The following is a 72,089-nucleotide window of genomic DNA, read 5'->3' as shown; positions in this document are numbered from 1 at the left end:
ACTAAATTGATAAGAAAACAGTAATTGATTCATCCATTTTTATCGTGGCTACAGTTTTATTTGGAGCTTGATTATATTTTATTTTGGGTGAAATAGATTGAGTCATATTAAAACTTTTAGTTATGTTTTTCACACCTTGTTACCATTTTATAATCTTATATATAACTTATTTTATTGGACATTTTTGAAAAAATAAAGTAGAACTATCACACATGTATTTAATCATTAATTTTTAACAATCTGTTCTTTGTGTGCAACACATAGTATCAGAAGATTTTGTATGTAGGTAGATTAGACTATGGATGCTTTGTGCATATGAAGTAAGAGACTACGGAAATTGAAGAGGGCTATAAAACATGGTCAAAGTGTTTGTATTTGTTTGTTTATAGACTATGTGTTGTCGTTGAGCGCCTTTCTATTTTCCCTGTAGAAGATTCAACCCATAAAGATCTTTTGAATTAGATTCTATGCAAATCATATAGTTATTAATTTTGTAATTTTTTGGGTATCGCTGAAGATTTTAGCTTAATCTAGAGATTGAATTCTTGTTCACATTTGTTCATTACTGTGGATTGTTTTTGTTTAATGATTAGAGAATGATTTTTTGCTTTTTAGAAGAAATTAATCTACCCGTGGACCAACTGTGGTACCTTTTAAAAATATATTTACAAACTTGTAATTTAATTTTTTTCTTAATTTAGGATTTTAAAATCAATTAAAACTTATATATTATATCTTTCCTTATTTGAACTATGTACAAATTCTAATACTTAAAAATTTAAAATCAATTATAGCTTATATAATATTTTTTTCCTTATTTGAATTCTTTTAAATAACTATAATACATTCCATATTAATTTTTCTAAGGATTCATCTCCACATTGATTTCTTTCCAAGTTTTTGCTTCATGTTTGAAACACATATGAGTGTAGTTATTGCTTTTATTGCTCTTAGCAATTGATATAGAGACCATTATAACCAAAAAAGAATTAATTCTTAAAGTGGAATGTCAATCACAAAAATATTTAAAAATATTCATTGACTCTTATTAGGTGCCAGGTTTGAGAGTGGTTTAGTTATTCTACCTAAATTTAACAACAAATTATAGACTATCTTGGTAAATAGAATAATTTATAAATTTTCCTAACAATCTGAATTATCACTTCAAATTGATAATAAATAAGTGTTCCCGTTGGTTTGATACTCTGTTGATTGAATCACGACAACACTGATCATGAAGTCCAAGTCGAGATCTAATATATAAAAGTTTCAATCACTACAAAGTATTGAGTATGAAGTCCAAATCAATTTCTAAAATAACAACGGTACAATTTACAACTAGATGATCCAAAATGTCATCTTTAAATTTAACAATTAATTTTGTATTCTAAGACCTCGAAAAGCATTATTTATCATTCCTCGACTTGTGTGCGCAGTCCGTAAAATATTTCGGAAAGTTTTCAGGTGAAAAATGAATTAAATTGTGAATTAGAGCTATAAAACTCAACTGAGTTGACTTTGGTCAACATTTTGAGCAAACGGACTCGGATCAGTATTTTGATAGTTTTGGTAGGTCCATATCGTGATTTGGCACTTATGCGTATGCCCTGAATCAAATTCTGAGGTCCCTAGCCCGAGATATAGAGTTTTGATGAAAAATTAAAAGTATAAGTTCAAATAGTGACCGGATGTTAAATTATGTGTAAACGACCCCAGAATAGAATTTTGATGGTTCCAACAGCTCCGTATGGTGATTTTGAACTTAGGAACATGATCGGAATTTTATTTGGAAGTCCATAGTGGAATTAGGCTTAAAACTTAAATTTTAGGGAAGTTTGACCGGGGGTTGACTTTTTGATATCGAGGGCGGAATCCGATTCTGGAAATTGGAATAGGTCTGTTATATCATTTATGACTAATGTGCAAAATTTGAAGTCATTTCGAATTGATTTGATATGTTTCGGCATAAGATATAGAATTTGAAAGTTCAATATTCATAGATTTTGATTTGAGGTGCGATTCGTCATTTTGATGTTGTTTGATGTGGTTTGAAGCCTCGACTAAGTTTGTATTATATTTTGGGATATGTTGGTATAATTGATTAAGGTCCCGAGGGTCTTGGGTGGATTTCAAAAGGTAAACGGAATGGATTTCGGACAAAGAAGGCTGCTGGAAATTTCTGTTGTAGAAATTTCGCCAAAACTTTCTGGTGCGTTGAGCCAAATTTGGAAGCTTATATCGCGCAATCTATAAGGAATCCGAAAAGTTTCAAAACATACATGTTGTAGCCCTTTGATTCTAGTTTTTCGAAAGTTACACCATTCATCATTTAGACATTTGTACAGAAAGTTATGATGGATTGAATGAAGGCTGGTAGAGCAGTTTTGCCGGAAATTTCGCCAGAAATTTTTGATGTGTGGAGCCGACTGTGGAAGCTTATATCTCGAAATTCATAAGGAATCGGAAAATGTTCAAAACATGAAAGTTGTAGTCGTTTGATTCTAATTTCCAGAAAGTTACACCATTAATCATTTAGACATTTGTAGATAAAGTTATTATCGATTGAAAGAAGGCTGGTAGAGCAGTTTCTGGTGGACTTTTAGTGACGAAAAATGGACTTTTAGTGATGGAAAATGGACTTTTAGTAACGGATTGGTAGAAACTTAAGGACCAAAAATGGTCATTTCATTCATTTCGTTGTGGATTTTTGGAGCACGGTTTTTGTGTAATTTTTGGGCGATTTTCACAGGAAAATATTGGGGTAAGTGTTGCTTATCCTATATTGATTATATTTCATGATTCCATACTCATTTACATCATGAATCTGTGAATTTATGGAAGAAAAATTAAGATTTTTGTAAAATCTTCCAAAAACGAAAATTTAAGATTTGGAGGTCGAGTTGTTATCGGAATTTGGTAAAATTAGTATGGGTGGAGTCGTAATTGAATGGGTTGTCCGATTTTGTAAGTTTCGCCGGATTCCGAGATGTGGGCTCCACGAGCAAATTTTGAGCTAATTTTGGAATTTATTGAAAATATAATATTTTCTTATGAAATTGATTACTATAATTTTTGTTGACTGTATCAAATTAATTATGACTAGATACGAGTAGATCAGAGTCAGAAAATCGAGGAAAAAGCATAATACTTGGTTAAATTGGAGCAAGTCGAGGTAAGTGACTTGTCTAACTTTGTGTGGGAGAAATTTCCCTAAGATTGATAATTGTAATGTGTGGAAAGTCGTTTGAGGTGACGAGTGTGTGCACGGGCTAAATGTGAAAGATTATGTTTTAAATTGTGTAGATCATTGTTGCGCATTGATTAAATTATTTCATTTTGTTATATTCTTCATTATTGATTTAATGTTTATATTTTTTAAATTTGCTTGACCTTTTCCTGTTAATTATTTTTTTTGTTTAATTGAAACTTGATTTCTTTTATACTGTGCATTATTTGAAGGTTGATTTTCTTTAAATTAAATATTATTAATATGAAGTATTTGACATTTTTAAATTTGATATTGAAGTAACGTATTAAAAATTTGAAATATTATTTTTCTGAATTATTTATTCTTGCATAGTTTTGTAAGATTGTTTTTTTTGGATTATTCAGGCATGAGCCGTGAGCTCTTTATTATTGAAAACTATTGTTGTTGATTTTTTTGTGGAAAAATTGAAATATTGGGCACTTTAGGTGCAAATTGTGATATATTGTGATATTGATACGCATGCGGTGGTATAAGGTCTGGGTGTTGAAACGCATGCGGAGAGATAAGGGTGGCTTGATACGCGTGGCTAGTAGGGGTGACTACTAAAAGTCATGCGGTGTGATAAGGGTAGCTAAAACGCGGGATGCTATTTCGGAAAAAAATATGTTTTCTTTAAATAAATTGTGAAGGCTCCTGCGGTGATATAAGGAAATGAGATATTGTGAAATTATTTATAACTTGGGACTACGAGGCGGTACCTCGGTAGTGCCCTTGTTGATATTGATTTATGGCCATAGTTGCTTTCGATTAATTGTTGTGATTTTCATAAAGTTGAAGGAAATTCTGTTTCGATTCCACGAGATATTATTTGCAATTATTTGGTGTCATTAAATGTGACATACTATTTGATTCATTTCCAATGTCATTTTATTTTACTACATTGATAAATATTTTACCATGCCATTATTATATTCCAGTAGGGCCTCACCTGACCTCGTCACTACTCTACCGAGGTTAGGCTTGGCACTTACTGGGTACCGCTGTGGTGTACTCATACTATGCTTCTGCACATCTTTTTGTGCAGATCCAGGTACATTTTTACCAGCCTAGACATCAGTGAGTTACCTGCGCACAGAGACTTCGAGGTATCTGCCAGCGTCTGCAGACTCCGGAGTCCCCTTCTATCATTTTATGCTGCTTCCTTATATTTTATTTAGACCTTGACATATAGAGACGTTGAGAATAAATTCTTAGAAGCTTGTGACTTATTTCTACCGGATTTTGGGAGTTGAAATTGTTTGAATTTTAGTTTATTTATTTCAGATATTTATTATTATTCTGCATTGATAGGCTTACCTAGTCTTGGAGACTAGGTTCCATCACGACATCCTACAGAGGGAATTTGGGGTCGTGACAAGTTGGTATCAGAGCACTAGGTTCATAGGTGTCATGAGTCACAAGAAGGTTTAGTATAGTCTTGCAGATCGGTATGGAGACGTCTGTACTTATCTTCGAGAGGCTATGGAACTGTTAGGAAATATTCACTTCTTTGACTCCTTATCGTGCGGCATTGATTTAGCTTGAAACATATATCTTATATTCCTTTGTATCCACTCGTGTATGACATTGCACACTCGGTATCAGTTGTGCGACGACGGTTCGTGATGCCGTAGATGGACTATGAGGGAGCCAGAGATGCTCAAACATTGCCTCAACGTGTGGTTCCGACTGAAGATGCGGGCGTATTGAGAGATCACCTAGTGAATCATGTGGGGGTGCAACGGACGTTGGCGTCTGATTGATTTATACAAGCTGTGAAGGTTATTATTGTGGATCATCGGACGTTGTGACCTATGACTTCGCGCCGAGTAGGGGGAGTCCACTACGAATGGGTGGATTGCGGGGTCATGTATTATATCAGTTTTGGCCTGAAATGTATATATGTGGTACTTAAAGGTTCCCTAAAATTTACACATGTTTAAGACCTGAGATTTTGTAGAGGATAAGGTTGGGACTTGCGGTATGTCCGCCTCCTTAATAATCCAATACTTCAAAACCAAAGGAGTTATAGAAATAACTCTAAATTTGTAGAAGGTCTACTCAGCGTGGACGTCACTGTTGTGGATTTTGGGGTGCTTCGGAGTAAGTACACTTGTTGACGAGAGTCTGGACGATGTGGTTCGTGACAAGATTTGTCTGTATGGAGCTCTACTTTTGTGATCGTTGTGTATAAATAGGGGTAAGGGTTACCCCAAAGAAGAGTCGAAGAGTATGTTAAGAAATTGGTCAGCTCAACAGTGTAGAGTCAGTATAACAAAAGAAGAAATTCGCCTTAGGAGAGATAATTCTCCACCGGTGTTCGTGGCAAGCCTATGAAGAGAGCAGACCGTCCAATACAACACCGCCCACTTGGCTCAGTTCTCAGAAACGCTTTTGAAAGAGTTTATTTTCTGGACTCTCCGTAATACGTGGCGCATAGGATTTGAACGGTTGCGTCATGTCACCATTGACAATGTTAGAATATGCCATCAAGTTCAATAATTTAGCCCGTCATACTCCTACTTTGCTTCCTACAGCCAGAGGGCGAGTCTATAGACTCATTAAAGGACACAATTATGATCGTAAAATTTTGTACGACTCGAAAGCTACAAGTTGATACTTCATTTCTGCTAGTTGTACAAATTGCCAAGATATTAGAATGTGTTCGGGGTGAGGAAAAAAAAGGAAACTAAGGAGACCAAGACGTCTCAAAGTTCTGGGGGATTCAGTGGATTCTACACTACAAGTATAAATCATTATGGAGGGGGGTCGGGCAGTCGGTCAGCCTAGTCCGCACATCGGATTACTCGGGGTATTCCAGTAAGTTCTTTTAATGCAGGATATGCTCCGAGCTTGTGTCCAATGGTTATTCCAGTTATCTGGCACATACTCAATATGAGCAGCCTAACCCGTAAAAGGGTTGTTATGAATACGGTGATACTAGGCACATCATGAGAAAAATTGTCAAAAACTTGGGAGAGACTTATTTCATCAAAGCACTCAGGCTACGTGCCCCATTGCAGTTACAACACCACCCACACGACCAGTTAGGGGTGGAGGACAGACGGGTAAAAGGCGTCCTAGAGGTGGAGACCCAGCCGTTGATATATCTGTTTTACGATATGGCGGGGGTCGCTACATCAGATGGTGTCGTTACAGGTACGACCTCGATTTAATATAAAGAAATAATTTCCTTAAGTTGATTCGGTTCTCAATATCGAAACGAGTCTTCCTATTGTGCTCCACTTATGAGTGAGCTTCATAATTCTATAATCTACTTATGTGTTTACCCCTGTTGGGAGATTTTATGGAGATAACTATGCCTATCATTTCGTGTTGGTCACTAATAAGAGCTGCGAGGCTAAATGTGGCTTTCTGTTACTCATTTCGATAAATTTTGATGTAAATTCCGAATAATTAATTGCAAATTATGAATTATATGCCCTACCGGTGTGGGGTTCATTATGTATTGTGATTTGGTGTAACCAAAATTATTTAAAAGGAGAAAATGGAAATTTTCAATTGGCACGATGTGCATATTACTTGTGATTCAGAACTGAGGACGAGATCCTCATATTTTTATATAAATTGATATTTTTAAACCGGGCTACGAGCTGCGGTGGAAGTTATATAAGGACGAGATCCTTGTGAGGAAAATTCTTGTGTTTAAGTTCTCCCTTCTGAAATTAAATTTGTATAATAGTACTAATAGGGAGTCATGCCTGTTAGGCTTATTTGAAAATTCTTATATGAAATTCTCTGTGCATAGTTGTCAAATTCGTGTTGTAATTATTAATTTTTAACCTACGAGGTAGGTGCCCGCCTAGGTGGCGTTAAATGTGACTCGTTAATTAGGGTAAATAATTATGAAGTCTTCATGCCTCGCATCTAGTTATCAGTATTATGAAGGTTTTCAACGAGATTTTTGTTAACATGTGGTTAAATAACGATTCTGTAATTGATTATGAACAACTATTAAGACCAAATTGATCCAAGAGGGTGCCCCATTTACAGGGTCAGACGAGTGTGAGTTAAGCTTTCAGAAGCTCAAGATCACTTTGACTCCGACACAAGCGTTGGTATTACTTACATGTTCAAGGTCTTATACTGTGTATTGTGACGCGTCGTGTATTGGTCTCAGCGCGATATTGATGCAAGACGGTAGGGTGATTGCTTACGCGTCCAGATAGTTAAAAGTACATGAGAAAAATCAAAATCCGGTCCATGGCCTTGAGTTAGCAGATATTGTTCGTGCCTTTAAGAATTTGGCGGCATTATTTGTACGGTGTCCATTGTGAGGTCTACATCGATCACCAAAGTCTACAACATCTGTTTAAACAGAAGAATCTTAATTTACGGCAGCGGAGATGGTTGGAGTTGCTTAAGGATTATGATATCACCATTCTCTATCATCTTGGGAAGGCCAATGTAGTGGCCGATGCCTTGAGTCGTAAGGCAGAGAGTTTGGTCAGCTTAGCATATTTACCGGTAGTAGAGAGGCCTTTGGTCTTGGATATTCAGGCCTTAGCCAACCAGTTTGTCAGATTGGATATTTCCGAACGGAGTCGAGTTTTGGCTTGTGTGGTTTCTCAGTCTTCTCTTTATGATCGTATTAGGGAGAATCAGTATGATGACCCCCATTTGCTTGTCCTTAAGGATACAGTTCAGCATGGTGATGCCAAAGAAGTCGCAATTGGAGATGACGATGTATTACGGATGCAGGGCAGGCTATGTGTGCCTAATGTAGATGGTTTTCGTGAATTGATTCTCCATGAGGCTCACAGTTCGCGGTACTCCATATATCCGGGTGCTGCAAAGATGTAACAGGACTTGAGTCAACATTATTAGTGGGGGAAGATGAAGAAAGACATAGTGGAGTATGTAGCTCGGTGTCTAAATTGTCAACAAGTGAAATATGAGCATCAACGACCGAGTGGATTGCTTCAGAAGTTAGTGATTCCAGAATGGAAATGGGAGAGGATCACTATGGATTTCGTTATTGGGCTCTCACGGACTCAGAGGAAGTTCAATGCAGTTTGGGTGATTATGGATAGATTGACCAAGTCAGCTCATTGCAATCCTATAATGACTACCTACTCTTCCGAGCAGTTGGCTCGAATCTATATTCGCGAGATTGTCAGATTTCACGGCATACCATTATCTATCATCTCTGACTGGGGTACACAGTTTACATCACGGTTCTGGAGGGCAGTACAACGTGAGTTGGGTACTCGGGTAGAGTTGAGTACAACATTTCACCCTCAGACGGACGGGCAGTCCGAACGCACTATTCAGATACTGGAGGATATGCTTCGTGCATGTGTGATAGATTTTGGGGGTGCTTGGGATCAGTTCTTACCACTTGCGTAGTTTGCTTACAACAACAATTGTCAATCAAATATTCAGATGGCTCCGTATGAGGCCTTGTATTGTAGGTGGTGTCAGTCCCCAGTGGGTTGGTTCGAACCGGGCGAGGCTAGGCTATTGGGTACAGACTTGGTTCAGGATGCCTTGGAAAAGGTTAAGTTGATTCAGGATTGACTTCGTACAGCCCAATCTAGATAGAAGAATTATGCGAATCGGAAGGTTCGTGATGTTGCATTCATGGTTGGTGAGCGGGTATTGCTCCGGGTTTCCCCTATGAAGGGTGTGATGAGGTTCGGGAAGAAGGGCAATTTGAGCCCTAGGTATATTGGGCCTTTTGAGATTTTTGAGAGAATTGGAGAGGTGGCTTACAAACTTGCACTACCACCTAGTCTCTTTGCCGGTCATCCGGTATTCTATGTTTCCATGCTTCGAAAATATCACGGCGATTTGTCTCATGTGTTAGACTTCAGTTCGGTTCAGTTGGACAAGAATCTATCTTATGTTGAGGAACCAATGGCTATTTTGGATAGGCATTTTCGAAAGCTGAGGTCAAAGAACATTGCTTCCGTGAAGGTTCAGTGGAGGGGTCATCCAGCCGAGGAGGCAACTTGGGAAACCGAGCATGATATACGCAGCTGTTATCCACACTTATTCACCAGCTTAGGTACTTTTTCTAACTCCGTTCGAGGACGAACGTTTGTTTTAGAGGTGGAGAATGTGATGACCCAAAATGTCATCTTTAAATTTAATAATTAATTTTGTATTCTAAGACCTCAAAAAGCACTATTTATCATTCCCCGACTTACGTGCGTAGTCCGTAAAATTTTTCAGAAAGTTTTCAGGTAAAAAATGAATTAAAATATGAATTAGAGCTTTAAAACTCAATTGAGTTGACTTTGGTCAATATTTTGAGCAAACGGACTCGGATCAGTATTTTGATAGTTTTGGTAGGTCCGTATCGTGATTTGGGACTTAGGCGTATCCCCGAAATCAAATTCCGAGGTCCCTAGCCCGAGATATGGAATTTTGATAAAAAATTAAAAGTTTAAGTTTAAATAGTGACCGGATGTCAAATTATGTGCAAACGACCCCGGAATAGAATTTTGATGATTCCAACAGCTCCGTATGGTGATTTTGGACTTAGGAGCATGATCAGAATTTTATTTGGAAGTCCATAGTGGAATTAGGCTTGAAATGTCAAAAGTTGAATTTTTGGAAAGTTTGACCGGGGGGTTGACTTTTTGATATCGAGGTCGGAATCCGATTCTGGAAATTGAAATAGGTATGTTCTGTCATTTATGACTTGTGTGCAAAATTTGAAGTCATTCCGAATTGATTTGATGTGTTTCGGCACAAGATATAGAATTTGAAAGTTCAAAGTTCATAGATTTTGATTCGAGGTACGATTCGTCGTTTTGATGTTGTTTGATGTGGTTTGAAGCCTCGACTAAGTTCGTATTGTATTTGGGACATGTTGGTATAATTTGTTAAGGTCCCGAGGGTCTCGGGTGGATTTCGGAAGGTAAACGGAATGGATTTCGGACAAAGAAGGCTGCTGGAAATTTCTGTTGTAGAAATTTCGGGTGCGTGGAGCCAAATTTGGAAGCTTATATCGCGCAATCTATAAGGAATCAGAAAAGTTTTAAAACATACAAGTTATATCTCTTTGCTTCTAGTTTCCAGAAAGTTAAACCATTCATCATTTGGACATTTGTACAGAAAGTTATGATGGATTGAATGAAGGCTGGTAGAGCAGTTCTGCTGGAAATTTCGCAAAAAATTTCTGATGTGTGGAGCCGACTTTGGAAGCTTATATCTCGAATTTCATAAGGAATCGGAAACGTTTCAAAACATGAAAGTTGTAGTCGTTTGATTCTAATTTCCAGAAAGTTACAGCATTAATCATTTGGACATTTGTACATAAAGTTATGATCGATTGAAGGAAGGCTGGTAGAGCAATTTCTGGTGGACTTTTAGTAACGAAAAATGGACTTTTAGTGACAGAAAATGGACTTTAGTGACGGATTGGTAGAAACTTAAGGACCAAAAATGGTCATTTCGTTTTGGATTTTTGGAGCACGGTTCTTGTGCGATTTTTGGGCGATTTTCACGGAAAAACATTGGGGTAAGTGTTCCTTATCCTATATTGATTATATTTCATGATTTCATACTCATTTACATCATGAATCCGTGAATTTATAGAAGAAAAATCAAGATTTTTGTAAAATCTTCCAAAAACGAAAATTTAAGATTTGGAGGTCGAGTTGTTATCGGAATTTGGTAAAATTGGTATGGGTGGACTCGTAATTGAATGGGTTGTCGGATTTTAAAAGTTTTCCCGGATTCCGAGATGTGGGCCCCACGAGCAAATTTTGAGCTAATTTCGGATTTTATTAAAAATATAATATTTTCTTATGAAATTGATTACTATAATTTTTATTGGCTGTATCGAATTAATTATGACTAGATACGAGTCGATCGGAGTCGGAAAATCGAGAAAAAAATATAATACTTGGTTAAATTAGAGCAAGTCGAGGTAAGTGACTTGTCTAACTTTGTGTGGGAAAAATTCCCCTACGATTGATAATTGTAATGTGTGAAAAGTCGTGTACACGAGGTGACGAGTGTGTACACGGGCTATATGTGAAAGATTATGTTTTAAATTGTGTAGATCATTGTTGCGCATTAATTAAATTATTTTATTTTGTTATATTCTTCATTATTGATTTAATATTTATATTTTTTAAATTTGCTTGACCTTTTCCTGCTAATTATTTTTTTTGTTTAATTGAAACTTGGTTTCTTTTATATTGTGCATTATTTGAAGGTTGATTTTCTTTAAATTAAATATTATTAATATGAAGTATTTGACATTTTTAAATTTAATATTAAAGTAACGTATTAAAAATTTGAAATATTATTTTCCTGAATTATTTATTCTTGAATATTTTCGTAAGATTATTTTTTTTGGATTATTCAGGCATGAGTCGTGAGCTCTTTACTATTGAAAACTATTGTTGTTGATTTTTTGTGGAAAAATTAAAATATTGGGCACTTGAGGTACAAATTGTGATATATTGTGATATTGATACGCATGCGGTGGTATAAGGTCTGGGTGTTGAAACGCATACGGTGAGATAAGGGTGGCTTGATACGCGTGGCTAGTAGGGGTGAGTACTAGAAGTCATGCGGTGTAATAAGGGTGGCTAAAACGCGGGATGCTATTTCGGGAAAAATATTTTCTTTAAATAAATTGTGAAGGCTCCCGCGGTGATATAAGAAAATGAGATATTGTAAAATTATTTATAACTTGGAACTACGAGACGGTACCTCGGTAGTGCCCTTGTTGATATTGATTTATGGTCATAGTTGCTTTCGATTAATTGTTGTGATTTTCATAAAGTTAAAGAAAATTCTGCTTTGATTCCACTAGATATTATTTGCAATTATTTGGTGTCATTAAATGTGACATACTATTTGATTCATTTCCAATGTCATTTTATTTTACTACATTGATAAACATTTTACCATGCCATTATTATATTCCAGTAGGGCATCACCTGACCTCGTCACTACTCTACCGAGATTAGGCTTGGCACTTACTGGGTACCGCTGTGGTGTACTCATACTACGCTTCTGCACATCTTTTTGTGCAGATCCAGGTATATTTTTACCAGCCTAGACGTCAGTGAGTTACCTGCGCACGGAGACTTCGAGGTATATCTGCTAGCATCCGCAGACTCCGGAGTCCTCTTCTATCATTTTATGCTGCTTCCTTATATTTTATTTAGACCTTGACATATAGAGACATTGAGAATAAATTCTTAGAAGCTTGTGACTTATTTCTACCGGGTTTTGGGAGTTGAAATTGTAGTTTATTTATTTCAGATATTTATTATTATTCCGCATTGATCGACTTACCTAGTCTTAGAGACTAGGTGCCATCACGACATCCTACGGAGGTCGTGACACTTCTCTCTTGATGAATACTAAAAAAATAGTATGACAATTTGGTAGGATACTATTTAACAGTTTCTTAAGCGATGTTATATGTTATTATCATTGAAATTTGAATTACTTTCTGTACTTGTATATAGGGCTGCTTATTGGGCGGATTGGGCAGTTAATTACTCTTAACGATTTGGCTTAACAGTTATCGGCTTTTAAATGTATTAATCCGCTAGCCACCCGATAAGATATCGGGCGGATTGATATCGGTTTAGCTCTTATCGGGCGGTTTATCGGCCTAATTCAATCTATATTGCGTGTGTTAATTGTTTGTTGACCGCCTAGCATACAAATTCAGAATAGAAAATTATACACTGAGTCCAGACATACATGTCTGTTAATGCCTACATAAGAATGATGTAGTGTGTGATGTGGTATAGAGTGAAAAAAGCAGAACACATTGTAGTCTACATTACATGCCAAAGCAGACTATGATATGATGTAATTAAGGAAAAAGTAGTTCTAATGGATATGCCACTGTAACTCTTGCTAGCTATAACATGGATCATACAAGGATATCAAATTTCATTGAGATAACTATGTGATTGCCTGGGTTTAGATGCAAAGGAACAATTTCAGTAGTTTAGCTCATTAAATATAATGGTATCTAAGCTTTTATTAATTTATTCATAGCACAAACGAAGCAAAATTATAATAAATGCGCGGCCCTTCCCTTTGTTTCTTGTTCATTTCTCTTAGAAAGGTAACAATATATTAATAATTAACACAAAGGCTGTGCTGGAGCCATATTTACAATTTTAAAAAGCAAAAATATGAGCTTGCTCTTCATACTAGGGCACTAAGATAGAGTGCTGGAAGCCTGGAAGTCGACGAGATAGAGTATTGCGGGTGGCTGCTGGAGTACTGGTTGAATTCCTACTAAAGCTGGTTGAATTATGGTCGAATAAAGAGAACCATAATTCTACTGGTGGCTGGTGGCTGAAGTTTAGGCATTAGGGTTCTGATTATTTAGGAATTAGGCGTTAGAACTTAGAGATAGAGTACTGGAAGAAGTGGAAGGGTTTTTGATCTTTAATATATATATATATATATATTCTTAACGGGTTAACGGATTATCCGTTAAATATGGATAAAAATAAATTTTATATATATTCTTAACGGGTTAATGGATTATCCGTTAAGAAAATTAAATAATCCACCCCCAAACCGATAAGCCGTTAATAAAAAAAATTCAATCCGTTCCCCATCCGTTAAACCGTTAACCCGATATCAATAAGCCATTAAGCTTCGGTTTCGGTTCAGTTTTCGGTTTTGGTTCGGTTTTGAACACCCCTACTTGTATACAATATTTCTATTATATAGAAAAGCCAAGTGTGGTCGACCAATGGTATTACTGTAATTTTAGCTCAAGGGTAAAATTGTAATTTTAATTAACAACTCAACACAATTTTAGACACATGGATTCTTCCAAGCCACACCAAGAAATGTCGGTTTTCTCTAGTTCTCAATTTGTCCTCTCAAATAATATTTTTTTTCATTTCTCTTCATCTTCGCAGTTGGGTGTTGCAACTTTCAGGTCTGTTCCTCTCTCAATTTTTGCCCAAATCTTGTTCTTTTTTTCATTAATTTCTATTACGGCTTTTTTTCCTATCCGGTTTATTTTTTATAATTAGAGAGTTGGTGTGAGGTATACGAGTTTAGGGCAAAACTTAGAGGTATTTGCCGACGATAATGGTGGTCTTTTATCATGTATTTGCTGTTCTTAAAGGTTGAATCTCTCGAAACAAGAATTATGATTGATTATATTATTAATAGACGCGGAACACACGTACACGCATCGTACACTAAAGCTAGTGCTAATAAAATATAGCATAATGAGTATATACATATTTCTACTGAAAAAGAAAAAATGGTTACTTCAATCTCTAGTCAAACATAATAAACTCCTCTACAAAAAAAAAAAAATAGTTAATGCTCGCCATATTTCATATACATTGGATGTTAGATTGCCTTATCTTTGGTTGGGTTCCTTTCAAGTACCCAAATTAGGAAAGCTTAGAAAGAGAAAAATAAGAAAGCACATATGTATGAAAAATCCAAAAATCTCTGAGTCTTTACAAAATTACAAAAATAATGTCCCAATGATTTTAGGCCACTTAATGATTCGGTCCTGAGACTATTTTGGACGATAAAATCATATCAGTTTTGGTTTCTCCTTTTTTTTTTCGTTCCTTATAGACAAAATACATCCATGTAATCCATCCTCACCCTTGACCGAAAAATGTTAAAAACAAAGAAGGAAATTTTTTTAATATGTGTAGAGACATTATAAGTAGGAAATTATACGTATATTATCCCATCTCCTAGCAATTTTTAGGAAGCGGTCGGGTTGGCCACTATTTAGGTTAATTCTTCAATAATAACTTAATTCTAGCTATACCATCTCTTCTTCCTTTTGCCAACTTCTATTCTTAACATTCACTACACATTTGAGAGTTTAATCTACTACATATAACAGTAATATTACAAAACCGTTTTCAACTTTATCCACAGTAATAGTAAAGTTATACTTTGTCCGCTAACACTAAGTCTCAAAACTTTACCCCTACACCTATAAAGTATACGTCGATAATATTAATAGTTCATTGAAACTTTTCTATCTCTTTGAATCAACTACTTCACAAACTTGTGGTTGGCTATATATGAAAGAAAGAATTAACAATTCCTACTTCCTTCCACAACTGAACAGTCACATTATGCATCGAGAATGGACTTATGAGAGTTAGAGACAGATCAAGAATTTAGCCGTATGGATCCGAAACCATTATATTTAAAGTTATATGTTTATATTTAGTATTTTTGTAATTTTTGTAAATTTTTACATATAAATTTATAAGTCGCATTGAAAGTAGTACTGAGTTCAAATGAACCTGATGTTCTCATCCGCCCCGGATGAGAATGACACAAATTCATGTGAAAGACAATTGTCCATTATTACTACACATGAATGATAATAACACAAATAATGTTGTGTCATTTGGCTCATAAAATTACTGTTACGCTTACTCATGCACCAGAAATTCGAAGCTTTCTGGAAAAAAAAAACAAGCAGAAGAAACTTGAAGTTCAAAGTGATAGTTTAAACTTCACTCCACAGCTGGAAATTATAAATATCAGTAGACAGAAATTACATATATCTACGCGATTTATCATCTGCAAGAATCTGTAACCCTAGCCATGCAAATAAGAGCTACAAGCCAAAGATATAACCAAAACAATAAAAGAAAAAAAACATAAAGCAAAACAATCATCTATATAAAGAGAACCCTTTATAGAGCATTATACAAACCAAATCATATATCTTCTTAACCAAAGAAGAGAAAAAGAAATTAAAAGAATGTTGAAGCCTCAGCTTCATCAAACATCACAACCTACAAAAACCCTAATCCCATGGAGTACTACTAATTCATTCACTTCAGGAGAAATCTTAGCCTCTTTTCCTATCAATATTTTAAGTAAAAACCTTAGACAAAAGCACAAGAAGAAGAATTTTAGGGTTCATTATTATGCTGCAAATAACACTAAAGCAGTGCTTACTTCTACTGAGAAATCAAGTGGTGTAAAAGCAGTGGTGACTGTACAAAAAACAGTTGAAGGTACTAACTTAGGTTTATCAAGAGGGCTTGATGATATTGGTGATTTGCTTGGTAAAACTCTCGTTTTGTGGATTGTTGCTGCTGAGCTTGATCCTAGTAAGTACATAATTCACTCATTAAGTTCCGCACTGAATTGTTTAAACTCGATTGGTTCAACCTTTAAAAGTTTTAAGCATTGCACTCATTATACTTTTAAAATTATGATTTTCAGACTTGATATTTGTTGAAATTTTAGCGTTTTTCCAGACATATAACTATGCTTTGCATGAAAAATACTAGCCGGTTCAATTAAACCCGTTGAAACTAAATTAAACTGTAACCTCTAGGATTTAAACTTGATGGGTTAACTTTATGTTCTCGTTACCGAACTCATTGCAATTATGGGTTCAGAACTTATTTGTTGATATTTCATAGTAGTAGTTTATATATCTCTGTATATCAAAAATATGGAGTTAAATATTTGAGCCCGTTAAATCTAAAGGGGATGGTTAGAGCCAGTACATATTTGCTCCCATTCTCCTATATAGGATTAAACAACAGAATTAAGTACCAAGAAGATAATTTTCAAAAATTTCAAAAAGGTCTTGCATTAAGCAATATGGGCAATGCATTGCTAGATGCAATTCAATCACTAAATTAATAAATGACACTACATATGATTTGATCAAATATTAATTTGCGGTGAACATAACCAAAATATGAAAGAAATAAGTAAGAATATATAGTAGAAGAATACATAAAAGTTTAATATGAAAAGAACCTCTCTCTTTCCAATGTCAAACTCAATCAGACTACGAGTACTCTACGACCATATATCGTCCAAACATAATTTCTTTTTTCCACGTACTTTTTTTCTTATTTATAAAGTTGTTCAAACGGAAAATAAATTTTATTCTTTCCGTTATATTTTGTGTGAGCGTGTTCGACTGAGTACACAATTTAAGGAAGAAAAAAAAAGACATTAGGAACTTGTGGTTTTAAACATGCCATGATATCATTAGGAACTTGTGGGCTTGAGCATGCCATAATATTTTTATGACAAAAAAATAATATTATTAAGAATAAAATAAAAAGTTTAAAGTTAAATTATTTTCAAATATAGATGACTATTTTCATCTCATCTGAAAAAAATTAATATTTTATAAAAAAAAAAGACTTTATTATCTACTATTAATTTATGTTTACAACCTCATCTATATAGAAGTATGTTTACCGCCTGATCTTATAAATGGGAAAAATCAAAAGGTCAATATCTCTTTTATGCTAATTTCTTGCTTCAAAATTGTTCAAGCTTCTCCTCATTTTCTTTAATTCCTAATAAAATTTCCATTCGTATTTCCCAACTTGCATTTACGTAATTGTTATACTCTTTGAATATTATTAATTATTTTGTTCTCTATTGATCTTTTAAAGAAACTGGAATAGAGAAACCCAGCATTAAGACGTTTGCACATCGTGGACGAGATGTGGATGGTGACACACATTATGAGGCTGATTTTGTAATTCCTGAAGCCTTTGGGGAGGTTGGAGCAATTTTAGTAGAAAATGAGCACCACAAGGAAATGTATGTCAAGAATATAGTAATTGATGGCTTCCCCCATGGCATGGTTCATATTACTTGCAATTCTTGGGTTCACTCCAAATTTGATAATCCTGAGAAAAGGATTTTCTTCACCAACAAGGTTTGCCAAAAATTCCCTCTTCGTTTATGCTTTATTTATTTTACCCAAAATAATTACTATCCTATTATATTGTTGGAAAAAGAATAATGTTTTTTTCTCATAGTAGCCTAACTATAAGTATTGACGAACTGAGTAATCTAAAAATGGAATCATTACTCAAATGGTCATTCAACTATTCGAAATTATCTATTAAAGTTATTTTTATTTCGTTTGTAAAAAAAACACTTAACTAAAGTTATTTTTCTTTTGTTTGTAACAAACAATCACTTAACTATGTCTACTGCACTCAAAAGATCACTCAATTAGATTTCTCAAACTTTTGATTGCCAAATATCTATTTTACCCTTTAAATTATCAAATTTTATAATCTTTGTTTTTTTACTTTTTAATATTATGCATTTTTCTCTTTTAAATTTATATTATGGACTTACCTAAACAATAAATAAATTTTATTTATAAAGTAAAAAAAAATAGTATTTAATTATATATAATGTGGGAATAATAAAATATTGAGCATAGTAAAAAATTTAAATAGAATAATTTGTTCGTGGTAATAATTTTGATATTAATAACAAAAATTCAAAAATTTATTTATGCAATTACGAACGAAAGAAAATATTTTTTTTAAAAATATATATCCCATGCACGTAATATAAAAAATATTTATTTAAAATAGAGGTATATTTCAAATATACATTGTATATTCTTGAAAATTATGCTCAATTATTTTATTATTCCGTTATTATATATGGTAGGAAACTAATTTTTCATTTTGTTCTATAGATAAGTCTGTAATGTAGATTAAAAAGAGAAAAAAATCATAATATTAAAAAAATTAAAATAAAAAGAAGATAAAGTTGATAATTTAGAGGGTAAAATATGTATTTGACAATCAAAAATTTGAGAAATCTAGTTGAATGACCTTCTGAGTGATATAGGCATAATTAAGTGACTTTTCAGTAATGAACTCTCTAAAAACATGAGTTATTTAATTTTTTTCATATATTTCGTGATTTAGACATGATTTCTTCGTCAAGAATAAGAAATAGCTGGTTTGATTTTCATTGTGGACGGGAATATGATCTAACTATAGAAGAATAGATTCAAAAATCTTTCATTCTTTTTTAAACTTCATGATCAATTAAACTGTACTATCACATAAAATAGAACAAAGGGAGCATGATTCTTCGTATACTTTCTTTGTTTCAATTTGAATGACACACTTTATTTATTAGTCTGTTTTAAAAAGAAATGACACATTTATATATTTAGAAATAATTTAACTTTTAAGGTCTTTATTTTACCATTTTACTTACCCTTAATAAGAAGATTTTATTGCTAATCAAATATCATGGCCCACAAAATTTTTGCCCTTTAAGCTTTTAAGATACCACATGTTTCAAAAATCTTTTTTTTTCTTAAATTTTATTTCAAGTCAAACTATATCATTTAAATTGAAAACGGAGAGAGTAATAACCTAATGGGGTCCATTTCTCGTAACATGTGTTTTGTTATTTTTCATTTCACTTATAAACTAGACAAATGTATCACAGTTATATATGGACCTAGTGGTCCTATTAATTAATGTCATTTAATATTACATACACTGGGCTTCTCTTCTTGTGTCCTTTCCGCTAGCAACATGTCTCTATCTAACGGGTAAAGAGCAACATGCATGCAGCACTGGCGGCACAACAATTATTGATGGTCCAGAGCCAAACCTCGATAAAAGGCTTAAATTTATTTAATAAAATATTATTTTTTGTAATGATGGTATGGCGATCATCTTGTATGTGTTTTGATAATTCATTCATTTACTTAGTGCTCTCATCATTATAAATATTCGGTAACTCTACTCTTTAAGGTTTAGATAATATTTTTACAAGAAATTTATATGACAGTTTAGATAATATTTTTATAAATTTTCATAATTTAATAATCACAATTTTGTACCACATTTCATACGTTTAAAAATGGTTCAAGTCTATTCTGAAGTGACAAAAGGTTACTCCAATTATACAATAGATTTCGTTCTTTAATTATTGCAGTCGTCATCAAATTGTTTACTTCATATATTGCATATTTATAATACTCAGAGTTATTTATTTGAATAACCTCTATCGCAGTCTAAAAAATAAGTATAAAATTTAGTATCTTTTAATTATAATTTTATAATATAAAATAAGTATATAATTTGAAAATTTTGGGGCCGTCAATTCTAGGAGGCATAAAGCAATTGCTTTAGTGGCTTTCCCCCTAGAGTCCTAGACCAGGCCAGGCTTATGTTTCAATATTGTCTGCATAATATTGAGATGCAGGCCAGCCTTAGGTTTTCACAAACATATTATCATTAAATTATAGTAATTAACTTATATACATTCTTTTCTTTATTTAATTCAACCAAAATAACTTAGTATAATTTGATATAAAATACTTAGTGCGGATAAATTTACTGCTTATTACTAATAGAGTTTTGTTCTTTTGGCCATGACAGTCATATCTACCATCTCAAACACCAAGTGCAATTAAGAGATTAAGAGAAAGAGAACTTGTAATAATGAGAGGTGATGGATTTGGAGAACGTAAACAATTCGAGAGAGTATATGATTATGATGTATACAATGATATTGGAGATCCTGATGCTAGTGATGATGCTAAAAGACGGGTAATAGGTGGCAAAGAATTACCTTATCCTAGAAGATGCAGAACTGGTCGCCCAAGGAGCAAGAAAGGTACTCCACGTTTCAATTTATATGACACACATTTTTATTAATCCGTTCGAAAAAGAAGAATTAGCCTAAATTGTCGTCCATTCAATCGCTTAAACTAAATATAACTAGTTAATATATAATATATGTATCCATATATAATATGTGTATAATCGTATATAATCTATGTATACCGTCTAGGAAAAATGAACAGTGAATCCGGCCGGCTATTTGTGTAAAGATCCCTATAAAAAAGGACAACATATTTCTATATTTGAAAATAAGTTAAATTTACACTTTTCATTTTACACATTTTACTCTTAATAAGGAACTTTTACGGCCGTATGGAATATTTAAGACAATAAATTTCAAATGTCTTATAGCCACGCAAATACTATAGCATGCTTAAGAACAAAAATTTCAAAAATCTTATCTTAGCCGAGTCAAACTACGTCACATATATGGAATAATACTTTCTAAGTTTATAATATTTCTAAACAAACTTAACTGATTATACACTGTAGTGTAAATAATTTTATAATATTATGTAATTTAATCTGTTGCAAGTGATTGCTTGTCTTATTATCCAAGTTGCTAATTATACTTATTATAGGTAGTTACCCATAATTAATTTTTAGGTGATTGTGTTAAAGTTAAACTTAGCTTGACTCGAAATTATATGTACATTAACAGGGAAAAACAAAATTTACACTATCAGTAGATTGTCATGCTATAACATGTTAGACTTATTATGGGCATGTTACCAAGCCTTGCTTTTTGCACAAAAATCTTGTAAAGATTTAAGGTATACACACTAATAATATAAAATATTTTATCTATTGTAATTTAACCTACATATGTAATAAGCTTTTTGTGACCAAAAAATGAAAAAAGTTCTATAGAGAGTGCATAAAAATTAAACTCGAATTGGATTTTATAGTACTCGTTTTTGTGGTTGCATTGCAGATCCATTATCTGAATCAAGGAGTGCCTTTGTATATGTACCAAGAGATGAAGCATTCTCAGAAGTGAAGAGCTTAACATTCTCAGGCAACACACTTTACTCCGTTCTGCACGCGGTGGTACCGGCGTTGGAGTCCGTCGCCATCGATCCGGACGTCGGATTTCCACATTTTCCGGCCATTGACTCACTGTTCAACGTCGGAGTCAGACTTCCACCCCTTAACGATAAAAGTACCATGTTGAATATCATACCAAGGCTCATTAAGGCCATTTCTGATACCCAAAAAGATGTCTTGCTCTTTGAAACCCCTGAATTGCTTCAAAGTAAGTTCCTATAACCTGTAAATATAGAAATTTGTGTTGCTCGGATCCTTAAAAAATTCATAAATCAAAATATTACATTGCAAACCTATGTATGTTGCCTAGATGCTCCAAAATAACGTCGCACCTATCTAGATACTCTGAAAATGCAGAATGTTTGGATTCGATAAGGATGCTGCTACATTTTTCGAGGATCCGAGCTACAATTGCTGATATCCTTTAAAAATTCACAAATCAAAAATATTACACTTCAAATTTATGTTTGTTGCTCGGATGCTGTAAAATGACGTCGCACCTATCTGGATCCTCCAAAAATGCACAATATATGGGTTCGATACGGATGCGGCTATATTTTTTAAGGATTCGAGCAACATTGTTGAAATCTATACCTTACAAAAGTGTGTATTAAATCTTTATTGAAAATTTTTACAAAACTATTTGGAGTATTTAATACCCCCTGTCTCAATTTATGTGGAATACTCTTTTTTAGTGTGTCCTAGAAAGAATGTTATATTTCTATATCTAAAAATAACTTAACTTTAAAATTTATTTTACCATTGATGAGATAATTTATAGCAATACAAGTATCTGTAATTTACTTAGACCACAAATTTAAGGTAAATATAATTAAGGCGAATATTTTGGTAAAAAGTTAATAAAAAAGAAGTAATATATTAAATTCATCCAACAGTAAATTGCAACTAATCTGATAAAAATTCTTGTAAAAATTAAGTTATATATTTTCATGGTCATGGCAGGGGACAAATTTTCTTGGTTTAATGATGTGGAGTTTGCTCGTCAAACCTTAGCTGGTCTCAACCCGTGCAGTATACGCTTGGTTACGGTATGTTATCCCCTTTTTTTTTTCTTTTTTTTTCCTCTTACAATCGCGATGTCTGAACCACCTTATGCTTATATTGTATTATTCAGTGTTTTAAAAGGGTTGGCGTAAGGCGGGACGTTTTACCTATGCCTCAGCGGGGCGTAAGCCCCGAGGTATGGGGCGTAAGCCCCATAGGTATTTAATTTTTAATATTTTATAAAATAATATAATAACAGTTAATATTTATAAACAGGTAAAATTGCATAAAAATTGAAGAAAACTATATATATGTGTGCTCCATCCCCACAAAAAACTAATCAAAACAATCTAATATACGTTACTTACAAACACAAGTAATTTGAGTTTAAAAGAATAAAATTTTCTATATGGAGGAACAAAAAGGATGATTAACCTTCAATTTGAACTTTGAATTTGCTGCTATGAAGAAAAATGTAGTTCTCTTTGTATTTGTAAAAAAAATTAAATATTCGTTGCTTTTGAGAAATATTAGCAGACTAGCGGACAAGATAAAAAATTGGGAAAATCATGAATTAGGGCTTAAATCAATAAAAAAAAAAAGGTCTTTACTTTTAAATTTAATACTTTTGAGTTCCTTTTTAAACTTTTTGAGTAATTACCAAACTGACTTTTGAGAATTTGGGTATTATATGAAGGATTAATTCAATAAATTTTGTTTTAATTTGAAAAAGTCTCTGGGGCTTATTCCTTACTAAAAAACGCACCCCGAACACCCGGGCGTACGCCTCAAATTGCGGAGAGTATGCCTCTTGAGACTTTCGTCCCACACCATCGCCCCGAGGCGTTTTTGGTATGCCTTGCCCCGGAGCTCGCCCCAGAAACACCTTTTAAAACAGAGGTATTATCTTGTTTATTTTATGTTATTTTACAATTATTGTTTTAGTGCAGCTCAATTCCTTACTTCTTGCTTTAGAAAAATTGCTCGATAACTAATGTCTTTTCTAAACCTGTCCATACATTAATTTGGTTAAACGATCAATTTATTGATTGAAACACTAAGCTAAAATAGTTCATGAAAATTCCAGGAATGGCCATTGAAGAGCAAGTTAGACCCTGAGATCTATGGACCTCCTGAATCAGCAATCACAAAAGAGCTAATTGAACAAGAAATTGGAGGACTCATGACTGTTGAAGAGGTATATACAAATCCTTCTCTTTTTCGAAATTGCGAGAAAAAACATTAATTTCTGTTTTGTTTGTGGACACACATCCTTTTATTGCATAAATAGCCTTTTTGGAGGTCACTCTTTAAATTATGTCCTCTATTAGTTCATTTGGCTGCAAAAAGACAAAAAGTAATTCATCCAACTATTTTTAAAGGCGAAATTTAGTCCATTGAACTAAAAAAAGAGCAGACGGATCACAAGGGTCTATTGTACGCAGCCTTACCCTGTATTTCTGCAAGAAGCTATTTCTTTGGCTCGAACCCGTGGCCTCTTAGTGACATGGCTGCAACTTTACCAGTTACGCCAAGGCTCCCCTTCAGTCCACTGAACTAAGGGGATATAATTTAAACAGTGGCCTCAAAAAATGCCCTACAGTGCAAATAATCCATTGACAAGCCTGTGCCTATAGTCTTCCTCCTGCTTAATTAATTCTTGAGTTATATGTAAATGCAGGCAGTTGAACAAAAGAAGCTGTTTATCCTAGATTATCATGATTTGCTGTTACCATATGTTAACAAAGTGAATGAACTCAAAGGAAGAGTGGTATATGGATCAAGAACTCTATTTTTCTTGACACCAGATGGCACATTGAGACCTTTGGCCATTGAGTTAACAAGGCCACCAGTATATGATAAACCTCAATGGAAACAAGTATATTGCCCTACTTGGCATGCCACTGGTTCTTGGCTTTGGAAATTAGCTAAAGCTCATGTTCTTGCTCAAGACTCTGGCTATCACCAGCTGGTTAGTCACTGGTAAGTGATCAGGACACATGTATTATATTCCCGGCCGCTTTCAGTTAGTGTTCATAGTTGAGTGATCGCTCTCTATCTGGCTAGAAAACATCATAGGAATATTAATACTATGAAATTGGTTTTTGCAGGCTAAGAACTCATTGTGCTACAGAGCCATACATCATAGCAACAAATAGGCAACTTAGCGCAATGCACCCGATATACAGATTACTGCATCCTCATTTCAGATACACAATGGAAATAAATGCCTTAGCTAGAGAAGCTCTTATTAATGCCAATGGAATTATTGAGAGTTCATTTTTCCCTGGCAAATACGCCGTGGAGTTAAGCTCTGTTGCTTATGGTCTTGAATGGCGATTTGACCGACAGGCACTCCCAGAAGACCTCATTAGCAGGTAATTCGCTATCAGTGTATTTTAACGTGTCGTAGCAAGTTATTATCTGTCTGATTTTTCATGTTACTGATCCCACTTATTATGGAGAATTACATGCAGTTATGTTTTAAGTGATCTGATAGTATAAAAATTATTTACGCTAAAAATACCGAGTGTTCCATTTTATCCTTCCACATAACATGTTATTTGTGCAAACTTTAATAGGGGAATGGCTGTGAAAGATTCAGATGCACCATATGGTTTGAAACTAACAATAGAAGACTACCCTTTTGCAAATGATGGTTTAGTACTATGGGATACCCTTAAACAATGGGTAACAGACTATGTCAACCATTACTATACAGAAACCGAACTCATAGAATCCGATACAGAACTCCAAACTTGGTGGACAGAGATAAAAGATGTTGGACATGGTGACAAGAAAGACGAGCCGTGGTGGCCAGAACTAAACACCCCAGATGACTTAATTGGAATTATCACAACAATAATTTGGGTAACTTCTGGACACCATGCAGCAGTAAACTTTGGCCAATACAGCTATGCAGGTAAACCCACCCCCCTCCCCCGGGCCTTATTTTTCGAGTTAAAGATCTCAGTTCTTGTGGATAGTTACTTGTAGTTATCTTATAGTTGACCTGATAGTATAAAAGTTCTTATACACTATCAATGTCTAGAAGTTAAACTCATTTTAAAACAAATTTTAGTTCTATGCACGGCTAATGTGAAAACACGTTTACACAATCAGTCATCTATAAGCTAACTACAAGCAAATCCCTACGATAAATATTAAGCAGTAAACTGATAAAAATGATAACTATCTACTATCATAAGTTAAAACTACGCTTATAGCATATAAATCCTCTGTTTTAAAAGGCGTTTCTGGGGCGAGCCCCGGGGCGAGGCATACCAAAAATGCCCCATGGCAATGGTGTGGGGCGAAAGTCTCAAGAGGCGTACGCCCCAACGCCCGGGAGTTCAGGGCGCGCTTTTTTAGTAAGGAGTAAGCCCCAAAGACTTTTTCAAATTAAAACAAAATTTGTTGAATTAGTCCTTCATATAATACCCAAATTCTCAAAAGTGAGTTTGGTAATTACTCAAAAGGTTTAAAAAGGAACTCAAAAGTATTAAATTTAAAAGTAAAGACCTTTTTTTTATTGATTTAAGCCCTAATTCATGGTTTTCCCAAATTTTTATCTTGTCCGCTAGTCTGCTAATATCTCCCAAAAGCAATAAATATTTAATTTTTTTTACAAATACAAAGAGAACTATATTTTTCTTCATAGCAGCAAATTCAAAGTTCAAATTGCAGGTTAATCATCCTTTTTGTTCTTCCATATAGAAAATTTTATTCTTTTAGACTCAAATTACTTGTGCTTGTAAGTAACGTATAATAGATTGTTTTGATTAGTTTTTTGTGGGGATGGAGCACACATATATATAGTTTTCTTCAATTTTTATGCAATTTTACCTGTTTATAAATATTAATTGTCATTATATTATTTTATAAAATATTAAAAATTAAATACCTATAGGGCTTACGCCCCGCGCCTCGGGGCTTACGCCCCGCCTTACACCCACGCCTTTTAAAACACTGTATAAATATTTACATTGTCATTGTAATCATCAATCCACTTTCTCCAAATTTCTTAAATATGGAAGTTCCATTTTCTATTTATTGTATTTATAAATCATAGAATATTGACTGTGCTATTGCATATGTAGGCTACTTTCCAAATAGGCCAACAACTGCTAGAGCAAAAATGCCAACTGAGGATCCAACTGATGAAGAATGGGAGAGTTTCTTGAAAAGACCAGGGGATGCACTATTAAAATGCTTCCCATCACAAATGCAGGCAACAAAAGTCATGGCAATTTTGGATGTTTTATCTAATCATTCTCCAGATGAAGAATATCTTGGAGAAAAAATAGAACCTTACTGGGCTGAGAATCCTGTGATTAATGCGGCGTTCGAAATTTTTTCTGGAAGATTGAAAGAGCTTGAAGGGATTATTGATGGTAGAAATGCTGATAGCAATTTGATGAACAGAAATGGAGCTGGAGTTATGCCTTATGAACTGTTGAAACCATTTTCTGGACCTGGTGTTACTGGAAAAGGTGTTCCTTATAGCATTTCCATTTGATTTTCAAGACATGAATTTTGTAATAAGATGCAAGTGAAATAACAATAATGCAAGCCAAATGTGCTGTTTTTAGTTTCTTTTGTAAATGTTCATTGAATCAATATCAGTTCCTACTGGTACTTCTAGTTCTAATGCCTTCTCTCTGTCCTTTTTGCGAAAAAATATTAGAACTCTGTTATCCTTTCTTTCATGAAGACAGATTTGGGTGTATAATGTATTCACAATGTAGTTTGATGCATTAGAACCATTAATACTCATTTATATGCTCACTTGGCAAGATTATGAACAGATAAATTTGACTATTACACATGATAAAAAACAATACTCAGCGTAAAACAACCTTGATCAGAATTTATTACATGTTCATCTTGACATGTGAAAACGCATAGCTCCCCCCTTTCCACTAGTTATATACAGATCAACAGTTACCAGCACAAATCTAATCTCTAGTGATGAGTTTCTCATAGAGATTGATAAGGATTTTGGAGTACTCTGCATATTGTTTTAACGTTTTGGTTTGAATGCTCAAATTCTTTGACATGATATCAGAACGAATATTTTATAACCAAAATTGTTCTTATGATGTCTAATAGTAACATTTATCTAGCAAGAAAGGACCTTTTGCTTCCTTTTGATCAGCTGCTAGAACCACATCTATAGCAATGTACAACATTCATCCATCCTTGGCTTCAACTTTATATTTAGATATAAAGATATACCGCGGCGGAAATTGCACAGCAATGAGGCTCATCTTAAATAGTAGTGCTGAAAGTATAAGGGAAAGGTGGAGTAGTCACTTCAACAGATCCATCAAGCATTTGAGTGACTTTCCTCATAGTAGGCCTCATCGTTGAATCTTCTTGGATGCACCAAATACCGACCATCACAAAGTACAAAAGCACAAATTGACAAAGAGAATGAAGTTCAAAATGTGGGACAACTCTAGAATCAAAGATTAAAAATCAGATTTTGTATAAATTGTCAAATATAAAATATAAGAGGAAAACATGAAGAGAAAAAATCAGGAAAGAGGAATTGAAGAAGAAAGAAGGGTCTAACTTCTAAGAGAGTAAGAGCATACACAACGAGAACTTGAGGGCATCCGGCTCCGGCAGAGGGTTGTAGCAGCGATCAAATCATCAAAAGATTGACAGGCAAAGAAATCTAACTTTTTGATTTGAGAACTAGAAAGACAGAAGGTGTGTTGGCACTTGGCTGTTTTTGTTTAAAATGAACTGTTTATTAGAAAGAGAAAACGCTTTATGTTTTATGTATTAAAAAGAATAAATTTTAGTCTAAAGTAAGTCAAAAAGTGTCCTTTGGAGTTGTTTGAGAATTACATTGTCGGTAATTTGTGCTTTTTGAAATTCTTTTTGTAGTTGTTCGAGAATTACATTGTCCTTAATTTGTATTTTCTGATATTTGTTTTGTAAAAAACAATTGTGCTTTCTGATATTTTTTTTGTAAAAAATAATAAAATAGCACACTGCTTCGAGCGGCATTCGAACCCACATGTTCTCTGCGCGAACCAAGAACTCTTACCATTGAATCCAAGCCTCTTTTGTTACTGGGTTCGGCAAGATATATTTATATAGAAACAGTAAATTTTTCAATACAATTACAGGGTCTCGAAAAAAGTCACTGAATTCGCCCGAACCCGCACCCTCTACTGTAGCTCCTCCCCTGCGTATCACCACTAGGGGCGTATTCAGCTCTTTAATACCTAATTTATCTGAATTCGATACTTTTAACGCGGAACATAAATTTGGGTATAAAAGTTCACAAATATTTGATTGAACCCATAATTTTAACAATATAATGGGTTCAATGCTAAAAATCTTAAAGGTTGAACCCATAAAATTTAAATCCTAAATTCGCAAAACGCTACTGTATCTAATACCCTCATGTTCAATGAACTATATACCTACCAAACTAAAGGGCTAGCTCATAGGTAATTTGGCAAATTGTCCTTATATACATAGTCTAGCCTTTTTCCCATCCAATCAGTGAAGGAATTAGAAATAAATGGATGCACATGTTAAATGACTTTCTGCATACCCTTTTTTATGTTATTAAATTTGTTTTAATATATTGATAGAGATTTGCTAATATTAGTTTTCAATCACTCGCACACACTCTCTCACTCTTTCACACACACAGAGAAAAGGAATTTGGGAGAAGCTGTTCGCACATTAATTTATGATCTCTGCAGACTCTCTAAAATATTGTCGCATCTGTATCGGATCCTTCAAAAATGCACTATTTTTGAAGGATCCGATATGGCGATATTTTCGGAGAGTCGAATAACATAGTTTATGATACTTTAAATCTACATGTCCTCGATGTTTACCCCAAAACTACTAGCATTAATTTTTAAAAATAACTTTTCCAAAACAAAATTTCCACCCATCAAACAAATACTCTACTAAAAACCATTTCGTATATATGGAAAATAAAATTTTCATGAAAAATGATTTTCATCGTACGCTCAAAGTAGTATAGTGAAGTTTTCCTTGTCCTTCTCCTTATAAGCTAGATTATCCACTTTTTTTCTTTTCTGTAACTCCTCTCTGCAATCGATTAATCTTCTCCGTACCGTTTCAATTTTATCAGATTCTCCGAAGGGACTAGACACAAATTACATATATCTACAACTACACGTTTATCATTTGGAATTATCTGTAACCCTACTTTCCATGCAATAACTAGAGCTAAAAGCCAAAGACATCACACAAAAAATAAAAAGACTCTATACTTACCCCAAGCTAAGCAAGAAAATGTCATCTATATAAAGAGAACCCTTCGCATAATTTAAAGCAAATCATATATCCTCTTAACCTTACATCCCAAAAATACCAAAGAAGAGAAAAAGAAAATTAAAGAATGTTGAAGCCTCAGCTTCATCAAACATCACAATCTATAAAAACCCTAATCCCATGGAGTACTACTAAATCATTTGTTTCAGGAGAAATCTTGGCCTCTTTTCCCATCAATATTTTAAATAAAAACCTTAGACAAAAGAAGAATTTTAGGGTTCACTATTATGCTGCAAATAGCACAAAAGCTGTGCTTAGTTCTACTGAGAAATCTACTAGTGTTAAAGCAGTGGTAACTGTCCAAAAAACTGTTGGAGGCACTAACTTAGCTTTAACAAGGGGACTTGATGATATTGGTGATTTGCTTGGTAAAACACTCCTTTTGGAGATTGTTGCTGATGAGCTTGATCCTAGTAAGTGCTCTCTTTTTCCAAATTTTTTTCCAGGTATACGGGTTGGAACGAGGGGCAGATCCAGAGTTGAAACTCATGGATTTAACCAATTTTAAAGTTTTTAGTATTAAACTTATTGACTTTTGAAACAGATATCTATGCTAGCTTAAAAGATAGGAGTATTGCGGTTCAATAGAACTCGGTCCGTTCAAAAGTAATAAAGATTTGGATTTAAAAAAACAGAAGTACCAAGATGATAATTTTCAAAAAATTCAAAAATTAAAGGACGTGCATTAGGCAGTATGGGCTATGCATTGCTAGATGTAAAATTAGTTTGAAATTCAAACAAAGACTTAATTAATGACACTACATACAACTTGAACCAATATTATTTGTGATGAATATATAATGAAAATATGAAATAAACAAGTTAGTAAGAATACATAAAATTTTAATATGAAAGGAACCTCTCCCTTTTCCGTTCCTTTTTAATCTTTTAGTCAATGAATAAATTACTGCAATTGGGAAGTGGTTTGAGGGTGTTTTTTTAAAAAGAAAGTTCTTTTTTCCACTGTCAAATTCAATCAAAATACGAGTCTATATAATTTTCACAAAGTTTTTTTTGAAACGGAAAATCAATTTTATTCCTCTTGTTTTATTTTACGTGAACTTATTTGATTGAGCACAAAGACTAAGAAAAAAAATACGAAACTTCTAGTCTTTATTATATTATGAGATTTATATGACTAAAAAATTAGTATTATTAAGGATAAAATCAAAAGTTTAAATTTAAGTTATTTCCAAATATTAAAAAAAAATCATTTTTCTTTTTCTTAAACAGACAAAAAATAAAAAGGATCAACATAACATGGAATAGAGTGGTAAAAGAAATGTCCTTCTGCATACATCAAATTTCAAATCAGCATCTGTTGTCTAACCTTTTATAATAGTGAAGTAAATAATTGTACTCTTTTTTTCCAACTAAGGCAATTAATTTTAGTACTTTTTTTTATAGTAAATAATTATACTTAGATAAGCCATTTGTGGATGCTATTTCGTTTGCTCCTTCTATCGCATTCACTCAGTTCAGAAACAAAATACGAATGTACGTAACGTGCAAAACTGAAGCAAACTGCACTTTGAACATTTTTTTCAAAATTGAAAACAATTTAAATAATTAACCCATAACTTTGAAAAATAAGTGATTTACGCTATTACTGAAAATTTCTACAGAATCAATTTGAGGCATTATATATCTTTAATATCCTCCCGTACATAGCACGTTATAGGGTTAACAAGTCGGTTGAAGATAAAAGTTTGTTTACCACCTCATCTTATTAAAAAAAAAACATAATCATGCAAAAGGCCATTCAATCTCTTTTATGCTAATTTCTTGCTTTATAATTGTTCAAGTTCTTCCTCATTTGTTCGCTACAAAAAAAAGGTAAAATTTAACTATGAAATTTGTCACTAATCTATTACTCCCTAAATAGCCCGTAGCTGATAAGATTTTTTGGTAATCCTTCGTTGAATTGGTTTAGCGACGGAAATATGTTGTTTATGTTGTTTAGCAACATCCGCACCGACATTAATTCCAGTTTTTTCTTTTGTCTTAATTACTAATATAATTTCCTCTCTTGTTTTGCGACTTTTATATTTAATTTTTTTCTTTTTGCAATTGTTATTCTTTGAATATTTTTTTCTTTTAAGTTTCTCTTTTGTTGGAGCTATCGATTCTTTAGTGACTCGAACCCACAACTTTAGAATTGTAGATGGAGGATGCTGACCATCCGAGAAATCACTCTTGTCGATATTCTTTGAATATTATTAATTATTTTGTTCTCTATTCATCTTTTAAAGAGGCTGGAACAGAAAAACCAAGCATTAAAACGTTTGCACATCGTGGACGAGATGTGGATGGTGACACACATTATGAGGCTGATTTTGTAATTCCTGAAAACTTTGGGGAGGTTGGAGCAGTTTTAGTAGAAAATGAGCACCACAAGGAAATGTATGTCAAGAATATAGTAATTGATGGCTTTCCCCATGGCATAGTTCATATTACTTGCAATTCTTGGGTTCACTCCAAATTTGATAATCCCGAGAAAAGGATTTTCTTCACCAACAAGGTTTGCCAAAAATTCCCTCTTCATTTATGCTTTTGTTTTTTAATTTTACCCAAAATAATTACTATCCTATTATATTTTTGGAAAAAGAGTAATGATTTTTTCTCATATTAGCCTAATTATAAGTATTAAAGGGCGGGCAATCTGATGCGCTAAGCTCTCACTATGCGCGGGGTCGGGGGAAGAGTCAGAATACAAAGGTCTATTGTACGCAGCTATACCTTGCATTTTTATAAAAGGTTGTTTCCACGGCTCGAACCCGTGACCTGCTGATCACATGGCACCAACTTTATCAACTTTATCTTTTACATATATTTCGTGATTTAGATATGATTTCTTCGTCAAGAATAAGAAATAGCTGGTTGATTTTCGTAGTGGATAGGAATATGATCTAACTATAGAAGAATGGATTCAAGTTATATTTTCCAGGTTACTGCTTAATGCTTATAATCAAATGCGGACCCAGAATTTTACGCGAGGGGCACATTATTCTGCTCAATCAATGCCCTCTAAAGGCTGTGTGTGTGTGTGTGTGTGTGTGTGTGTGTGTGTGTGTGTGTGTATATATATATATATATATATATATATATATATATATATATATATATATATATATATATATATATATATATATATATAGAGATTTCGGCCGAAGTTTACGGGGTCCGGTGACCCCTCACCCATACACATGGGTCCGCCTCTGCTTATAATAGAAATTTACTTGTAATTATTTTATAATTAGCGACTTAATTGTATAACCTTAATAAAACTCAGTAAAATTATCGTATCTTAAAATAAACAGTTTAAAGTACCCTATGAATCTTTGCTAATCACTATTATGTTCTTTACCTTCTTTTCTTCAAAAACTAAAAAGAATCTAATAATCACGTCCACATCCATATTTCACCATCCCAATTTCGTTAGTACCCGACCACATAGGGATAACATGATACACTAAACTTTCGCTATGCATGATATAGGGGAAAGAGTTATACCGCACCGACTCTTATATACACAGTTTTGTTATGCATTTTTACAAGAAATTATTTTTGCAACTTATAATATCCTGATCACTAAAACAATCTTATGGTTGCGTCAAGCTCCCTTTTGTACAAGACCACATATACTAACCTAGAACATTGTAGTGGTCCATTCCATATACAATGTTTTTGTTACATCTCACTTATAAAGTAGACAAATGTATTAAAAAAAGTATATTGTGGACCTAGTGGTCCTATTAATTGCATTTAATTATTATTACACAACCACAGGCTGCTCTTCTTGTGTACTACATTTCTTCTAGCAACATGTCTTTTGTCTAATGGGTACACAACAACATGCATGCAGTTAATTATCCAACGTTAAAAATAGTCTACTGACATTTAGGTAACTCCTAGGACTCATACGAGAAAAAAGAAAGAGATTAGACAAACCAGTAATTTCGGACACATCACTGGGCGGGGCAGTTCGGTACACTAAGCTTTCACTGTGTGCGGAATTTGAGAAGGACCGGACCATAAGGGTCTATTGTACGCAACCTTACTCTGCATTTCTATAAGAGGTTGTTTCCACGGTTTGAACACATGACCTCGTGGTCACATGATAATAATTTTACCAATTACGCCAAAACTAAAAAAAAAATTACTTCGTAGGGACGATTTGATAGTCAAGAGATTACAAATTTAGTGCATTACGTATATTTGATTTCAATAATTTCTTTATTGCAAAATATTTTCTAATTCCCTCTTTTATTTCCATATTGATACACAGTCATACCTACCATCTCAAACGCCAAGTGCAATTAAGAGATTAAGAGAAAGAGAACTTGTAATAATGAGAGGTGATGGATTTGGACAACGTAAACAATTCGAGAGAGTATATGATTATGATGTATACAATGATATTGGAGATCCTGATGCTAGTGATGATACTAAGAGACCAGTACTTGGTGGTAAAGAATTCCCTTATCCTAGAAGATGCAAAAGTGGTGGCCCACGAAGCGAGAAAGGTACTCCCGACGTTTCAATTTATATGACACATTTTTTTTAAAACAAATTCATGTCATTTTTCTTAGGATAGACCAAAAAGGAAAAAGTGTAACGGAAATTAGGACAAAAGGAGTATATACTATTTTTAAATAGACTTAAACTTATACTCTACAATAACAATGTAAATAATTTTTATATTATTATGTTATTTTCTGATTGTTTGTCGTATTGTCCAGATGCTAATTTTACTTATTATGGGTAGTTATCCGTGGTTATCTTTTAAGTGGCATGATAATATGAAATTTTTATTAAGTTTATAGAAGTTAAACTTTGATTGAATCTAAATTATATACATTAACAGTGTAAAATAACATGTTACCATAGTTTGCATGTCACCAAACTGCTTGTAAAAAAAAAAAATATATCTATCAGTGTACTGTAATATCCAATAGCAAGTTAGTTATCGTTTTTACCAAACTACCACGTAATGCTTATCATATAAATATATGTAATTATCTTATAACTGACCAGATTATGTACATATTTTTTACACCGTCAATACATAACTCTTTTTGTAAAGTTTTTTCTTGATCTATAGTGCAAAAATTCAATAGTTTCCAATGATTAAAAATTAAACTCAGAATTGAATTTTATACTACTCATTTTGTGGTTGCATTGCAGATCCATTATCTGAATCAAAGAGTACCTTTGCATATGTACCAAGAGATGAAGCATTCTCAGAACTGAAGGACTTATCATTCAGAGGCAACACCCTGTACTCAGTTCTACACGCGGTGGTGCCGGCGTTGAAGTCCGCCATCAATACGGACGACGGATTTCCACATTTTCCGGCCATTGACTCACTGTTCAACGTCGGAGTAGACCTTTCACCCCTTAACGATAAAAGTAGCCTGTTGAATATCATACCAAGGCTCATTAAGGCCATTTCTAATACCCGAAAAGGTGTCTTGCTCTTTGAAACCCCTGAATTGCTTCAAAGTAAGTCCCCATTATTGCTCGGATCCATCAAAAATTCATAAATCAAAATATTATATTGAGAACTTATATTGCTCGGATCCTCAAAAATGATGTCACGCTCATCTGAATTTCCAACAATGCATAATATATCTGTTGAAAATAAAAAATAAAAATAAACTAGAAGTAATTTTATTGCACCTTTGGTAAAGTTCTTGTAAAAATCTAAGTTAAATATTTTCAACGTTATTGCAGGGGACAAGTTTTCTTGGTTTAAAGATGTGGAATTTGCTCGTCAAACCTTAGCTGGTTTGAACCCATATAGTATACGCTTGGTTACGGTATGATTCCCTTAATTAGTTATTTTTATTTCATTTTATCATACTGTATTACTTAATTATTGTTTTAGTGCTGATCAATCCTTCTTTTTTTCTTGTTATAGAAAGATTATTGCTCATTAAATAGGTCGTTTATAAATCAAGGCATACATTATGGTTAAAAGATGAAATTATCGATAGAAACACATAACTAAAAGGGATTTGTACACAAATAGCCGGCCGGATTCGTTTAGTTTTCCTAAGCAGTATACATAGGTTATACACGTATTATATATGAGTTATACATATAATATATATTCGCCGGTTATTTTTAGTATAAACAGTTGAGTGAATGACTATTTATGTTAATTCTTTGAACTAAAATACTTCATGAAAAAACAGGAATGGCCATTGAAGAGCAAGCTAGACCCTGAGATATATGGACCTCCTGAATCAGCAATCACAAAAGAGCTAATTGAGTTAGAAATTGCAGGATTCATGACTGTTGAAGAGGTATATATAAACAAATCCTTTGTTTTGATATATATATATATATATATATATATTATGAGAAAAACACATATTTTATATTTTCTTTGTGGACACACGATATCCAACAGTTGGCGGAAGTACACAAATAATCATTCTTAGGGTTGTTATTTAGGAATCAGCCAACGCCTATTTTGTCCTGAAACTTTAAAATAAAAATCTTAATTTCGGTACAATTTAGGACATTTGTATCAGAAAATTGTAGCAGCCCTTTAGAGTGGCTACTTGGTGTCATTTCTAGCCAATGGTTGGATCCCTTTATTTGCATAAATGGCTTCTTTTAGGCCAGTATTTAAATTATCCCCCCCCCCCACCCCCCACCCCACACACACACAATTATTCCAATGAGCTAAATTTGTCTGAAAAAGAATAGGATTCGTCCAACCACTTTAAAGGTGAAATTTAGTCCATTGAACTTACAGGGGATATAATTTAAACAGTGGCCTCAAAAAAGGCCATATAGTGCAAATAATCCACCGTAAAGTCTGTGCTTAATTATACAGATCTGTACATAGTCTTCCTTCTGTCTTAACTAATTCTTGAATTATGCATAAATGCAGGCAGTTAAACAAAAGAAGCTGTTTATTCTAGATTATCATGATTTGCTGTTACCATATGTGAACAAAGTGAATGAACTCAAAGGAAGTGTGGTATATGGATCAAGAACTCTATTTTTCTTGACACCAGATGGCACATTGAGACCTTTGGCCATTGAGTTAACAAGGCCACCAGTATGTGATAAACCTCAATGGAAACAAGTATATTGCCCTACTTGGCATGCCACTGGTTCTTGGCTTTGGAAGTTAGCTAAAGCTCATGTTCTTGCTCATGATTCTGGCTATCACCAGCTTGTTAGTCACTGGTAAGTGATCAGGACACATGCATTATATCAGCTTGCTATTTGGCCGGAAAAGATGGTCCGAATGTCCAACTTCTTATCTCACTCATCATTTAGAGGTTGCTTAGATAAGTTTATATTATAAATAGATTGAACCAGTTTATATTTATTTTTTAGTTTATCTCCATGTTTGGTAAATATTAAAAGTTCTCATAAACTAAAATCTATAAGTAGGTCACTCCCATTTTAGTCATTATAACGTAAAATAAGTTTTCAAACACTTTCTCCCCTAACATATGAACAACACTTAATTTCAGTTTCAAGACTTCTATTTAAACATGTAATTGCTATTTTATAAAATTAATTTTAGTACTTATAGTTCGTTCAACACTTGATACTTATTAGCTACTTTGAATCAGTCGAACCAAACGGGCTCTTAGTAGTTTTGAGTAATTTATGGCTCATGTTATTCCAATTTCTGAGATTGAGAAACTTAATCTAAGTTCCATTGCCAAAAAAGATAAGTAAAAATTATCTACTTTCATCTAAATATTAATACTTGAAAAAAAAATTTCAAAATTTTGCAGGCTAAGAACTCATTGTGCTACAGAGCCATACATCATAGCAACAAATAGGCAACTTAGTTCAATGCATCCAATATACAGATTACTGCATCCTCACTTCAGATACACAATGGAAATAAATGCCATAGCTAGAGATGCTCTTATTAATGCCAATGGCATTATTGAGAGTTCATTTTTCCCTGGCAAATACGCCATGGAGTTAAGCTCGGTTGCTTATGATCTTGAATGGCGATTTGATCGACAGGCACTCCCTGAAGACCTCATTAGTAGGTACTAATTTACTACTATCTGCGTATTTTAACATGTCAAAATTTTCATGTTACTGGTCCTATTTATTATGGAGAATTACATGCAATTATGTTTTAAGTGATCTGATAGTATAAAAATTATTTACACTAAGAATACCGAGTGTTCCATTTTATCCTTCCATATAACATGCTATTTGTGCAAACTTTAACAGGGGAATGGCCGTGAAAGATCCAAATGCACCATATGGTTTGAAACTAACAATAGAAGACTACCCTTTTGCAAATGATGGTTTAGTATTATGGGACACCCTTAAACAATGGGTAACAGACTATGTCAACCACTACTATACAGAAACCGAACTCATAAAATCCGATACAGAACTTCAAGCTTGGTGGACAGAGATAAAAGATGTTGGACATGGTGACAAGAAAGACGAGCCGTGGTGGCCAGAACTAAAAACCCCAGATGACTTAATTGGAATTATCACAACAATAGTTTGGGTGACTTCTGGACACCATGCAGCAGTAAACTTTGGACAATACAGTTATGCAGGTACTCACCTTAGCCTTTTGCACTAGTTTTTCATATTAGTAATTTCACTTATTATGAACGGTTGCTTTTGTAGTTCTTTTAGGTGATTTGCTGGTGTAAGAGTTGTTTTATAGTTACAATGGACAGTTAACTTATAATTAACTTTTAGGTGAACTGATAGTGTAAAAATTCTTTTATAATGCCAGTGTATGGAAATTAAACTCATTTTAAAAGAGTTTAAGTTTTATGCACAACAGATTCACGTCATTGATAAGGTTATTACGAGTACATCCTTGATAAGCATTAATAGACAACTTGACAAAAATGGTTCTCCTAACCAACATACGAAAACATATTAAACTACACTGATATCGTAAAAGAATCTTTACATTATTTGTGTAAATAAAAAGGAAATAAAATACATTTTCATAATCCCACTTTCTCAAAATTTATTAAAAATGAAAGTTTCATTTTGTACTAATTGAATTTATGTTGTCTCTTCACTTCATAAAATATTGATTTTGCTATTGCATGTGTAGGCTACTTCCCAAATAGGCCAACAACTGCTAGAGCAAAAATGCCAACTGAGGATCCAACTGATGAAGAATGGGAGAATTTCTTGAAAAAACCCGAGGATGCACTATTACAATGCTTCCCTTCACAAATCCAGGCAACAACAGTCATGGCAGTTTTGGATGTTTTATCAAATCATTCTCCAGATGAAGAATATCTTGGAGAGAAAATAGAACCTTACTGGGCAGAGGATCCTGTGATTAACGCAGCGTTCGAAAAATTTTCTGGAAGATTAAAGGAACTTGAAGGGATTATTGATGGTAGAAATGCTGATTGCAATTTGATGAACAGAAATGGAGCTGGAGTTGTGCCTTATGAACTGTTGAAACCATTTTCTGGACCTGGTGTTACCGGAAAAGGTGTACCTTATAGCATTTCCATTTGATTTTCATGACATGAATTTTGTAATAAGATGCAAGTGAAAGAACAATAATGCAAGCCAAATGTGCTATTTTTTCTTTTGCAAATGCTCATTTATATGCTCACTTGACAAGTTTCCCAAGTGAGCAAGAAATTTCCCCTTGAAAATTAGTCTTTGACCGAGCAGAAGAAAACTTAAATTCTGGATCCGCTTCTGACACTAGTAACGAGCCAATTGTCATATCGCTTTCAGTTTAGGACAATGCAAAATTTGGTGGTAAAAACAAGCAGTTGAGTAAGAAATGAAGTAAATTCACTTTGTCCATTTTTTGATTCCATGATAGTAAAAATAACATGGACATACAACCACTTTAAATAGAATAGAGAAAATTGCCTTTGAAACAGAATAGACATTGGTTTCTTATTTAAGTCGTTAATGGAAGCCAAAAATTGCAGAAGATACATTTTACTATGTTAAATGGCTTCTGCTTTTGAATTTTAAGAAGCTAAATCTCGAATGACTAAGTAGGATTCCAAAGCCAGAAGGTACTTAACATAAATCATTTCTTAAACAAATCAAGGCCATCCACTTGTTCTCAACGCGGCAAAGATTATGAGCAATTAACTTTGACTATTACACATGATATGAACATCAAAACAATCCTGATAAGAATTCATTACATGTTCAGCCTGACATGTGAAAACGCGTAGCTCCCCCCTTTACAGTAGTTATACATAATACAGATTAACAGTTACCAACACCAAATTGAGAAAATTATACAGATCATACAACTTAAAGAACATGCAATATGATGAGTAACATTACCTTAGTATTTAGATATTAAAGATATACAGCGGAGGAAACTGCACACAATTGAGGCAGATCTTAAATAGTAGTGCTGAATGTATATGGGCAAGGTGGAGTCGTCACTTCAACAGATCCATCAAGCATTTGAGTGACTTTCCTCATAGTAGGCCTCATCGATGAATCTTCTTGGATGCACCAAATACCAACCATCACGAACCTCTCGAGCTGCTTCTTGTCATTCAAGGCTTCAGTATCAGTTTCTACCAAAGCTTCAAATTTTCCCTCTTGAAAGCAATCCAAGACCCAATCTGTAAGAATTGCCTCCGGTCCATAGCTTTCCTCATTCTCCAAGCTTTTCCGGCAAGTGATGATCTCTAGTAGCAATACACCAAAGCTGTAAACATCCACCTTAACCGTGACCTGACTATTCCTGAACCATTCTGGAGCAACATAACCTCTTGTTCCTCTAATATTAGTAAGCGTTCGGCTCTGGTTAATCCTCAGCAGTTTAGACAATCCAAAATCTGATATTCGAGCAACATAATAATCATCAAGAAGAATGTTTTGAGGCTTTATGTCACAATGGATAATCTGTGTACTGCACTCTTCGTGGAGGTATGCAAGTCCCCTTGCGATTCCCATTGCAACTTTTGTCCTCTGACTCCAAGTAGGTTTTTGATCACCAAAAAGATAACTTGCAAGAGTGCCGTTACTCATATACTCATAGACCAACAAGCGATGAGGTCCCTCGTTACAATATCCAAGAAGACGGACCAAATTTTTGTGATGAGTCTGACTAATCACATTTACTTCATTCATGAATTCCTTCTCTGTCTCGTGAGCAACTCTATCCAGCTTCTTTACAGCAACAACGTTTCTTGAACAGATTGGCATTACCCCTTTGTAAACAATCCCAAAGGCACCCCTGCCTAGCTCATCCTTGAACTCGTTTGTGGCTTCGACAAGTTCTTTGTATGTAAAACTATGACAAATGGAGTCAGGTACATGACTTGCAGGACGAAATGTCTTGGCTTTCTTTTTGTAAACATGGAAGAATCCCCAACAAAATACACCAATAAAGACAACATTCACCAACACAGAGCTACCTAAGAGTGTGGACGACACAACTGCCCAATTTCGCCAATTCTTGCTTTGGCGTGATCCTGGATTTGGAAGGCCAGGACTTAGAGGAGGAACACCACCTTTCCTTATTTTAATAAACGCTTTCGCATTCAGACTGGTGTCTATTCTCCCATTCCAGAGTGGCAGCTTCTTTTTCCAGCAGCTATCGCTTCTATAAATGGCAACAGCACAAAAACAATCATTCAAACAGAAACGTTGGCAGTCTTGTTCAGTAGAAGGGCTAAGCTTCTGAAAGTCAGATGTTGGCCAATCAGTATCACGAACCGTGATAAAACTGTACAAATCTTCAGGTGAACCCCTCCCAACTTCATCACAACTTACAGCAGAATCTGGTTTGCAGTTGCCATAAGTATCATTTGGATCAAGTAGTGAATATCCTTTAGGACAGTTACAAACTGGTCTTTTGTTTGTACCAAGATTGCACACATTATTGTATCCACAAGCCCCTATTCCTCCTCCAAAAATATTGAAACATATATTATCTGGTTGAGACCATAAAATATTCCAGCCACTTCTATTAGAACTCCTCGAGCGATAATAATGAGTGAGAACTCCATCAAAGTTAAGTGTCACGCGGTGATAATTTTCCGAAGCTGAAGGGATGGATCTGGGAGTAAGAAATTGCCTTTGATTGTTTCTCTTCAATACATACATCATGCCATTCTCTTCAAAAACCAATTTATCACCAGAATTGGTTACATTTGTTTCGTCAAAAGTTTGACTGTTATAGTACGCATCATCATAATCTGAATTGGAAGGCACACTTTGTGTAACAAGTATCAAATTCCCATTATCAATCATGCGAAGATAAAATCTACCTGTTGAGACATAATATAATTAAAACGTTAAACTCATTATCGCTCTAACAGTTAATTGTCTGTCTAACGAGGGAAAAAATCAGGCCCAGACATGAGGGGCGCGTTGAGACATACAACTACAACTACGCCTCTATCTCAAACAAGTAGAGTCGGCTATATCAATCCTCACTGGCCATGTTCTTCATTTAAATTTCATCTCAGGCCATTATAAACGAAAAGTACTAGAACTCTATATTCTCTACTGGAATGAAAACCTCAAGTGAGGCTAAGATACTCCTAAAAAGCATAGGATCTAAAGTAAATATACTGACATGACTAAAACATATTCCTAACTCCACCGGTCTCAAGTTCGGATAAAGGAAGAGGATTGCAGTAGACTGGCAGCCAGTAAAAAACTAACCAATTAGTCATGATGATTCTCGTCGGCCGCGTCTAGCTCAAGCATGAGTGCTCTCATGGAAACCTTTTGACAGTTTGTATATGTTAGGATCGGGAATCCGGATAGTGCGGAATTTAGCCAAACAACGGTATAATGACAATAACAAAGACAATAGAAGTTGATAATAACGGTAATTAAAGAATATAAAGAAGACACAAATTTAACGTGGTTCGGTCAAGGTGACCTACGTCCACAAGCAGAGATGAGCAATTTCACTAACCAACAAGAGTACAAAAGAAAGTACAAAATTAGGGTAAATACTCTAATTAATCCCAAATACCCCAAGAGAATAACCTCACAATATCACTCCAAAGAAAGGGTTCACACAAGTGTTTCCCAACACTCACTCTCTTACAAAATACTCTATAATGAAATAAAGGAGGAGAAAGAAAGACAAGAGTGAAAAACTCTTGAATTGGTGTGTTTGCAAATGAGGAGAAACTCATCTATTTATAGCAAGAAATCTTTGGCCTAATAATGGATATTATGTCATGGCAAATATCATGATCCACAAATTTGTTATAATGGATATTATGTCATGGCAAATGTCATGAACCACAAATTTGTTATAATGGATATTATGTCATGGCAAATGTCATGAAAATTTGGCCATATTACAAATCTCCACCTTGGTCTAATTTCGGCTTATATATAGTAAATTTGCTCCACCTTCTCTGCGAAAAAAACCCCCAATGGGAAAAATCATTATTCATAAATGCCAATCAAGTAGCTTGAACTTGGACACTGGAAGAGGTTTTGTGAACATGTCAGCAAGATTGTCTCTAGTGTTGATCTTCTGAACAGAGACTTTTCTTTCAGCAATGGTTTCTCGGATGAAATGATACTTTATATAAATGTGCTTCGTCCTCTCATGATATATTTGATCTTTAGTCAAGTGAATAGCACTTTGACTATCACAGAAAATGGTAATACCACATTGGTGTAAACTGAGTTCCGCAAATAGACCCTTCAACCATAAAGCTTCTTTGATCGCCTCGGTCACTGCCATATATTCTGCTTCGGTAGTAGATAAAGCTACTACATGTTGTAATGTAGCTTTTCAACTAATAGCGCAACCCCCGATGCAAAATACATAGCCTGTCAGTAATCTTCTTTTGTCAAGATCACCTGCATAATCTGAGTCTACAAAACCAACCAAAGTGTTAGTATTTCTCCCAAACTCCAAACATGTGTTTGAAGTACCTCGCAAGTATCTGAGAATCCATTTCACAGCATGCCAATATGTTTTACCAGGGCAAGCCATATATCGGCTTACCACGCTCACTGCTTGTGAAATGTCTGGACGTGTACAAACCATTGCATACATAATACTGCACTGGAATAAGGAACATATGTCATGTACCTCTCTTTTTCCTCTGACTGCGGGGACTGAGCAGCTGATAACTTAAAATGAGCAGCAAGAGGGGTACTAACTGGTTTAGCATCTTTCATGCCAAACCTCTCCAAGACTTTCTCCAAGTACTTCTTCTGGGTCAGAAATAGCCTGTTGGCTTTTCTATCTCTTTTGATCTCCATGCCAAGGATTTGTTTAGTTGCTCCCAAATCTTTCATCTCAAATTCACATTTCAGCTGACTTTTCAAGTTATGAATTTCTGTTAAATCCTTAGCAGCAATGAGCATGTCATCAACATATAATAATAGGTACACAAATGAACCATCATTTAACTTCCGGAAGTAAACACAACTATCACACATGTTCCTCGAATAACCATGACCCAACATAAAGGAATCAAACCTTTTATACCATTGTCTTGGAGACTGCTTTAATCCGTACAAGGATTTCTTCAACCAGCAAACATGATCTTCTTTTCCTTCAATTTCAAATCCTTCGGGTTGATGCATGTATATTTGTTCCTCAAGTTTGCCATGTAAGAAAGTTGTCTTAACATCAAGTTGTTCTAATTCCAAATCATACATGGCAACGAAGGCAAGCAAGACACGAATAGAACTATGTTTAACAACAGGTGAGAAAATATCATTAAAATCAACTCCTTGTACCTGACTATAGCCCTTTGCAACTAATCGTGCCTTATGCCTCGCATCTTCAACCCCTGGAATGCCATCTTTTTTCTTGAAGACCCATTTGCAACCAACAATTCTTTTTTCTGATGGCGGCTTCACAAGAGACCAAGTACCATTCTTGTGGAGAGACTCAATTTATTCATTCATTGCAATCAGCCACTTGGCTGAGTCGGCACCAGAAATTGCTTCTAAATATTTTAATGGTTCTCCAATTTCTTCAGTTTTCTGTGCAACTGAAAAAGCAAATGCAACATAATCTCCAAACCTTAATGGTTGTTTACCTTCTCTTCTTGGTCTATGTTTGGCTATAGAATACTCCTCTTCTTCTGGTTCAACTTCAGGAGTCTCAACTTCAGGAATTTCAGCTTCTGTCTCAACTTCAGGAGTTTCAACTGTATTTTGCTCCAAAGTTAATGAGCTTGGCTCAGAAGGAATGCCAATCTCAATCTCCACTTGGTTCCGTGTACTCTTTCCTTTATCTGTATTACAAGAACTAGAAGACTCTTTTCTAGAATGTAACATAGAGGATTCATCAAAGGTTACATCTCTGCTAATTATAAATTTTGGTGCCATGGGATCAGGATACCATAGTCGGTATCCTTTCACCCCAGATGCATACCCAAGGAAAATGCACTTTTTAGCCCTTGGCTCTAATTTTCCATCATTTACATGCATGTATGCAGGGCAACCAAATATCTTTAAATCAGAATAATTAGCAGGAGTATCTAACCACATTTCCTCTGGAGTCTTAAAGTTCAAAGGTGCAGAAGGAGCTCGGTTAACAATATAACAAGCTGTAGAGATAGCTTCTGCCCAAAAGGCATTTGTCAACCCAGCATTTGAAATCATGCAACGAGCCCTTCCAAAAGAGTTCTATTCATCCTTTCTGCCACACCATTTTGTTGTGGTGTCATTCTCACAGTACGATGTCGAGCAATTCCTTTATTCTTACAAAATTCGTTGAATTCATCATTACAAAATTCCAAGCCATTATCTGTTCTAAGCCGCTTAACCTGTTTTCCTGTTTGCTTCTCAATCAAAACTTTCCATTATTTAAAATTTAAGAAAATATCACTTTTATTTTTCAGGAAATAAACCCAAACTTTCCTTGAATAATCATCAATGAAAGTTAACATATACCTGGCACCACCTTTAGATGGGGTACGTGAAGGACCCCAAAGATCTGAATGAATGTAATTCAAAGTACCTTTTGTTCTATGAATCGTTGGAGATTTGAAGCTAACTCTTTTTTGTTTCCCGAACACACAATGTTCACAGAACTCCATATTTTCGGTACTTTGGCCACATAAGAGACCTCTTTTGTTGAGGATGGAAAGACCTTTTTTCACTCATATGTCACAATTTGGTGATGTCAGAATCTGATTTATCTGATATTGAAACTGTAGCAGCACCTGTAACAGTAGATCCAAAAAGAGTATACAATGTACCAGATCTGCGTGCTTTCATGATCACAAGAGCACCATGAAAAATTTTCAGAACTCCACCTTCACCTGTGTACTTGCACCCAAGAGATTCTTGAGTGCCCAAAGAAATGAGATTTTTCTTCAAGTCAGGAACATGTCTAACATTGGTGAGAGTTCTCACCACACCATCGTGCATTTTGAGTCGGACTGTACCTTTTCCAATAACTTTGCAGGCAGCATTGTTGCCAATCAAGACAACTCCACCTCCAATAGATTTATATGTGGTAAATAAATCCTGACTGGGACACATATGATAAGAACAACCCGAATCTAAAATCCACTCATTGTTAGATTTGAAACTATTATTAGTTGCTAAAAAAATAGTTCCCTCAGTCTCATCAGCAACTACACTTGCTTCGGCAGTGTCAGTATTTTTGTGCTCATTTTTCTTTTCTGTATGCTTTTCTTTGTTTTTCAATTTAAAGCATTCATAAATAATGTGACCTTTCTTATGACAATATTTGTACATGATATTTCTGCATCTGGATTTTGACCTTGATTTAGGTTTCTCACTATTTAAATCTTTCTTATTGGATCTACCTCTTATGAACAAGCCTTCCCCTTGGTTCCCACTAGTTTTCCCAGTAATATCTCTATCTATTTGTTCTTTTGATTTCAAAATAGATTTGATATCTTTATAAAAGATATTATCCTTTCCATAAACCATAGTATCTCTTATATGTTTAAACGACTGGGGTAAGGAAACAAGCAATAACACAGCTTGATCCTCATCTTTGATTGCAGCATCTATGTTACTTAAATCCATAAGAAGAGAATCAAAAGTATCAAGATGAGTAAGTATAGAGGTACCTTCAGCCATACGAAAAGTGTAGAGTTTTTGCTTTAGGTAAAGCCTGTTTTCTACTATTCTTTTCATATATAGGATTTTAAGCTTTTCCCATATGCCTTTGGCTGAGCTTTCTGCTGCAACTTCACGCAAAACCTCATTTGAAAGATTTAAAATAATACCTGCTTTTGCCTTTTTGTCTAAGACGGCAAACTCCTCGTCCGTCATTTTATCCGGCATCTTCTCCTTTCCTTGCAGTGCCCAATCTAAGCCATCCTGAATTAGGATAGCTTCCATCTTTAATTGCCACGTTCCAAAATTTGCACTTCGGTCAAATTTCTCAACATAAGACTTTGTTAGAGTCATTTTGGCTATTTAAACTAACCCGGTTAGATCTGGCTTTGATACCAATTTGTTAGGATCGGAAATCCGGGTAGTGCGGAATTTAGCCAAACAACGATATAATGACAATAACAAAGACAATGGAAGTTGATAATAACGGCAATTAAAGAATATAAAGAAGACACAAATTTAACGTGGTTCGGTCAAGGTGACCTACGTCCACAAGCGGAGATGAGCAATTTCACTATACCAACAAGAGTACAAAATTAGAGTAAATACTCTAATTAATCCCAAATACCCCAAGAGAATAACCTCACAAGATCACTCCAAAGAAAGGGTTCACACAAGTGTTTCCCAACACTCACTCTCATACAAAATACTCTATAATGAAATAAAGGAGGAGAAAGAAAGACAAGAGTGAAAAGCTCTTGAATTGGTGTGTTTGCAAATGAGGAGAAACTCCTCTATTTATAGCAAGAAATCTTTGGCCTAATAATGGATATTATGTCATGACAAATGTCATGATCCATAAATTTGTTATAATGGATATTATGTGCAAATGTCATGAACCACAAATTTGTTATAATGGATATTATGTCATGGCAAATGTCATGAAAATTTGGCCATATTACACAATTCAACAATACTACAACAACATACTTGTATTTCCACGAGTGGGGTCTGGGAAGTGTAGTACACAGCGTTTACTCTTACCTTGTGGGGGTAAATACGCTATTTTTGATAGAATTTCGGCTCAAGAAAATATTTCAAAGATGGAATTCAACAATACCTTGAGAGAAATTAGCTTCTGATCTTTGAGAAACAAGGAAGCTTCCTCTTTCCAATGTTTGACTTGGCAACAAAGTGTCAGTTGGGTTTCTAAAACTTTCCCACAATGGATCAGTAGAATCATTTCCCATAATAACAAAATTTCCAGTGTCATTCATAAATCCATGGTCAATATTACCAAAAAGCGAATCAGTTCTCCAAATTGTATTTCCTTGTGCATCACTAAGTATGAGACCATTTTGAGAATCAAGCTGTAATCTTGATCCACGTGGCACTGGATTACTGATATTTGCATGCCACACTATGGTGTTTTCCCGTATGTTTGCATACCATATGCAAAGCAAGAATTGATCTTTATCTTGAAGTTTTTGGAACCCAAATGCAAAATCACCAGATGGTGAAAACCATGGGGTGGTTTCATCTGTTGCAGTAAGAGAAGTGCTAGTAGCTACCCTACCATTATTTTGAGCTAAATTGTGTAGTGGAAAGAGAAACAGAAACAATAGAACATAAAAAAGGAAAGAAACCATTGCAAGAAAACTTATGATTTGTTACACAAATCAAGAACATTACTCTACTCAGAAGAAAATTAATGGGGCTATTTATTTTTCTTAATTTGTGCGTGAGTTTTGGATCAACTACAAAGACTTCAGAGTCAACTTTTACTTTTCCTGGTAAGTTAATGTTTTGTGTCCTTTCTATTAGTATTGACTAGTGCTAATTAGTGAAGTACTATTGTGTGTATTTTCCCTTTGCCGGCCCCTCAAGGGTATGACCAATTAATAATATCACGAGGTAAAAATATTCTTCATTTCATGTCAAGAATTTATATAAGAAAATTTTAAAAAATACTTAAGTGTCACAGTTAGATTAAACCTGCGGCCTAAAATCATTTTTGAACTTATTTGTCATTACGCTATTTATTAATATAAAAAAGTTTATACATAACCAAGAAATTATTTTTTTACCCTAATAAATATTTTTGATGAAGGAGATTTCAATTGAACTCCTTGCCGCGACTAAGATATTTGTACTCTAAAACCACAACAATTGTGGTGATTCAAGAAAGGAGTTAGAGTTTTAATGCATTTTTAACCTGAATCTGGTAAAATTATTCATCTAAATGTAACCTTTTTCTTTTTTATAAGGAACAGATTTTAGACTATTGACTAGGTCAATTCCATAGTCTAGAATGATGAAACAAATAGGCAATCAACTTTATGGCCCTAGAACATTCAATGTATCTGCCCTACTTGACTTTACACTATTTCACAAGACAAGATTAACGAAAATCTTTAGCCAAATATGTTGGAAATTCAATAGTTTAACTGTTGACTAATCTCTTACTATAACAAGAATAAAAGAAAATATCTAGTAAATTGAAAGTGATCCTTTTTCTTGTCTATCCCTAAATTCAACAAAATACTTAATAGGTATCAAAAACTCTTATTTATTCTTTTTCTTGTCTATCACTAAGGGCATTCCCAACTGGAGTATTGGAGTTTAAACTTATGATTATATATAAGCAATTTCAGAATACATAACACTAATCTTCAGTACATTTTCTTTACATGTATGAACTTGATTAGCTTTGATCATTGAACCGACTTTTCAAGAATCCCTACATAGCAAGGAAGAAAATAAGCTTATATTTGCCTAAAAACAAAAAAGATTATATTGAAAAGTAGGAACCTACAGAATATGATATTGTTGCTACTTTAACTAGTATTTCCTAATGCAGTAATAGAAAAGCTAAAAGATCAGCAGTCAGAAGTAAACATTGCTGGCCAGGCAAGGTACTACCATAGACGTGCTCTGATTGCACGATGCTGCCCGAGTGACATGGATTTCAAATTACTTTCCCTTTCCCTTCAGAGTTAACAGGCAGTGAGTTGAGTTCATCAATTATAATTGAGGAATATCTATGTAGGATGTACATTTGTTCAGTGCTTTAAAAGGCGTGGGGCGTAAGGCAGACGTTTTATATATATCTCAGCGAGGCGTAAGCCCCATAAGTATTTAATTTTTAATATTTTATAAAATAATATAATGATAGTAAATATTTATAAACAAGTAAAATTGCATAAAAATTGAAGAAAACTATAAATATGTGAAATATATATATGTGTGTGTGTGTGCGCGCGCGCTCCATCCCCACAAAAAACTAGTCAAAACAATGTTCTCCATCCCCACAAAAAACTAGTCAAAACAATCTATTATACGCTACTTACAAGTACAAGTAACTTGAGCCTAAAAGAATAAAGTTTTCTACATAGAGGAACAAAAAGGATGATTAACCTGCAATTTGAACTTTGAACTTGCTGCTATGAAGGAGAATGGAGTTTTCTTTGTATTTGTAAAAATAATTAAATATTCGTTACTTTTGGGAGATATTAGCAGACTAGAGGATAAGATAAAGAATTGGGAAAGACCATGAATTAGGGCTTCAATAAATAAAAAATGTATTGACTTTTAAATTTAATACTTTTGAGTTCCTTTTTAAACCTTTTGAGTAATTACCAAACTAACTTTTGAGAATTTGGATATTATATGAAGGACTTATTCAACAAATTTTGTTTTAATTTGAAAAAGTCTCTAGGGCTTACTCCTCACTAAAAAACACGCCTCAAACGCCCGGGCGTACGTCCCGAATTGCTGGGCGTACACCTCTTGATACTTTCGACTCACACCATCACCCCGGGGCGTTTTTGGTACCCCCTCGCCTCGAGGCTCGCCCAGAAACGCCTTTTAAAATACTGGTTATGTCTCTTATTTCAATATTAGGAAATTCAGTCTCATCCTATGTCTTTGTATACGGGTAAAATCGAACTCGAGATTTGACCGAGCATCCAGGATGACAATTTGGGATCGAGAGATGGTGATAAAATCCCGGAGATCGGTTCTTGCCTTACCAAATTAGCCATCGGAACCACCAAACTTGCCTTCGAGTTTATCAGGGTCATAACCGGTCCCGGTCATAACGGTCTCAAGGAATATATCTCCAGCTTATCTTACATGGGTCCGAAATTCCCGCAACTAACCAGGCATTACGGCGAAAATCACGGGACATACTAAAAAAGGGACCAACGGTCAACAAATCAAGGACCTTTTTACTTTTTATGGAATAATAGAATAATACCTTAAACGTAGGTTGAAACACATTGTAACATACACTCATAAGCAATACATTATCGTTATCCTTTCAGTTCTTATTCTTTGGTATTTTGGGTTCAATCGAAGTACATTCAACTCAAGGGTGGTCAGCTTTCCTAGGCTAAAATTATCCAATTCGTGTGGTTTATAGTTAATTTATCGTTATCTATGTCAATTACAATCTAATTTATCGTTCAGTATCAAGTTAATCTGCATATCCTTTATACCACTAATAAATTCAATTTTTATCCAATTTTGAAGGTAAACAGTTTGGCACCCACCGTGGGGCTAAGGATAATAGCGGCAATTTGATACATATCACCATAACACACCCCATTTTACACTTGTTCTTTGAAGTATTTATGATTTCAGGTCAGGATCGAAAATGTCAAACCCGCAGTATGTCCCTCTAAACATAGACACAGAATCTGGCCACCACGGCAGGAACACCAATGCAGCGCTCGGTAACGATGCAACACTGGTCGATCTTGGTAGAATCCCGGTGGTGGTTCCCATTGACGCCTGTTCGCATATGGCCATCGACACAAACTAGCCCACTGACGCCGAAAATAGCGTGCGCAGGGAAGTACGTTTAATTGCCCAAAACACTCACGATGGCAAAAATGATGGGATCAACCTTCGTCTGATCTTCGAAATGCTACAGGCTCAATATTCGGCGATAGCTCAATTGCAGAACCAAGGTCGAACGCTGAGCATGAATGAACCCGAACTACCTCGGGAAGCCATCTGCAGGAACGAACTAACCTCGGAAAGAACGAGCAAGAGTGAATCAGGGACTAACCCCGTAATCATGAAATTGCTCGAAGAATTGACGAAACGGATAGAAACAAGGGAAAAGAAAATCAAAGCCAATGATAAGAAGGTGGAAACCTACAACTCCAGGGTCGACCAAATCCCAGGAGCACCCCCGATATTGAAGGGCTTGGATTCCAAGAAATTTATTCAAAAGCATTTTCCCCCAAGCGCGGCTCCAAAGCCGATCTTCAAAAATTTTCGCATGCCTGAAATCCCTAAGTACAATGGAACGACTAATCCAAATGAGCATGTAACTTCTTATACCTGTGCCATCAAAGGGAACGACTTGGAAGATGATGAGATCGAATCCGTGTTGTTGAAAAAATTCGGAGAGACCCTGTAAAAGGGAGATATGATATGGTACCACAACCTTTCTCCTAATTCTGTTGACTCGTTTGCTATGCAGGAAGATTCCTTCGTAAAAGCACACATCGGTTCTATAAAGGTCGAGACTAGAAAGTCAGACCTTTTCAAAGTAAAGTAGAGGAATAACGAGGTGCTCAAAGAGTCAGTTTCTCGATTCCAGATGGAAAGGATGGATTTGCCCCAGGTCACGGATGATTGGGCCGTTCGGGCTTTCACCCAAGGACTCAACATTCGAAGCTCATTGGCTTCACAACAGTTGAAACAGAACTTGGTATAATATCCAACCATCACTTGGACCGACATCCATAACCGGTATCAATCAAAACTCAGGGTCGAGGATGACCAACTCGGGACCCTTTCCGGATTCGTACACCCCGTCAGGATCACCGACCAAGTCAAGAGATACACCGATCACGAACCTAGATCAAACCGGGATCGATATCAACCATACAAAAGGGAATGGAGAAGCAGTGGGTCCGGGAGAAACCCTATGAGAAATGAAAGAAGGAATGATCTACAGAACAATCGAGGACTCATGAGCAAAAACAACTTCGACAGACCCATCGGGCCTAAAGAAGCACCGAGGCTCTCAGAGTATAATTTCGGCATCGAGCGATGCCACCGAAAATAACCACTCACAAGCTAAGCTTGGATCTGAAGTTCCACCCGGTCAAGCAGAAGAGGAGGCCCCAGTCCGAGGTCAAACATGCTTTCATCAAGGACGAGGTATCCAAACTCCTTAAAATAGGGTCTGTTTGGAAAGTTAAATACCCGAATTGGTTAGCAAACATAGTGGTAGTTCCCAAGAAATGGGATAAATTAAGAATGTGTATAGACTATAAGGATTTGAATAGAGCATGTCCGAAGGACTCCTTCCCATTGCCCAACATCGATCGCATGATCGATGCCACAGCCGGCCACGAGATCCTCAGTTTTCTTGATGCCTACTCCGGGTACAACCAAATACGGATGAACCTGGATGATCAAGAAAAAACCTCTTTTATCACTAAATACGGCACATACTGCTATAACGTAATGCCATTCGGGTTAAAAATGTCGGTGCCACTTACCAACACCTAATAAACCGGATGTTCGAAGAACAAATAGGAAAATCAAAGGAAGTTTACATTGACGATATGTTGGTTAAGTCCCTGCGAGCAGAGGACCATTTAAAACACTTGCAGGAAACCTTCTACGTATTGAAAAAACACAACATGAAATTGAACCCGGAGAAGTGTGCGTTTGGAGTTGGATCAGGTAAATTCCTCGGATTCATGGTATCCAACTAGGGAATCGAGATTAACCCCGATAAGATCAAAGCCATCAAAGATATCACGGTCGTAGATAACATAAAGGCAGTGCAGAGGCTAACCGGGCACATAGTCGCTCTGGGGCTATTCATCTCGAGGTCCTCCGATAAGAGTCACCGATTCTTCTCATTATTGAAGAAAAAGAGTAACTTCTCATGGACTCCGGAATGCCAACGGGCCTTGAAAGAGCTCAAGCATTATCTATTGAGCCCACCGTTGTTCCACACGCCGAAGATAGACGAACAACTATACCTATACTTGGCGGTCTCGGAGGTAGCGGTAAGTGGAGTCCTGGTCCGGGAAGAAAAAGGAACGTAATTCCCAATTTACTACGTTAGTAGAACTTTAGGTGAGGCCGAAACTAGATACCCTCACCTAGAGAAATTGGCGCTTGCTTTGCTAAGCACCTCTAGGAAGTTGAAACAGTATTTTCAATACCACCCCATACGTGTTGTGACTACTTACCCATTGATTTTTGGTACCTCTCGCCCCGAGGCTCGCCCAGAAAATGCCTTTTAAAACACTGGTTATGTCTCTTATTTCAATATTAGGAAATTCGGTCTCATCCTATGTCTTTGTATACGGGTAAAATCAAACTCAAGATTTGACCGAGCATCCATCATGACAATTTGGCCTCGAGAGATGGTGATAAAATCCCGGAGATCGGTTCCTCCCTTACCAAATTAGCCACCGGAACCACCAGATTTGCCTTAGAGTTTATCGGGGTCATAACTGGTCCCGGTCATAATGGTCTCAAGGAATATATCATCACCTTATCCGACATGGGTCCAACATTCCCGCAACTAACCGGGCATTACGGCGGAAATCACGGGACATACCAAAAAAGGGACCAACAATCAACAAATCAAGGACATTTTTACCTTTAATGGAATAATAGAATAATACCTTAAAAGTATGTTCTTCTAATATATAAAGGGGGCCTCACAATTCATGAAACACATTGTAACATACACTCATAAGCAATACATTATCTTTATCCTCTAAATTCTTATTCTTTGGTATTTTGGGGTCAATCGAAGTACATTCAACTCAAGAGTGGTCAAATTTCCTAGGCTGAAATTATCCAATTCGTGTAGTTTGCTGTTAATTTATCTTATCTATTTCAATTATAATCTAATTTATCATTCAGTATCAAGTTAATCTGCATATTCTTTAAACCATTAACAAATTCAATTGTTATCCGATTTTGAGGGTAAACAATCTTGTTGCAGTCGAGTGTCGTCTCATGAGTGACTTTGTCTTCTGGTATTGGCCTAATTTGCAGTTGTAGAACATAATGTACCTTATCAGGACTACTCAGACGACGTTGGAAATCATCATCAATGAAGCATAATGGACGTGTGTCGTTCTCATCTCTTGGAATTGCACCGGTCTCTGGTGGTAGTACCTCTCGAGGCTCAACCTCACCAATACAACAACAACAGCAACAACAACAACAATAACAATAACAATAAACTCAGTGTAATATGTTAGTTGCTATGTTTTAGGACTATAGTTTAGCTTTGAATAGTTGCAGTTACTTTGACTGCAGTTACTTAGTTTGAATACTGCAGTTATTATTTTTTCAGTATCTTTGTTAGTTTTTTTAAGTAGATCATATGCTAATATTCAGGACCATGAAGTTAGTAGTTAAGTTTTTCTTATAAATTGTAACTCAGATTACAATGAAAAGTATCCTTGTTCTGTATCACTCTTATGCTCTCTCTTTCTAGATTTCTTCTCTGTTCTTCATTCCTTTAATATTCCGTTCTTTCATTAATTACAAACATTCACTTGCTGATTAAAATTAACAATAATTGGTATCAGAGTATTTTTTTTTTCTTAAGGGGCCTGTGTAAGTGCAAGCAGATTCTGTGGACGCCATGGATGGAGAAACAAGTTTTTCTTCAATTGCACCACCAACCTTTGATGAAGAAAGTTATCAGATCTGGGTAATTAGTGAAAGTACAAGACGGGGGGATGAATTGTCGATTTTTCTTTTTATACCCTAAGTAGTTGGCTAGTTACTAATTTATCAACTAAAAGTAAGGACAGAATATAAGTAAAGCAGGAATAAAATACAGGAATTAAAGACACCGGGATTTATATACTGGTTCAGATTCATGTGAATCCTACGTCCAGTCCTCTTGGGTTGCACGGGTGTTCTCTTTCAGTATTTGAACTTTCTCGATTATAAGAGAGTTGATGTAGCTTTACACCAACAGCTTAGTCACTATGTCACTTCTCGCTTCTTGATATATTGTCTCACCAGTGTTTATCTCTTTTTCTTCTTTCACTAATTACACATCAGATCTAAAGAGAACTATAATGCTTGTTTGGAGTAGAACAAAAATAGTGATAGTGGTTCGTTCAAAGTATATGATCCTCTCTTGGCATACTTTGTTTTATACTTGAGCTTATTGGCTTTGGTGAATCTTTGGCAGACCGTTGAAGAGATTTGTAATCCCAAAGAATTGATTCTCAGAACTGGATCTGTTGTGATTCATTCCAAGATTAGATACAAGGCTTCCATAGACGATCCATGACTGTCGGTCATTTCCTTATTCTAGAAGAGTTTTGTCATAAATTCTCCTTAAGTTGTTCCTTGATTTATGGGATTTGATAGCCATCCTTTATTGATGCATATCCTCAGGAATAAGGGAAGCGAGAAATCTTGATCCTTCCTTTATTGATGCATATTTTCAGCAATCAGGGCAGCGAAAAATCTTAGACCTTCAATCAGTATCGCTTCAATCATTAGCCTTCCTTACTTGCTTCCGTTGGCAGATCTTTGCCTTGATTCTTTTACTTAATCCTTTATCGACTTCTTCTATACTTGAATGATAGATATTCTCGAGTACTTTATTTTATCCCTTGTGATCCTGCACCATAGTAATATATTATTTTTTATTATTGAAACTTATATTTAACAATCTCCCCCTTTTTATGATGACAAAATAACATATAAAAGCAGTTTACTTCCCTATTATAGTTTATGCTTGTTTTGTTGTAGTCGACTTCTTAGTTGACTTCCATGATATGGTAGTCGACTCCCCCTCAAAATGTGTCTCTGTTTGTCCTGCACTTGTAACCTCATATACTGCAGTCGACTTCCCCTAAAAAGTGTTACTATTTGTCATGCACTATAATTTAACCTTTTCTACCCCTTTTTGGCATCAGCAAAGAGGGGATATATACATTTATAACAATAAAATAATGCAAATAGAAGCAAGTAATTTAGGCAAATAAAGGCAGTTATAGGCATGCAGAGTTAGCAAAAGAAAAACATCCAACGACTGGTTAACCAGTCCACAATATTGTCTAAAATATCCACAACTAACGACGCAAGAAGTTAGTGAGAGTGTTGCAAATCGCCTTCTTCACACGATCAAAGCTAGCATTTGCTGAAATTGACACCTCATCAATCATGTCATGTACTTCCTTGAAAGTTTTGACTACATTTTCTGCTAACTTGAGAATTTTTACCCTTATCTTTGAAACATCGAACCCTGTCTCTTTGGAGATGGCATAAATGTCTCCAATAGTCAATATTTCTACAATATCAGGATCACTTATACTATGATGGGAACCAGAGGCTTTGACCTTTGAATCAGGCTGAACATTCTTGATTTCTTCCTCATGTTTCTTCACCTAGGAGCCCTTAACACACACATACCCCATACTAACAAAGGCTCTAGAGTTGTAGGATTTGGTGACAGAGACAAAGGGGTATTTTGAGATAGAGATGTTGTGGGCTTCCAAAATATGGGTGATAACCATACCATATGGTAGACTGGTGAGTTATCAGCACTTTCAACCATAAAATTAAGAGGACAGTTTGATTTTAATCTTGGTTACTAGACAGTGGACAAGAAAAATGTCTCGTTGAGAGAAAGTGGAGAGTGAGCCAGTGCGAGGAAGGTAGTTGCAACAATGTGGTCCAGAACTCGGGTTTCAAAGCTAACATCATTGGGACCTAACTGGTTAGGGAGGGAATCAGAGGGACACTCAGCTATACAATGCTTGGCTTGATCAAAAGTAATTTCAAAGTCTTCAGGCCAAGTATTTTTAAAAGCATGGGGATACCAGAGCACTTACATTGAAAAATTGAGTCAAATATGGCACAATCAAGAATAGTACATTTTCCTAAAACTAGGGATTCTAACTTATCAAGCTTGCTAGAGCGGACATTAACGTTGGAACATCCTCACTAGAGGTTCATAGACTTTCGGAAGGGTTAAAGAGAGGAAATTTGACCATCCCTGAAAATCAAACAGACTTTTTACCTTACAATTTAGGGCCTTCATGTCGTCAAGATCGATTACTCTGCCATGGGCAATGGGCTTCTCTTTGAGGGAAATGAACTCTATTTGGGGTATCCCAAAAATTTAGGTCTGACTCTAGAGAACTCGAGAGGTCTACCTTGGATTTCTTGGGGGTAAAGGATTCAGGGGGTCTTCCTTGGGTTTTTTTCCAAGAGCGTTTTCGCCCATTCGGTAAGTGTAATCAGATGACTCCGCCTGAGAAGAGGCAAACCTTTCAGAGTGGTCGGACCCTAGGTTTACTTGTTTTGGGGGCTGAGAGAAAGGTTTTGCCTTATAGCGTGTACTTTTTCTGGTGGAGGCAGAAAGATTCTTGGAGTGTTTTGCCATTGAAGAGTTTTTGGAAAAGGGTTTATGATCGATGAGAATAATGAAGAAGAAGAGAGGTGATTTCAAGGGTTAAAAGGAACGAATTTGATGGTTGATTACAGGAAAGGAAAAGGCGACATTGAAAGGACATGATGATTTATTTTTCTTTCTTGAAAGTTGTGACTGATGGAAAAAGAGAGGAAAATCGAAGGCGCTTAATTAATGCGTACTTACAAAGAAAGAAAACTCAAAACATTAGCCATACAAGAATTAGAAATAACACATAAGTCCTAATTTTTATGATCAAGCGAAATAATGCGAAGTAGTTCTCTTAGGGAGCAGAATCTAACCTCAAGCAAAGGCTTAACAAAAATATCTGCTAGTTGATCAATAGTGCTAACAAACGATAATTCTATATCTCCCTTAATGACATGATCTCTGATAAAATGATGCTTAATATCTATATGCTTAGCCCTAGAATGATGCACATGATTCTTTGAAAGGCATATAGCACTACAATTATCACAAAATATTGGAATTGGTTTAAAAGATAATTTATAGTCACCCAGTTGATGTGACATTCAAAGTAATTGTGCACAACACTGTCCAATGGAAATATACTCTGCCTCAGTTGTGGATAATGTAACTGATCCTTGTTTCTTACTATTCCAGGATATTAACGATTTTCCCAGTAATTGACATGTTCCGCTGGTTCTTTTCATGTCTTCCTTATCACCTGCAAGATCAGCATCTAAAAAACCTTCAAGTTTAAAATTGTTAGATCGTGGGTACCACGGTCCATAGGAAACGATTCCAATGAGATAACGTATTATTCTCTTTACTGTTGTCAGGTGCGATTCTTTAGGAAATGACTTAAACCTGACACATTTACACACACTGAACATAATATTTGGTCGGCTAGCAATTAGATAAAGTAAGGATCCAATCATTCCACGATATTTCGTTTCATCCACTGGATTTCCCTTTTCGTCTTTGTCATGATTTATTGATGGGCTCATTGGTGTATCAATTGCTTTAGCACTGCTCATGCCGAACTTTTGAATAAATTCCTTTGTATATTTGGGCTGACATATTAATGTTCCTTCCTCAGATTGTTGAATTTGAAGTCCAAGGAAAAATGTAAGTTCTTCCATCATGCTCATTTCGAACTCACTTTGCATGAGATTAGCAAATTCCTTGCACAAAAGAGAGTTAGCACTTCCAAAAATAATATCATCGACATAGACTTGGATAATGAGGTTACCTCCTGGTGATCTTTTGATAAATAATGTAGTATCTACTTTACCTCTTGTAAAACCATGATCAAGTATGAATTAGCTAAGCCTTTCGTACTAGGCTCGAGGAGCTTGTTTGAGTCCATACAGAGCTTTAGTCAACTAATACACATGGTAAGGAAATTGTGAGTCTTCAAAACCAGGAGGTTGTTTTACATACACCTCCTCATCAATAAAGCCATTTAAGAAAGCACTTTTGACATCCATCTGAAAGAGTCTAAAGCCTTTAAATGATGCATGTGCAAGATGAATTCGTATTGACTCTAATCATGCTACCAGAGCAAAGGTTTCGTCATAGTCGACTCCTTCCTGTTGTGATTAGCCTTGATCTACTAATCTGGCTTTGTTTCGGACTACTTTTCCATCTCCGTTCAACTTATTTCTGAAAACCCATTTGGTTCCAACTATGGCAGCATTTGCTGGCTTAGGTAACAGTTCCCAAGCTTGATTCTTATCAAATTGATCTAGTTCATCCTGAATGGCTTGTACCCAACTAGAGTCTTTTAAGGCTTTCTCAACTTTCTTCAGTTCGATTTGAGAGATAAGTGCTATATTTGCCTTTTTCTTAAAAGCTCCCCTGGTTTTTATTCCTTCACTCAGATCCCAATGATAAACTTTTAAGGATATTCTGGTTCGTTTCTCCACTCATTTGGATGCGTTCCAACTGTAGGAGTAGTTGACTCCTTCTATGGTTCAGGTTGATTATCAGCAGGTTCACTAGTCGACTTTGTGACTGCGTGGGGGGGGGGGAGGGGGGCTATGAGTCGACTTTTGTGACTTGCTTACATGTGATGCTTCTTGGTTGATATCTTCATCACCTGCAATGATTTCCTTCTCGGCCGTAGTATTATTTTCATCAAATATAACATGCACTGATTCTTTTACAGATAAAGTACGTTTGTTATAAACTCTAAAGGATCTACTGTTAATAGAGTGACCAAGAAAATACCTTCATCACTCCTTGGATCAAATTTTCCAAGGTTATCCTTACCATTATTGTGGATGAAACACTTATTGCCAAACGGATGGTAGTAGCCTATATTGGGCCGTTTGCGTTTCCATAATTCATATGGAATTTTCTTCAAGATGGGTCTTATAAAACATCTGTTAAGAATATGACAAGTTGTGCCTACTGCTTCTGCCAAAAAGTGATTTGGAAATGAATGTTCTAATATCATTGTTCCGGCTATATCTTGTAGGGTTAGATTTTTCCGCTCAACTACTCCATTCCTTTGAGGTGATCTTGGAGCTGAAACATTATGAGTATATCCTTGATCGTTGCAGAATTTTTCAAAGGCTCTGCTTTCGAATTCTCCTCCATGGTCACTCTGGATGGTTTTGATGAGATACCCCTTTTCTCTTTCAATTCTTTTACAGAAAATCTCAATTTTTCAAAGCTTTATTTTTATGAGATAAGAAAATCACCTATGTAAAACGTGAGTAGTCATCAACAATAACAAAAGCATATCGTTTACCTCCAATGCTGGCAGTTCTAGTGGGTCCAAATAAGTCCATATGAAGCAATTTTAAAGACTTGGTCGTAGAAACAATGTCTTTGTTTTTAAAGAGTTTCTGGTTTGTTTACCAATCTGACATGCATCACATAGAGTTTCTAATTTGTTTTTAAAGAGTTTCTAGTTTGTTTACCATGATTTCTAAAAAAAATGAGTTTGGGAAGGCCAATAACTAAATCATACTTGGAGAGTTTCTCAATTAGATGCATGCTTGCATGACCAAGTTTCTTATGCCACAACCATGGATCATCAGATATGGATTCTAAGCAGATAAGACTATCTAGGTTTTCAAAGCCATCAAGAATATAAAGATTTCCATACCTTTTCCCTGGAAGTATTGTTTTATTTGACTCATCTTCAATGGAACATCATGTTTTCTTGAATTTGGCTTCGTACACTGAATCACATAGTTGACTTATACTCAAGAGATTATAGTTGAGTCCATCTAGAAGATATACTTCTGTAATATCACAATTGTTGTTGAATGGAAATGTGTCGGTGCCAACTATTTTTCCTTTTGAATCATCACCAAATTTGACACTTCCTACATTTATTTTTGTAACTTCTTTGAACAGATTTTCATCAACCGTCATGTGAATGGAATACACACTGTCTAAATACCATTTTCCTTTGCGACTCTTTCTGTGGTATTCCTGCAAAATAGAATTATCACCTTCTTTTAGGTACCCAAGTTTTCTTGGGTCCTTGCTGGTTAGATCTACTGGAATCAAGGTTGTTTTTGGGTTTCCAAATCCATCCTGAAACATTAGACTTACGAAATCTACAAAAAGAATTTTTATGTCCAACTTTGTTACAGTAATGACATACATGGGTTGATCTAGTTTTCGATCTACCACTTGTATAAGTACTTGTGGACTCAGTTCTAACCAATCTTTTTCCAGTTGACTTGTAAGTCGCCTGGTTAGACTTGACAGAACTATGACTGGTGGATTTGCGCATATCGTTCAGTTGCATTTGCAATTCCTGAACTTCATCTTGAAGCACATCTCTTTCGATTTCACAGACTTCAAGTTTAAGTTCTAGTCCTTCTTTTCCCTATTGAGTCTTTTTAATTCATTCAGCCATCTTTGAGACTCTTTTAGGGTAAGGTCAAGAATATCCTGCAATTTACATCTATCACAATCATAGGGTCTTACCTCGCTTGTTTCACTTTGTGCCATGAAACAGTTTTCAGTGTCTGCTTTGCTTCATTATCTGATGTGTTTTCATCAGTCCAACAGTTTGAATATTTAATATCATTTTCTAAAACAGTCATGAAGCACATATTTGCTATTTCCTCATGTTCTAAGTTGTCTTCATTACTCCAGCTTTCGAAGGATTTATTTTTGTTGAACCCTATGGAGACTTTTCTTTTAAGATCAGGGAATTCAGTTTGAACATGACCATACCTTCCACATTCATAGCATTTTCCATCAATTTTGTCTTGTTCATTATATTTCCTGGTTTGTCTAGATGACATCCTTCCCTTTTTTATGTTTCTATATCTTCTCATCAATCCATTCATGTTTCTTGATACCATGGCAATTTCTTCTTCAAGAGCTTCTGGATCGTCATCAATATCATTTTCAGGTCCTTAAGTTGTAGTTTTGAAAGCAACTATTTTTCTTCTTTTCTTCCTGACGTATTTTCTTGAGATGGGTTTTCTCAAATGCTATGTGATATCCTCACAGTTCATTATATAAAAGTTTATCTAGATATTGAGATTCGAGTGCAACTATCTTTGTCTGCCATGTGGTAGGCAAACTTCTCAGGATTTTTCGAACTTGATCACCACTTGAGTAAGGTTTACCAAAGGCTTTCAGATCGCCAATGATTTTTATAAATCTTGCAAATGTTTCCTCAATGGATTCTCCTTCTTTCATCTGTAGGAGTTCATAATCATGAACCAACAGGTTTATCCGAGTTTCTTTCACTTTGCTGGTTTCTTCATAAGTAACTTCCAATTTGCCCCACATTTCTTTGGCGGTATTACAGCTTGAAATTTTCTCATACTCTTCTACACTTATAGCATTATAAAGCAAGTTTTGTTCCTTAGCATTAACTTGAATGAGAACCATTTGCTCGTCTGTATATTCATCTATATCTTCAGGATCAACGGGTAGTTAAGCTGCTGCTGGTAGTGGATAGTTTTTCTTTTTGATAACACGTCATACTTTGACATCATAGGATTTTGCATAAATTTTTATGCGTACTTTTCAGTGGGAGAAATGTTGTCCATTGAAGTATGGTCGCCTTACTTGCGATGTTCCTTCTTGAAAGAGTACTCCAATAGTTACTTAATTTAATATGATCTTTTCTCACTAGCTGTTAAGCAAAAGATAGAAGTGTGAGACTTGCTCTGATACCAATTGAAAGTACAAGGGGGGAGGGGTGAATTGTCGATTTTTGTTTATACCCTAAGTAGTTGACTAGTTACTAATTAGTCGACTAAAGGTAAGAACAGAATATAAGTAAAGCAGGAATAAAATGTAGGAATTAAAGACACCACGATTTTTATACTGGTTCGGATTCAATTTGAATCCTACGTCCAGTCCCCTTAGGTATTAGAAGTTACTCGATTACAAGAGAGTTGATGTAGCTTTACACCAATAGCTTAGTCACTATGTCACTTCTCTCTTCTTGATACAATGTCTCACCAGTGTTTATCTATTTTTCTTCTCTCACTAATTATACAGCAGATCTAAAGAAAACTACAATGCTTGTTTGGAGTAAAATAAAAAGAGTGATAGTGATTTGTTCGAAGTATATGCTCATCTCTTGACATACTTTGTTTTATACTTAAGCTTATTGGCTTTGGCGAATCTTTGGCAGGTCGTTGAAGAGATTTGCAGTCCCAAGGGAATTGATTCTTAGAATTGGATCTGTTGCGATCCATTCCAAGATTAGAGATAGGGCTTCCAAAGACGATCCATGAGTGTCGGTCATTTCCTTATTCGAAAAGAGTTTTGTCATAAATTCTCCTTAAGTTGTTCCTTAATTTATGGGATTGATAGCCTTCTTTTATTGACGCATATCCTCAGTAATCAGGGTAGCGAGAGATCCTGATCCTTCCTTTATTGATGCATATTTTCAGCAATCACGGCAGCGGGAAATCTTAGACCTTCAATCATTATCGCTTCAATCATTAGCCTTCCTTACTTGCCTCCGTTGACAGATCTTTGCCTTGATCTTTTACTTTTTCCTTTCTCGACTTCTTCCATACTTGAATGGGGCCATGATGTATAGGGCTGAGTGTTGACCCGTTAAGTACTCACATATCCAGAAGATGAAAGTAGCAGAAATAAGGATGTTGCGGTGGATGTGCGAGCACACTAGGATAGATAAGATTGGGAATGATGATATTCGGGAGAAGGTGCATGTGGCTCCCATTGATGACAAGATGCGGGAAGCGAGGCTTAGATGGTTCGGACATGTTCAGAGGAGAAGCCCAGATGCTCCGGTACGGAGGTGTGAGCAGATGGTTGCGGAGGGCACGAGAAGAGGTAGAGGGCGGCCTAAGAAGTATTGGGGAGAGGTGATCATGCAGGATATGACGAGGCTACAGATTTCCGAGGATATGACACTTGATAGGAAGATGTGGAGGTCGAGTATTAGGGTCGTAGGTTAGGAGGTAGTTGAGTCGTGCCTTACTTCGTACCATGGTGGGACTAGCCATGTAGGGTTTTTGTCTAAGATAGCTAGTGGGAATGTTGTGGCTTACTATTTCGCTTTTCAGTGCATGTCCTATTTACTAGCTATCGCTTTTGCTTTGCATATTTCTTCTAGATTTCATAGTGTTCCTATTTTTCTTATTAATATTGTCTCCCTTTGCTTTGCTTCTTTCTTCTGGATTTCATGGTGTTCCTATTTATCCTATGATTGTTGTTGTGATACTAATATTGTCTCACTTTTTGTCCTTTTGTCTTTTTTGTTTTTTGAGCCAAGGGTCTTTCGGAAACAGCCTCTCTACTCCTTCGGGGTAAGGGTAAGGTCTGCGTACACACTACCCTCCCCAGACCCCATTAATGGGATTTTACTGGGTTGTTGTTGTTGTTGTTGTTCCATACTTGAATGATAGATTTTCTTGAGTCCTTCGTTTTATCCCTCGTGATCCTATACCATAGTAATATGTTATTTTTCATCATTAAAACTTATATTTAATAGTTAGAATGGAGACCTATTTGGAAGCATTGGATCTTTGGGAGGCTGTTGAAGATGATTACGAGATTGCTCCCTTGCCAAACAATCCCACGATGGCTCAGATCAAAAATTACAAGGAGAGGACAACCAGAAAGTCAAAGGCAAAGGCATGCTTGTTTGTTGTAGTTTCATCCACCATCTTCACTTGTATCATGTCTTGAAGTCAGCAAAAGATGTATGGGATTATCTCAACACTGAATATGAAGGAGATGAAAAAGTTTGAGGAATGCAACTGCTGAATTTGGTGTATGAATTTGAGTTGCAAAGGATGAAAGACAATGAAACCATAAAGGAGTATTCTGACAGACTTCTTAACATAGCAAATAGTGTCAGATTGTTGGGTTCCACTTTAAACGATTCAAGGATCGTTGAGAAAATCCTTGTAACGGTGCCTGAAAGATTTGAGGCTACCATTACAACCTTAGAAAATACTAAGGACTTGTCCAAAATCACACTAGCAGAGCTCTTGAGTGCTTTTCAAGCACAAGAGCAACGGCGTGTTATGAGACAAGAAGGAGCTGTTGAAGGAGCCTTACCAGTTAAGCATTAAGACAGTAGAAGAAACTAGAAGAAGCAGAACAAAAAGGTCCAAGGAGCAAACAATGAGAATGTTGGACATGGCAACAAAATCAAGACTGGAAGCAAGAAAGACAAACTTTTCGCCTTGTCAACATTATGGTAAAAAAAATCACCCTCCTTTCAAATATTGGAGGAGACCTGATGCGAAGTGTCGCAAGTGCAATCAGCAGGGTCACGAAGCTGTAATATGCAAAAGCAAAATTCAACAACATGAAGTAGAAGCTCAAGTTGTTGAACAAGAAGATGACGATCAACTATTTGTTGCAACTTGTATCACAAGTCGCCATTCAAGTGAAAGTTAGTTAATTGATAGTTGTTGTACTAACCACATGACGTATGATAAGGTGATGTTCAACGAGTTAAGGAGCACTGAGACAAAGAAAGTTAGAATTGGAAATGATGAGTATATTCCTGCTAAAGGCAAGAGCACCATTGCCATTGCACGTTGTTCAGGAACTAAGTTTATCACAGATGTTCTCTATGTTCCAGATATTGATCAAAATTTGCTAAGTGTTGGTCAATTAATGGAGAAAGGATACGGACTTCACTTCGTAAACAAAGCATGTGTGATAGAAGATCCATCAGGCCATGAGATATTCAAGGTCAAAATAGTGGGCAAGAGTTTCGCACTAAAATCGTTGGAGGAGGAGCAAACTGCTTTTCAAGTCAAAGAAAGTGTCACAGAAGTTTGGCATAAGAGGCTCGGGCACTATCATCATGAGGGGCTGTTGCAGATAAAATCTAAAAGAATGGCAAATGAGTTTCTAAAGTTCAATGATCCCATTCCAAACTGCAGAGCATGTCAGTTTGAAAAGAAAAAATAGGAAATCCTTTCCTAAGTCAACCTGGAGAGCCACTCACAAGCTGCAACTAATCAATATAGATATATTTGGTCATCAAAGAACTCCATCAATAGCAGGTAGTTGATATTATATTGCTTTTATTGATGACTTTACAAGAATGTGCTGGATTTATTTCTTGAAATTCAAATCAGAAGTAGCTAGAGTGTTTTGGAAGTTCCAGAAAATGGTGAAAAATCAAAGTGACTGCAAAATTCAAGTTCTAAAGTCAGATAATGGAAAAGAATACACCTCAGAAGAATTCAATTTGTTTTGTGAGGAATCTGGCATTGAACACCAGCTTACTGCTCCATATACTCCGCAACAAAATGGAGTTAGTGAAAGAAGAAACAGATATATTCTAGAGATGACAAGATGTATGTTACATGAGAAGAATCTACCCAAGCAGTTCTGGGCAAAAGCAGCTCATACTGCTGTTTTTTATTTTACAAAACAGGCTTCCCACAAGCGCATTGAAGAATCAAACACCCTTTGAAGCATGGTATGATTAAAAACCATCTTTGAATTTTCTTAGAGTATTTGGATGTTTGTGCTTCACTCACGTTCTACAGATCAAGAGGGATAAATTAGATAAATGAGCACTTTCAGGCATCTTTATTGGCTATAGTTTTGTTGCAAAAGCTTATTAAGTGTTTCAGCTACAAACAGGAAAGATTATTGTAAATAAAGATGCGCACTTTATGTGAGATGAAGAGTGGAACTGGGACGATGCAGATAAGATGTATCCGACTTCAAAGTTCAAGTTGCCTGCTTCAGATACATTAGATCAAAGTATCACAAGAGATGGGCAAAATGATTTGGTGGATCACATTCATGTTCGAGGCACACGATTACTTTCTGATGTTTATCAAAGAAGTAACATTGCAATTTGTGAACCTGTTGATTATGAAGAAGCCAAGAAGGATGAAGATTTGAGTGTTGCAATGAAAGAGGAGTTGCTCATGATTGAAAAAAATAAAACATGGGAGTTAGTTGATCGACCTCAAAACAAAAAGGTGATTGGAGTCAAATGGGTATACAGAACTAAGCTTAATGTTGATGGCTCAATCAACAAGCATAAAGCTAGGCTCGTGGTCAAAGGATATGCTCAAATATTCAGTGTGGACTACTCAGATACCTTCGCACCAGTAGCAAGACTTGACACTATTCGGCTCTTACTCGTTGTTGCAGTACAAAAGAAATGGAAAGTGTACAGTTAGATGTCAAATCAGTATTCTTGAATGGTTTTCTGCAGGAGGAGATCTATGTAGAACAACTAGAAGGCTATGTGAAAGAAGGAGAAGAACATAAAGTCTACCTTCTTAATTTTTAATTATATGGATTGAAACAATCTCCAAGAGCTTGGTATAGTAGAATTGATGACCATTTAATCAGTTTAGGCTTCGAAAAAAACTTATCTAAGTCCACTTTGTATGTCAAATATAGTGGAAATGATACTCTAATTATTTCACTTTTTGTTGACGATCTTCTGGTTACAGGAAGTAGTGCATATCAAATTAAAGATTTCAAACAAGAAATGATGAAAGTGTTTGAAATGACAGATCTTGGGCTTATGTCTTACTTCCTCAGCATGGATATTAAACAAGAACGGGGTGAAGTGTTCATTTGTCAGAAAAAATATGCAAAAGAGATACTAAAAAGGTTTTGCATGGAAGACTGCAAGGAAATGAGCACTCCAATGAATCAAAAAGAAAAATTGAGCAAAGAAGATGGAACCCAGAAAGTGGATGAGTCATATTTCAGAAGTTTGGTTGGGTGTCTGATGTATCTAACAGCGACAAGGCCTGGCATCCTCAATGTTGTAAGTATTCTATCTCGCTTCATGCATTACGCAAGTGAAGTGCATTTAAAGGCAGCAAAAAGGGTGATCAGATATGTCAAAGGAACGACTGATTTTGGAATCAAGTTTAAAAGTTGTGAACAACTCAAACTAACTGGTTTTTCCGACAGTGATTGGGGTGGTTTAGTTGACGACATGAAGAGCACTTCTGGATACTGTTTCACTATTGGTTCAGCTATTTTTTCATGGAGTTCAAAAAAGGAGGATACAATAGCTCAATCGACAGCGGAAGCAGAATTTGTGGCAGCAGCAGCTGCGGTGAATCAAGCATTGTATTTGATGAAAATATTGGAAGATCTTCATCTTGAGCAGAAAGAAGAAACTGAGATATTTGTTGACAATCAGGCTGCAATAGCTATTTCACATAATCTAGTTTTTCATGGAAAGATGAAATATTTTAATATTAAGTTATTTTTCTTGAGAGAAGTCTAGGAGAATGGGGAGGTGACTCTCATTTATTGCAAATCATATGATCAATTAGCTGATGCTTTTACCAAACCATTGTCAGTTCACAAGTTCTAGTCTTTGAGATCGAAAATTGGTGTAGATCCTAAAGTAAGGAGGAGTGTTAGTTGCTATGTTTTAGGACTGCAGTTTAGCTTTGAATAGTTGCAGTTACTTTGACTACAGTTACTTAGTTTGAATTCTGCAGTTATTATTTTTCCAGTATCTTTGTTAGTTTTTTTTAAGTAGATCATGCGCTGATATTCAAGACCATGAAGTTAGCAGTTAGGCTTTTCTTATAAATTGTAACTCAGATTACAATGAAAAGTATCCTTGTTCTGTATCAGTCTTATGCTCTCTTTCCAGATTTCTTCTCTATTCTTCGATCCTTTAATATTATGTTCTTTCATTAATCACAAACATTTACTTGTTTTCTGGTTTGCTGATTAAAATTAACAACATAATCTCATAAATGGGGTTCTGGGGAGGGTAGTGTGTACGCAGATCTTATCCCTACCCTATAAAGTTAGATCGGCAGAGTCCTCACCAATGTTGTTGTGCCAAGACCGAAGATCTTGTGATATGGCAAACCTGGGATGTCATTATACATCCTTAAGCATCCTTTTCCTTCAGCACCAATTCAATGGAAGAATCTTGATTTTACTTTAAGAGTTGAAGCAGCCAAATTTGCATCTAGATTTCCAAGTAACTTTTTATATTTCATGTCCATTTCCTCGATTCGATCATCCAAGAAATAAGACTTGCTTTTGACCATAACTGGATTTTTGGAGCCAACATAAACACCACCATGCTGAAGGACTGAGTTCATGGGAGCAACTGAGATTGCACCAATAATTCTTTGTAGGGCCCTAAAATATTGGACTTACGCGGCATGAATTTGGATTAATGAGGCCGGGTGGTTACATCTAAAAAAAAAATAGCTCAAACGATTAAAAAAAAATATAATAAGAGATCATACAATCATTTCTAGATTTTCCATTAATCAAAACTAATCATGACAGTATTAATTGTATTCTATACGAGACTTATAAATTATTTCTTAAATGCGACTTATAAATCGCATTCTCTGAATACGTATTCTAAATCGCAATGCTGAAATACGATTAACGTTGAAGGGAAAAAGTAAAACAAGTTTCAGTAATGACTTTTTGTGGCAACCAGCTTAGTCGCCACCAAAAGTAACGCGCCGTATTTAAATCTATTTTGTGATGCATTTTTACTTTTTTGTGACGAGATCAGTCACCATAATACTAATATTAAAACAAATTAGCTTTTGTGGCGACTAAAATCGATACAAAAAGTAAACAAATGCGCCACAAAATAGATTTAAGGTACGATATTTGAACAAATGACGACTTACCATAAATCAATTTTGTGTCTACTTTGTGGCGTTGTCGCCACAAAAGATAATAATAAAATAAATGAGCTTTTGTGATGACTAAGCTTGACAAAAAAGTATATAAATGCGCCCAAAATAGATTTAAGGTACATCGCTTTTTAAAAATGGCGACCTATCTGAAACCTATTTATCACGTATTTATTTACTTTTTGTGGCGAGCTTAGTCGCCACAAAAGTTAATAATAAAATAAATTAGCTTTTGTGGCGACTAAGTTCGGCACAGAAAGTAAACAAACACGCCATAAATATCTGTAAGGTAGGTCGCTATTCAAAACAACAACATATAATTTGCCGCTGAAATTATCACTTATTTTAGCGATTCGGCACTTACTAGGTGAAATGCACATTCATATCTTATGGTAAGCTGCTTGTATGGATCTCCTAAAGTCTGAAGTTATAGACAGTTTCATATTCATTTTCTAAAGAGCAATAAAGATTCAGATTTATAAATACATTACACATTAGCAGCTTGAGAGAAGTCTAATTACAAAAGGATAAATTTAATAAGCTAGAACTAATAGATCATTTCCTGCATTTTCTACCTTCAGAAGTCAGTAGAAACCAAATATTTGCTTAGCTATAAGTCTACAACATGCAGTCTGCTCTTGCAGGCAGCCTTTTGAAGAAATTAGTAGACAATGAAGGAAGTTTTTGGCGAAACCTCGGATGCCTTAACAGATAGAATCCAGTGAGAAGTGCGACGATTTGGAATGGTGTGACATACATGGCTATTGCAGCAAATAAACAGAACGCCACAAACAACGCCGACGCCCTTGGATCTCTCCAACTCAACAGGGAATGGAACCTTTCCCCCTGAGTTGCCAAGTCTCCAATGACGGTCTGAACCCTGCCTCCAACGCTTCTCAAACGATCATATCTCATTCTCACCTTATCCGAACCCCTGGTTGTTGGAAATGTATCGAACTCTTCATCCAAATCGTCGGGAAAAACAGCATGAGCATGTGAAAGATGGATGTCCATATGAGGAGGATGTCTTGGTTTCAATCTATAGTGCCAAATACCAATGAAGAAAAGGTAAAGAAAGAATGTTGGAACTATTAGTTCAGGGTATAGGACTAATATTACAAAGAGTATGTGAATCAGAATGGTGGTGAGTGGATTCTTCCAATGGCATATTTGATCAAACCATTTTCCAATAGCCATTAGTGGACTAACAACATACATTAATCTGAAGAAATTAGCTTTAGCTCTCCTTATACTCCATATATGTGAGCCAACATCTAGCATGTACTCCACAACCTCTTTGTTCAATGGTGGTTCTGCTCGGCCTAACCTCGTCGATAGTATTTGAGTAGTTTGGAACCTCAGAAAATCCTGCTGACTGATAGACAAGGGATGAGCATAATGCATCTTTGGAAACAATGGTTGAGTATATTTAGTAAGCATATTGATATAAGACGTACACGAAAACCTCACAGCTAATTGTACTTCTCCCATCTTTTTAACACCTGAGGGTT

General features: G+C 35.4%; 5 protein-coding genes and 1 long non-coding RNA gene across 8 annotated transcripts in view; 2 read left to right on the top strand and 4 right to left on the bottom strand.

Moving 5' to 3' along the window:
• The first annotated feature begins 15,947 nt into the window (after positions 1-15,947).
• LOC107800317 (linoleate 13S-lipoxygenase 2-1, chloroplastic-like) lies at positions 15,948-27,357 on the top strand. Its single transcript, XM_016623477.2, has 10 exons — positions 15,948-16,335; positions 17,653-17,921; positions 20,416-20,653; positions 21,596-21,916; positions 22,672-22,757; positions 23,801-23,911; positions 24,395-24,696; positions 24,825-25,091; positions 25,296-25,636; positions 26,814-27,357. Exons 1-10 carry the CDS (start codon positions 15,981-15,983, stop codon positions 27,230-27,232), a joined length of 2,709 nt encoding a protein of 902 aa, XP_016478963.1. The 5' UTR covers positions 15,948-15,980; the 3' UTR covers positions 27,233-27,357.
• A 190-nt stretch (positions 27,358-27,547) lies between these two features.
• LOC107800331 (uncharacterized) lies at positions 27,548-28,485 on the bottom strand. The gene is made up of 2 exons (XR_001651382.2): positions 28,314-28,485; positions 27,548-28,174 (listed from the first exon to the last, which is right to left on the bottom strand). It is a non-coding gene; the product is annotated as an uncharacterized LOC107800331 (long non-coding RNA).
• Positions 28,486-29,999: 1,514 nt separating this feature from the next.
• LOC107800325 (linoleate 13S-lipoxygenase 2-1, chloroplastic-like) lies at positions 30,000-39,637 on the top strand. 2 transcript variants are annotated; one of them, XM_075222219.1, is made up of 10 exons: positions 30,000-30,461; positions 32,301-32,569; positions 34,337-34,574; positions 35,236-35,553; positions 35,785-35,870; positions 36,249-36,359; positions 36,956-37,257; positions 37,821-38,087; positions 38,278-38,618; positions 39,137-39,637. In XM_075222219.1, exons 1-10 carry the CDS (start codon positions 30,116-30,118, stop codon positions 39,553-39,555), a joined length of 2,697 nt encoding a protein of 898 aa, XP_075078320.1. In that variant the 5' UTR covers positions 30,000-30,115; the 3' UTR covers positions 39,556-39,637. The 2 variants fall into 2 exon arrangements, with proteins under 2 accessions (XP_075078320.1, XP_075078321.1); XM_075222220.1 differs by lacking the exon at positions 37,821-38,087 and having other exon boundaries at positions 30,005-30,461.
• Positions 39,638-40,123: 486 nt separating this feature from the next.
• On the bottom strand, positions 40,124-48,856 carry LOC107771053 (G-type lectin S-receptor-like serine/threonine-protein kinase RLK1). Of its 2 annotated transcripts, XM_075222222.1 has the most exons (3): positions 48,185-48,753; positions 47,235-47,328; positions 40,124-42,299 (listed from the first exon to the last, which is right to left on the bottom strand). In XM_075222222.1, exons 1-3 carry the CDS (start codon positions 48,335-48,337, stop codon positions 40,417-40,419), a joined length of 2,130 nt encoding a protein of 709 aa, XP_075078323.1. In that variant the 5' UTR covers positions 48,338-48,753; the 3' UTR covers positions 40,124-40,416. The 2 variants fall into 2 exon arrangements, with proteins under 2 accessions (XP_075078323.1, XP_075078322.1); XM_075222221.1 differs by lacking the exon at positions 47,235-47,328 and having other exon boundaries at positions 48,185-48,856.
• An 8,308-nt stretch (positions 48,857-57,164) lies between these two features.
• LOC142164131 (uncharacterized) lies at positions 57,165-63,346 on the bottom strand. Its single transcript, XM_075221314.1, has 11 exons — positions 63,034-63,346; positions 62,426-62,861; positions 62,157-62,277; positions 61,727-62,026; positions 61,590-61,665; positions 60,704-61,003; positions 60,112-60,344; positions 59,864-59,961; positions 59,081-59,767; positions 58,810-58,972; positions 57,165-57,479 (listed from the first exon to the last, which is right to left on the bottom strand). The coding sequence occupies exons 1-11, from the start codon at positions 63,344-63,346 to the stop codon at positions 57,165-57,167; spliced, it is 3,042 nt and encodes a 1,013-aa protein (XP_075077415.1).
• A 7,702-nt stretch (positions 63,347-71,048) lies between these two features.
• LOC107771054 (FT-interacting protein 3-like) overlaps positions 71,049-72,089 on the bottom strand; it is a 2,641-nt gene continuing 1,600 nt past the window's right edge. The window contains exon 1 of the mRNA XM_016590381.2: positions 71,049-72,089. This exon is cut by the window's right edge and continues 1,600 nt beyond it. Coding sequence (XP_016445867.1) covers positions 71,197-72,089 — 893 coding nt within the window. The 3' untranslated portion in view covers positions 71,049-71,196.

Source organism: Nicotiana tabacum, chromosome 9 (assembly GCF_000715075.1).
Source record: "Nicotiana tabacum cultivar K326 chromosome 9, ASM71507v2, whole genome shotgun sequence".
In the NCBI taxonomy this organism is placed as follows: domain Eukaryota; kingdom Viridiplantae; phylum Streptophyta; class Magnoliopsida; order Solanales; family Solanaceae; genus Nicotiana; species Nicotiana tabacum.
The sequence above is the reverse complement of the archived record's forward strand: the minus strand, read 5'-3'. Positions and strand labels throughout refer to the sequence as shown.

Excerpts from the sequence above, each read along its gene's own strand:
- LOC107800317 (XM_016623477.2), top strand. The coding sequence starts at position 15,981 with ATGTTGAAGCCTCAGCTTCATCAAACATCACAACCTACAAAAACCCTA. Across the intron at positions 22,758-23,800 it reads GCAGTATACGCTTGGTTACG|GAATGGCCATTGAAGAGCAA; the intron begins GTATGTTATCCC and ends TGAAAATTCCAG. Across the intron at positions 25,092-25,295 it reads CCAGAAGACCTCATTAGCAG|GGGAATGGCTGTGAAAGATT; the intron begins GTAATTCGCTAT and ends AAACTTTAATAG.
- LOC107800325 (XM_075222219.1), top strand. The coding sequence starts at position 30,116 with ATGTTGAAGCCTCAGCTTCATCAAACATCACAATCTATAAAAACCCTA. Across the intron at positions 35,871-36,248 it reads ATAGTATACGCTTGGTTACG|GAATGGCCATTGAAGAGCAA; the intron begins GTATGATTCCCT and ends ATGAAAAAACAG. Across the intron at positions 38,088-38,277 it reads CCTGAAGACCTCATTAGTAG|GGGAATGGCCGTGAAAGATC; the intron begins GTACTAATTTAC and ends AAACTTTAACAG.
- LOC107771053 (XM_075222221.1), bottom strand. The coding sequence starts at position 48,713 with ATGGTTTCTTTCCTTTTTTATGTTCTATTGTTTCTGTTTCTCTTTCCA. Across the intron at positions 42,300-48,184 it reads AGAAGCTAATTTCTCTCAAG|GTAGATTTTATCTTCGCATG; the intron begins GTATTGTTGAAT and ends ATGTCTCAACAG.
- LOC142164131 (XM_075221314.1), bottom strand. The coding sequence starts at position 63,346 with ATGGTTCTCATTCAAGTTAATGCTAAGGAACAAAACTTGCTTTATAAT. Across the intron at positions 61,004-61,589 it reads ACAATACTTCCAGGGAAAAG|CTCCAAGATCACCTCAAAGG; the intron begins GTATGGAAATCT and ends ATAATGTTTCAG. Across the intron at positions 59,768-59,863 it reads TCACAATTTCCTTACCATGT|AGGTAAAGTAGATACTACAT; the intron begins GTATTAGTTGAC and ends TGGTTTTACAAG.